The 72,089-nt window shown below is 46.8% G+C and overlaps 1 protein-coding gene across 1 annotated transcript; it reads right to left on the bottom strand.

Moving 5' to 3' along the window:
- Positions 1 to 24,846: 24,846 nt before the first annotated feature.
- Positions 24,847 to 46,638, bottom strand: LOC149437867 (uncharacterized). The gene is made up of 4 exons (XM_089660524.1): positions 46,268 to 46,638; positions 42,499 to 42,625; positions 36,008 to 36,081; positions 24,847 to 25,393 (listed from the first exon to the last, which is right to left on the bottom strand). Exons 1-4 carry the CDS (start codon positions 46,569 to 46,571, stop codon positions 25,020 to 25,022), a joined length of 879 nt encoding a protein of 292 aa, XP_089516650.1. The 5' UTR covers positions 46,572 to 46,638; the 3' UTR covers positions 24,847 to 25,019.
- Positions 46,639 to 72,089: the final 25,451 nt, after the last annotated feature.

Raw genomic sequence — 72,089 nt, 5'->3', positions numbered from 1 at the left:
AAAAGTGTTGGGGACTTTCACAGGGAGTGGACTGAGGCTGGAGTCAGTGCATCAAGAGCCACCACACACAGATGAATTAACAGGTTGTGTTTATTTGCCACATCTAAGTAAAATTCTGTTGTGGCAAAAGCTGGTGTTGGGGTTGCTTTCCTCGTTCGTAACTTCACTGTATCCAGGGGAGCCCACCCCGGTACACGGCTTACACCTGTGCCTATGTGGGTTTCCTCCAGGTACTCCAGTTTCCTCCCACTCTCCAAAGACATGCTGGGAGGTTAATAGGCTCCTGTCTAAATTGGTCCTAGTCTGTGTATGTATGAATGTGAGTTAGGGACCTTTGCTTGTATGTGCTCCAAGGGTTAGGGACTGATGGTGATGTACGATATATATGTAAAGCACTGCGTGAATTGACAACACAATTTAAGCACCTTTAATACATAATAGTTCCACCCTTCTAGTGACACCAACTATGGGGAAAATTCATCCTTCCTCTGAAACCAATGATGGAGAATACAGTATGTTGTACATTACACAGCTTTACCTCTGGCACTTTAGAAGCTGTGCTGTACATTACAATCTTCTGGTCAATTAGTTCATTGTCTCATCAGTTTCTGGCTACTATTTAGTACCAAACTGTTCTAATCAAATCATTCATAAAGGTAGGCTCAGATAAAGTGTTAGCTTCCTCTCCATATTTTGTGTGATGAAAAGCATATGCAATGGAAGAGTTTCCATGTTTTTTAACAGCTTCCCAACTGCCTTATAGCAGAAGTACTGCCACAGGGCAGCATGGATGTTCAAAATCACATATATATACAATGATCCTTTGTCCTTATGTTTATGTGTGTCTGTGAGACTGTCACTCCTGGCACAGTAATTCAGGAGTATATTGTAGTCTGAGACATAAGATATGTGTGCAGTGTATACCGTCTCTACACATAACTGTCCCTCATTATACCAATCCCAGTATACAACACAGTGGAGGTGATTTACTAAAACTGCAAGGTGCAAAATCTGGTGCAGCTCTGCATAGAAACCAATCGGCTTCAAGGTTTTATTGTCAAAGCTTAACTGAACAAGCTGAAGTTAGAAGCTGATTGGCTCCCATACACAACTGCACCAGATTCTGAGTGCTCCAGTTTTAGTGAGTCTCCCCCACTGTTGTCATGCTCCCTTCCGCCCTTGTCATACTGTATGCCCCCATATATCATCTTCACACCAGTCTGTCCCTCTCTCGGGTTCTACATTCGTGATGTTTGGTTACTGCACATTGCTTTGACTATTGACAATATTTTCACTGAGGTCATTTTAAAGGTTCTTAAAATTGAGACCAAGCTGAGCAAAAATCTCTCCTGTCTGGAACCTGTCCAGTGTTGGCATCCCCCGATTATCCACCATCAATATTGACTCAGTGAGCTCATAAGGGATTCTTCTAGTGGTTATTCCTCCTCCTTCGCTGCTTGCAGTCTCAGCGTGGGCAACAAACTCTCCACCATCGATGACATATTTGCAGGAGTTGATGAAGGAGGATTTCCCATTTCCCGGTAACCCGAAGAGCTGCAAGATGACCCGATTATAAACTTCATTTCCTTCAACGTCACGAAGACGGAAATTTCTGATGTTGTCGCTCATTCTGCAGTCCTGTTGGATTGAAACGATGTAAGAAAGAAATATCTGTCAATAAAATCATTCACGGGAAGTCTGTGGAGGGTAATCACACCATGGCTTTGCTTTTAAAGCGTACGTCCCGATTCCAGTAATCTGGGAAGATGGTAATCCATTCCTAACTCTGGAATGACAGTTCTCAGTTCCAACCACAATGTGGAAAGGGGTCTTCTGAAGTATTTCTACTTGCTTGTTGAAAGTTACTTTGTTAGCAAAAAAAATGTGATGATCTACAAGAAGGGATTATCTGTTGAATCAAGTAGTCTTTTTTAGAAGATGCAATAGAATTTTGGATCTCTTTTCCCTCTATATTAGTGGTCTCCAAACTGTAGGCCATGGGCCAGATGCCACTCTTTTCTTGCCATTATCCCTGGGGAAGATTATCATTTATACAAAACACAATTCCTCCTACTAACACCAATGACAGGGCACTATTCCTTACACTGATACTAGAAACGGATCACTATTCCTTATATTGACACGAATGATGAGGCACTATTTCTTACACTGACACCAATGATGGGGCACTATTCCTTCTATTGACACCAATGATGGGGTACTATTCCTCCCACTGACACCAATGATGGGGCACTATTCCTTCTATTGACACCAATGATGGGGCATTATTCCTCCCACTGATACCAATGATGGGGCACTATTCCTTCTATTGACACCAATGATGGGGTACTATTCCTCCCACTGACACCAATGATGGGGCACTATTCCTTCTATTGACACCAATGCTGGGGCACTATTCCTTCTATTGACACCAATGCTGGGGCACTATTCCTTCTATTGACACCAATGATGGGGCACTATTCCTTCTATTGACACCAATGCTGGGGCACTAGTCCTTCTGTTGACACCAATGATGGGGCACTAGTCCTTCTGTTGACACCAATGATGGGGCACTAGTCCTTCTGTTGACACCAATGATGGGGCACTATTTATTACACTGATACCAAAAACGGATCATTGTTTCTTCTATTGACACCAATGATCGGGCACTATTCCTTCCATGACCCCTTTTTGGAAAGTAGACACCCCAAGGAATTTAAAAATGTATCAAATTCCTTTTATATTTATTATTTATACTTTCCAAAAAGGGGTCATTTGGGAGGGTTAGGTGCTATCAGGGCCTCCGAATCTGTGATAGGTAGTCAGGAAGTGTAATGAGGAAATAAAGCCCTTTAAAAGCCTGAAGGTGCCTATTGGATTTTGGGGTCCTGTACTTGGCTAGACTGCTAAAAAGTCTCTTGCATGTGGTACCCCCATACTCAGGAGAAGAATTTGGGGGAGAAGATCCACATATACCCATGGCATGTGTAAGCAATAAATCATTTAAGTGATAATTTTGTGTACTATTGACATATATATATTGTAACAGGCGGCAACCTACCACTCGGCAGGGGCCTCGGGCAACAGGCGGCAACCTGCCACTGGGCAGGGGCCTCGGGCAACAGGAGGCAATCTACCCCTGGGCAGTGGCCTCGGGCAACAGGTTGCAATCTACCCCTGGGCAGGGGCCTCGGGCAACAGGCGGTAACCTACCACTGGGCAGGGGCCTCGAGGTCTCAACGGGACTCTAGCTGTGGAGTCTGGCCACAGCACAGCTCCCACCCAGCTTTCTAGGGTCATTGGGTTCACGGGGACTTAACGGGTAGCGATGGCTCAAGCACTCAGGGGCACCACAGGTAGCTATACTCCGGGCATGCCATCAGGACACGGGTGGTCAGTGCACACACAGCGAGGCAGTTCGGAACACAGGTGGTCAGTGCACACAGCGGGGACAGTTCAGGACATGAGTGGTCGGTGCACACACTGGGGACAGTTCAGAACACGGTTGGTCGGTGCACACAGCAGGCACAGTTCAGGACACAGGTTGTCAGTGCACACAACAGGGACAGTTCAGGACACGGGTGGTCGGTGCACACAGCGGGACAGTTCAGAACACGGGTGGTCGGTGCACACAGCAGGCACAGTTAAGGACACAGGTGGTCAGTGCGCACAACAGGGACAGTTCAGGACACGGGTGGTTGGTGCACACAGCGGGGACAGTTCAGAACACGGGTGGTCGGTGCACACAGCAGGCACAGTTCAGGACATGGGTGGTCGGTGCACACAACAGGGACAGTTCAGGACACGGGTGGTCGGTGCACCCAGCGGGGACAGTTCAGAACACGGGTGGTTGGTGCACACAGCGGTGACAGTTCAGGACACAGGTAGTCAGTGCGCACAACAGGGACAGTTCAGGACACGGGTGGTCGGTGCACACAGTGGGGACAGTTCAGAACACGGGTGGTTGGTGCACACAGCGGGGACAGTTCAGGACACTCACGGTAAGCAGCTTGCAGACCCTCAGCGGCAGGCGGCTCCAGCCAGGGACGACCAGCGGTCAGCGTTCCAGGGACAACCAGCGATCAGCAGACAGCAGCAGCTCCCAGGGCACTCAGCAGCAGACAGCTTCCAGGGACACGCAGCCACGGACAGTGTGCATGGTCCCTCAGCCGCAGCTCCCAGGGCACTCAGCAGCAGACAGCTTCCAGGGACGCGCAGCCACGGATAGTGTGCAGGGTCCCTCAGCAGCAGCTCCCAGGGCACTCAGCAGCAGACAGCTTCCAGGGACACGCAGTCATGGATAGTGTGCAGGGTCCCTCAGCAGCAGACAGGGTGCAAGGGTGCCCAGTAGACAGGCTTACAGACTGGCAGGGTCTCAGCTGTGGGGTCTGACCTTTGAGGAGAAGGCTCATGCAGATCTGTGGAGACTCCCAACCCTGGGGTATTGCAGAGGGCTACAGTCCTGACCTTTTGGGGCTCTGCAGAGTGCGCAGGGGGTTTGGCTGGGGAGGCTCGGTCCCCCTCACCTGAGCATCCCAGCATCTTTCTGGGAGCAAGATGATTCCAGCAGCATGGACAGGAACAGAGGGAGGAAAGCTGCTTCCTGTGTGGGTCTTTTGAAGACCAAGTGGGATGCGGCTAGGTTGCCTCAGCAACGGCCGGCCCAGCCCTGTCCATGAAAGCCCCACAGACATTTGAATGTGCAAGGGGGAAGGGAGGGGTGGAGGGATATGGCGGGGGATGGAAGAGGCACTGGCAGTCCATGACATATATATATATAATTTTTTTTTTTTCCAAAAACTTATGGAAAAAAATAAATTCTTCTATTGACTCAACATGCCTCTCAGCCAATAGTTTGGGGTGTCTACTTTCCAAAGAGGGGTCGTTTTTGGGGGTGGGGACATTTTATGGCCAGCATTAGAAGTTTATGCCACACATCACTCACTCTTCTAACCAACTGAAGACTAAACCTTTTCTGACACTTTTTGTTCACATGAAAAAAATCTGTATTTTTTTCTAAGAAATTACTTTGAACCCTAAAACATTATATATTTGTTTAAAGCAGGCACCCAAGTGAATAAAATGGTGGGTGCTGCATTTTTTATGTCACATAATACTCACGCAGCAATTTTTCAAATGCAATTTTTTTTACTTTTAATACACAAAACACAATATATTGGCTAAATATTTGGCAAAATATAAAATATGATGGTATGCCAAGTAAATAGATACCAAACATAACATGCTTTATATTCAATTAGTTTTTATTGAAGTATTACAAATAACATGGTAGGGGCAATATAAACAGGAAGGACAATAGGTTCACAAATGTACGTGTATATGGTTTGAGGATAAGCATGGTGCAGGTACCTTGTTGTAGGCCTAGGATACATTTGGAGTAGGGACAGGTATCCATCTCTAAAGACACTCATACACAGGGGAACCTTGGGAAGGAATGGAGGTGGGGTAATGGGGGGGGGGATTGGGAGAGGGTAGTGAACAAATAAATGCAGTAATGAACGGAAAATGAACAATACCAGCCATAGAGGAGAAAGGTAATACGTATCACATATAGTGTTATACTCCAAACGGTGATGGTATCATATCTGGACTGTGCATTTGGGATGAAGTGACCATAAGTACCAAGATCTATGAAATTTAGGGCAGGAGAAGTGGGATATAGAGAATCTCTTTTCCATATCACACTGAGTATTTAAGTTATTTGTCACTTTATTTATGGATAGGGAAGTTGTGGATTTCCATAGGGATGTGATATTGTTTTTGGATGAATAGAGAATGTGTATAATAATATTACGAAGTTTGGGAGAGAATTTATCTATGTCGATATGGAGAAGAGCTAATTCTGGGGTAGGCTGTACTACATTACCTGCTATTTCTGAGATTATTGTGAAGATGTTATTCCAAAAGGAACGTATGGATTTGCAGGACCAGATGATGTGATATAAGGAGCCCATTTCTCCACGCTGTCTCCAACATTCGTTTAGTTTGTAGTAGGAGATTGCAGTGTAGGAATTTAGGAGTTCTCTTATTTGGTGGAGGGATCTAACTGGGTTAGTGACCATTAGGATTATGTCGTCTGTGAATAGGCTTATTTTGTGTTCAGTGTCATGTAGGTGTATACCTGTTATCAGGGGTCTTGTCTAATTTTTGCTGCTAAAGGTTCAATTAGTAGTGCAAACATTATTGGGGATAACGGGCAACCTTGTCTTGTTTCATTCGATATGTCAAAATGGATGTGAGATTACTCCATCTGTTAATTCTTTGGCCAATGGAGATGAATATAAAGACATAATTGCTGTTTGTAGCCACCCTGTGATTCCAAATTCTTGTAGGACTGATTTCATGAAGCCACAGTGTATTTGATCAAATGTTTTTTCTGCATCGAGTGAGAATAGTATTGAGGATGTGCGGTGTTCCTGGAGGTTATGTATTAGTGAAATTCGGCGTCTAGTGGTTTCTGGGGCTTGTCGGCCTGGTATGAAACCTACTTGGTCTGGATGTACTAAGGAGGGGAGAAGGGAAAGCAGTCTATGGGCTATTAATTTGATGTATTTATTTATGAGCGATATGGGTCTGTAGTTTTGTACTTTTTGAGGATCTTTCCCCATTTTAGGGAAAGTTGTTATGGTAGATTGTAACATGTTTCCAGGTATGATGCCTGTGGAGGCTATTGTATTGAAGAGATTGGCAAGGCGTGGAGAAAGTGTAATGGAAAATTGTTTATAATATCTGTTAGAATATCCATCACAACCTGGAGATTTGTGGAGTGGTAAGGATCTAATGGCGAATTCAATTTCTTTAGTGTTAAAGGGTTGGGAAATATTTTGCAGTTGTTCTGCAGATAGGGTTGGAAGTTTAACTGATTATAAGAAGGTGTTTATCTCAGAGGGTGAGGGTTGGGGAGTCTCTCTATCATCCTTGAGGTTATAGAGTGTTTTATAGAAGTCTGCAAATGTATTTGCTATAGCTAATGGATTAGTTAATGGTTTGTTGGATCTTGGGTGTCAGATTGTTTGGATTTTGCATTTGAGGCGTTGGCGCTTGATTGCTCTTGCTAGGAGGGAGCCCTCTTTGTTATTTAGAGAATAGTAGTTGGCTTTAATTTTTTTTAAGTTTAGGTCATATTGGAATAACAAAAGGGATCTGAGTTTTTCCCTCTCTTTTAAGAGGGCAGAGGAATTCTGTTGTGAGGGATTTTTGTTGTTGTTTCCTTCCTTAGATTATATAGAGGCAAGGGCCTCTTCTATTTGGTGTCTCCTACGGGATGAGGCTTGGGAAGCTATTTGAATTAGTATTCCTCACATAAAAGCTTTATAAGTAGACCACAGGGTACTAATGGTTACATCAGGAGTATTGTTGGATTAAAAAAAGAGTATGAGCGTCTATAATCTTTTACTTGTGAACAGGGTCTGTCAGTAGCGTTTAACCTCCACACTCTAGGGATTTTCATTCTATTGGATGTAGTCAGTTCAATGGTGATGGGAGCATGGTCGGACCAAGTTATAGAGCCTATTGAGGATGAAGAAATGAGTTGTAGTGTCCACTATCCTGGAGTATGAGAGTTGGGAGGGTGAGAAGTATGAGTAGTCCTTTTTGGAGCCGTGTTGGCATTTCCAAATATCATATAGGTTGGTATTGTAGACAAATTGTTCAAGGCTACTTTTCTGGCTCGTTTTCCAGAAGAGGTGTCCATTTGTACGTTGTTTACTATGTTGAAGTCTCCCCCGATTAGTAATTGACCTTGTTTCATTAATGATATTTTGGTAATGAGTTGTTTGTAGAATCGTAGTTGGTTTGAATTAGGGCCATATACATTTACCAATGTGAAGAGGTTATTTTCTATCAGTCCCACTAGAATGTGGAAGCAGTCAGAAGGGTCAGCATATTCTGAATGGAGTTGAAAGTGGAGTGAGTCTTTGATTGCGGTCATGACTATTTGTTTTTTTTGTGGTGGGAAGCTAAAAATCGTGTTGTGAAAGTTATGAGGTGGAAGGACGGTGTCTTAGATAAGGCGAAGTGGGTCTCCTGTACAAAGATGATGTCAGTATGAAGGGCGGCTAGTTCCTTGTTTAGGAAAGACCTTTTAAAAGGAGAGATACGTCGTCTGGCATTTAGTGAGGCTATGTTATTCATCTTGTGACAGAGATAGTCTCCAATCAGCTCTATGGTTAGCTGGCAGAAACACAAGCTGCATTCTCAGGTTACCCCGATGGCACGGGACTGCCCGAGAAGGCCGTGGAAGGCAGTGGTGGAGGGGGGATCATCTCCCGCTGCTTGTAAAAGCAATCCTGCAGCTAATTAGCCACTAGAATTGCTTTTACATTAAAGCTGATCACTGGCTGAAAAAAACGATACCAGGATGATGCCTGCAGCTGTAGGCATTATCCTGGTATAACCATTCAAAGTTCAGTGATGTACCAGTACATTGCTGATACTTGTTGGGTGTATATGATATGTTCTTTTTTTTGGATGCAGCCTGTGGACTGAATGAAAAAATGAGAAGAAATCTCTGCCAGAAAAAGTGTGTGGTATGCCCACCATTAGAATATACTGCCCTGCATCCACCCACTTCTAATGGTGGGCACACATTAGGTCACACGGTGCCACATGTGCCAATTCCAAGATTGTACAAATGTCTAAATAGTGGCGCGCTTGAAAAAAAATTGTCCACGTATAAGTGGTACCCCATATGGAGAAATGATGACACCAAGTCCCAAACTATCTTGTCACTGCTCCCCATGTAGCCTGGGCATCCAGGGGGCTCCACGTGACTATCTATTCCCTTGTAAATCTGAAACCTCTAAGTATAGCCTGTTGCGCTCTCACAGATCTTCTACATCTTGACCCCATATCTGGCACGCTTGCTGGGGAGAAATTGTTTGAATGCAAGGCAGCCAGAAAAATGAATGAGGGACTCATCAACGCAGATTTTTTGCTGCGGAGTATAGACATCTGCAAATTTTTGGTTAAGGTGATTTGTGAAGGGCTGAACTTGGACGACAGAGTGTGTTGTCATTGAAATGCATAAAACACATTATACTCTCATATCTATGCCTGACCATGGCAGCAGAGAACACGGGCATATGATGAATCAATACAACAGCAATTCATTTTTTTAGTAATGTCCATGTCGAGGGTTAGGCCACCAAAAAATTTCAATTTGGAAACCGTAATGGGTTTCCATGCGAATGGTCTGGCAAGGTTTGAATTTGGGTTGGCGGCGATAAATTGTTGTGCATATAACATGCTTTGATCCACAATCAAAGCATACAGATCTTCCTTGAAAAACAGCTCCAAACAAATCAAGGGGAGTAGTTAAATTTGCTGTTTCCACCTGAATTCCGGATTGGGCAGTGAATGGGGACAGTACGGGTGCTGCAGAATTTGTGGGCTGCCAATCAGGATTTGCAAGCACATCCGAAAGGATACTAGGGGCTCTATGGGCCTATGTGCGAATTCTTGGTGGTTGCAGGACAATACTTGTGCTCACCACCGCACCAGCTTGTACTGCACTTATGGGGCTCGCCACATCATCAAGTGATACTGAAGTGCTGGTATGTGAAAGACCAGGATGTACTGGGCCACTGGTGCTCGCCAGTTCACCAAAAGGTAGAGCAACACTAGTACTGGCACTCTGCTGCATATGAGAGTCATCAAAATTTACCTGCAAGTGCTAGCAGAGATCAGGCCTGATTCTGCAAACACTGCGGTTTTGTGTGCAATGTATCAAGTGACAGTGAGCTACTGACACTGCACTTACTGGGGGAGAAGTGGTGGGGCGATCAGCGACTTATGACGGGACTGCGGCGGACATTCTGACACTGGGGGGGAACTGAATTGGGGTCACTGACATCCCCAGTGACACCAATACAGTGATCAGTGCTGAAAAAAGCACTGACACTGTACTAATCTAATGGCACTGGGCAGGAAGGGGTTAACAATGAGAGGCAATCAAAGCATTAACTGTGTGATAGGAGTGTTTTACTAGGGGGCGGGGGGTGTGCTTCACTGTAAGCACACTGATCGGGGTGGCTGTGCTCAGCCATCCTGAGCAGTGTGCCCAAACTGACAGGGAGGAGAGCTGCATTGTAAACAATGCAGCAGTCCTCCCTGTCAGTGTTTGACAGCAATCACCGGGCTCAGGAGGGTAATTATCTGCTGGGACCCGGTGATTGACTCCAGGGGTCATGATCGGCCCTCGTGCGCCCACTACCTGTAAATGCAGGATCACGTTTATATTCATAATCCTGCACACAGGGGCCACCTTGTCACAGTATATGTACTGGGGGCGGTCCCCTAGTGGTTAAATAAGAATCAAAATGAAATGGAACAAAACACATTTTTTCATTCTGCACCTGACTTGTCTTTTTATATACAGTGGGGATTGAAAGTTTGGGCACCCTGCAGAATTTATAGCATGCACTGCCCCCTTTGCAAAGCTGAGACCTGCCAGTGTCATGGATTGTTCTCAATCATCGTCTGGGAAGACCAGGTTATGTCAATCTCAAAGGTTTTAAATGCCCAGACTCATCTGACCTTGCCCCAACAATCAGCACCATGGGTTCTTCTAAGCAGTTGTCTAGAAAACTGAAACTGAAAATAGTTGACGCTCACAAAGCTGGAGAAGGCTATAAGAAGATAGCAAAGCATTTTCAGATGTCAATATCCTCTGTTCGGAATGTAATTAAGAAATGGCAGTCATCAGGAACAGTGGAAGTTAAAGCAACATCTGGAAGACCAAGAAAAATATCAGACAGAACAGCTCGCAGGATTGTGAGAAAAACAATTCAAAACCCACGTTTGACTGCACGATCCCTCCAGAAAGATCTGGCAGACACTGGAGTTGTGGTACACTATTCCACTATAAAGAAATACTTGTACAAATATGGTCTTCTTGGAAGAGTCATCTGAAGAAAACCTCTTCTACGTCCTCACCACAAAAATCATTGTTTGAACTTTGCAAATGAACATATAGACAAGCCTGATGCATTTTGGAAACAAGTTCTGTGGACCGATGAGGTTAAAATTGAACTTTTTGACCGGAATGAGCAAAGGTACGTTTGGAGAAGAAGGGGCACAGAATTTAATGAAAAGAACCTCTGTCCAACTGTTAAGCATGGGGTTGGATCAATCATGCTTTGGGGTTGTGTTGCAGCCAGTGGCACAGGGAACATCTCACGAGTATAAGAAAAAATGGATTCAATAAAATTTCAGCAAATTTTGGATGGTAACTTGATGCCATCTGTGAAAAAGCTGAAGTTAAAGAGAGGATGGCTTCTACAAATGGATAATGATCCTAAACACACCTCAAAATCCACGGGGGATTACATCAAGAGGCGTAAACTGAAGGTTTTGCCATGGCCTTCACAATCTCCTGACCTCAACATAATTGAAAATCTATGGATAGACCTTAAAAGAGTAGTGTATGACAGACAGCCCAGAAATCTCAAAGAACTGGAAGACTTTTGTAAGGAAGAATGGGCAAAGATACCTCAAACAAGAATTGAAAGACTCTTGGCTGGCTACAAAAAGCGTTTACAAGCTGTGATACTTGCCAAAGGGGGCAGTACAAGATATTAACTCTGCAGGGTGCCGAAACTTTTGCAGACGCCATTTTTTTGTTTTCTGTTATTTTGAAAGTGTAAATGATGGAAATAAAATCTAACTTTTGTTGACATATTATAAGAATGTCTAATCTGTAATTTGATGCCTTTTGGAGATTTTTCCATCTTTCCTTGGCTTTTTTATGCATATTAATGCAAATTTTTAGCTGGGGTGCCCAAACTTTCGATCCCCACTGTACATGGAGAAATACTGGTGGGACATCCTGGACCATGCACACTTACCTGCCGGGAAGTCTCATGAAACTTGAATAATAAACCGATTTTTCTACATCTGCCAAGAGAATGGATTTGTTGAATTGAGAGTAGCGATGTGGGGAATCCTACCTAAAGAGTACCCAGATAAATCTAGGAGAGGATGCTGACCTGAGTATCTGTTTAATCAAACCCTATGGTGAAAAGATTGTTTGACTCATTTAATGTAATTTTAGGGGGTCAGTACATTCTGGTGAGTCTTTATTTTTTTTCCCAAAGCCCACAGAGCACACTGGTGGAATATTTTCTGGCAGTTGAAGACTTTGGGGAATATAAAGTATAATTTATTGATCACAGACTTCACTATTGGGATCTTTGAATGTCATCATATCATATATGTTATATTCATTTAAGTATTACACTACATTGTATGTGAAGGGAATTGGATATAATCACTTTGATATTTGAGAGGTTTCACTAACTAGTGCTGATATTTTTGTGTTCGCTTTGTGAATACCAGGGTGTGTATTCCTTTTGGCTGCTGGCTAATAGGTTAGACCTGGGAGAGGATTTGTGCTTTTTATAGCGCATTTCTCATGATTATGACAATTAAAAAAAATGTATATAAAGTTACTGTAAACTTCCGTATTTATTCTAATGCAAAAAGTTCAGTTTTGGTATTCAGTCCCTTTAGAGACCATTGTGTCTAAAGGGTTTTCTTTTCAGAGAATGGGTGCAGGTACCCCCCACTTCTGAGTCACTACTTGTCTTCACCCCCCCTACTCACCTCCAAGCACCGTCCCTTGGTTCTACCTCCCTACCCACTTCCAAGCACCATCCCTTTGTTCCCCCCCTACCCAACTCCAAACACAGTCCCTTGGTTCCCCCCTGCTACCCACTTCCAAGTACCATCCCTTGGTTCTACCCTCTTACCCACTTACAAGCACCATCCCTTTGTTCTCCCACCTCCAAGCACCGTCCCTTGGTTTACCCCCTATCCACCTCCAAGCACCGTCCCTTGGTTTACCCCCTATCCACCTCCAAGCACCGTCCCTTGGTTTACCCCCTATCCACCTCCAAGCACCGCCCTTTGGTTCTATCCCCTATCCACCTCACACTACAGCTCCGTTTAGAGAATACAGAACCAAGTATCATTTTGTGGTCCTAAGTATCTGTATGGAATTTGTCAATGATAACAAGAAAAGCAGTAAAATAGATGCCTTGCAGCCAGCATCAATAGACCCTCCAGCAGACACCAACAATAGATTCCTCCCTCAACAACAGATCCCTCCCATATAGTTAGCAGGGTCAAATTCGGGTCAGGGCTGAGAGGCTCTGCAGAGCAGCTCCCTGATACCTCTGACTGATCTAGAGACTTGGAGGAGTCTCTAGAGCTCAGTGAGTGAGGGTGAGGAGGAGACGGTCTTCACTCTCAAGGGATTTTGGCCAATACTAGACAGGAGGCTTGGCATGGGGTCAGGACAGCCCTTAAGAGTGTCTGAGCCTGTTCAACAGCAGGAAAGTTTGGGGGAAGATGGAATGAAAAGGATGAGGTGCAGAAGCCTGGGAGGGGGTACAGTTGTGCTGAGAGAAGGAAAGCTCAGACCTCATCGCCCCCCAGAGAGAAGACCACCAGTGCAGCAGGTAAGTAGCTGGCCCAGCGGAAGGCCTGAAGGCAGCCACCAATTTACCATCTCATAGGCATATGGGCTGGGTGAGTAATCCTACATCCCCTGGGCCAGTTGAGGGGAAAGAAGCACTCTGGTGCAAAACTGGATTAGCTCCTTGCCCAGGACTGTTTCACATCAAAGTGGCAGGCACAGGATCCCATGTCCAGGGATTCCTTCAGACAGCTAGATAGAGGAGATTTATGCATGTGGGGTCTGGGGTGGTACACCAGGAGAGACTGGAGATCTCTCCAAGAAGAGGATTCTTTGTATAAAAGACTTGTACATAGTTCCAGGAAGTTGTCCTCAATTGTAGTTCCATTAGGCATCCATACAGCTCTTACCTCATCCACGTTAAATTCCCTTAATAGAGCCTAAAAAAAAAACTCAAGCTCAAGGACTGTTTACTGTCTCTGGGATTCAAGTCTGTGGAAGATGCATGTTGTGTTAGCAACAAACAATCAGATTTCAGTCTGTTGAATCCTATATATTGTTGTTTCGGCAGATACCATTGCTTTTGGTAGTCACATGACAAACCAAACAGACAAAATATACAAACAAATAGACAGTGCTTTCTTTATTTAGTACAGACTTAGACATGAAAGAATCTCCTTGGACCAATTGGATAGGACATTCAACAAGAAGCGCCGCTTCTTTCCTCCATGTAGATCACTCCAGAGGGATATGACTCCTCAGTTGCAGGACTGTTAGGCTTGTACCTGACAGACTAAACAGTCTACCCTCTGGGCACACGTTAGGAGGTCGCCTCTTAGGGGCAGGTTAGGTATCCACAAGCCATATTAATATAGCACTCCACACCATTGCATTTTCTGAGAAGAAAGATCTTTATGCAGCAAACCCAGGGACACGTTCTTCTTGATGCTTACAGTACTACATAGCATTTCAAGGGTAGAAGGCAGAACTTGTCCCCCTTTTCATCAGCTTGCTGCATCTCTCCTTTGACAGCACACAATGTGCACATATGTAAAGGCCCACTCCCGAGACCCACAGCCTAGGTTCCCAGGCCAACCTGAACTTCAGTGGGCTCCAGGATGTGTGGTGGAGGGCAATAAACATAAGTCCCCAAGTACCATCCGGGATGCCAAAACCTGCCACAGTCATCCAGCCCCTGTCTGTCTGGCTGCTATATTTTACCATTGTTCCCAACTCAGAAGGATGTATGTGTTGTATCAGACACACTTAGTATGCTCTAACCCAGAGGGCTAAATGACATTGACTCTGAGTACAGGTAGTCCCCGAGTTACGAACATTCTACTTATGTACAACTCATACTTACGAACAGAGGCAGCGTGACATCACTTACAACTGATTGCACTCCATGTTGGTCCCGGAAACTGATAGGCAACCATCTTGCTTTTCCCCACATGCTGCCACCTACTGTCCGGTGAACCTGTCAGCAATCCCACATCACTGCATGGCCAGAAGCAGCCGGAACTCGTGTAACTGTTGAGATACGGTTTATTATAACAATCCCGACTATGTTTATTCTCCCTCGGGCTGGAAGAACTTGTGCATTGTAGGCACTGTGTGTGGCCATTACTCTGTGCCCACTACTATTGGGAGTATGCCCTAGTTTCCACCTGTAGCTTACTGTACTGTATATAGTTGGTTAATAAAACATTTTTTGTACTTTATGTTGCTTGTTCCTAAATGTAAAAACACTCACACTTGGACCGGGAAGCGAGGACAGCCAGTAAGGACTGCTCTGGTGAGGACACCGCTGGATCGAGGGACATGTGAGTGGCTGTTTTTTACAGTTTTTAGTTTGACTGGAGCTCAGCCTTAAGCTTTGACATTAAACCTGGAAGCTGATTGGTTTCTATGCAGAGCTGCACCAGATCTCGCACTCTCCAGTTTTAGTAAATCAACCCCAATGTTCACTAGGGGAGAGATTGCAAGCCTGCCTGCCAGTCGCCCGAGGACCCAGATGTTCTATCCCTGGGAGACCAGGCACCCTGTCGGATCCATGAGTACATGCTCTCTCCCTGTTTTACCTGAACTGTTCCTGTGCTGACCCCCCCTGTTGAATTACAATTGCTACAGAGACTCTTCCTTGGCTCTCTGTGTTGGACTTTAAGTGTGTTGGCCCCTCCTTCCCTCCCTTTACTGGCGTATTCACCCTCCCTGCAAATTCCCCTATTAAGTGACTGTCATCTGTTTGTCTCAATAAAGCTTTGTGCGGTTGTCATCTACTCTGTGTGTTCTGTCCTGCCTACTCTCCGTCACATACTGGTTGGCAGCGGTGGGATCAGGACACTGAGGAGATGGTAGGCAGTGAAAGCCAGTGGATGGGGGAACAGGCCTGGCCCAGCGAATACAGGAAGTGGACTATGTCATGTCTGCAGGAGAGGGCCGAGCAGCTGGCCCTTTCCTGGAGGGGCCTAGCCAAAGAGGATCTGGTCTCAGCCATTGAGGAAGCTGATCCCCAGGACACCCCAGCAAGGGAGGAGAGCAGGTCAACCCCAGCCCCCCCAGCAAGTCATGGCCCAGGGCCCAAGAACCCCTGGCTCATGTGGGTGGAGGAAGAGATGGCCCTCCTGGGGCCAGACGCCACAGCAGAGGACAAGCGAGAGGCTATCCGGAGGGCGCAAGAAAGAGAGAGCCAAGGGAGCCACCGTGAATTAAGCGGCCCTTCCAGCCCCAGGGCCGCGGGTTACCCCCCTTCCTGGGTCAGCTTCAAGGACTTTAAATCCTTCAACGAAGCCACCGGGGAAATAGAAGGGTTCTTTTAGGACTTTGAGCAGCAGTGCCAGCTCATGGAGGTGCCAAGCATGGATTGGATACGGCACCTCGTGGATCTGCTAGAAGGGGGTGCGGCTGCGGCCTACCACACTCTGGATTATGTGGACGGCCGAGATTACACCTGGGTCAAACAGACTGTGTTGTAGTATTATGCAGTGATCCCAGAAGTGCACCGGGCGTGCATCCGTGACCTTCCCTGCCATGCGGAGCCGTCCTACCGGATGTATGCGCACAAGATGTCGCAGTCCTGTCAGTGGCTAGAGGGGGAGCTGGTCCACACCACAGAAGAAATCCTCCAAGCCTTTCTGAAGGAGCAATTCTACAACCAACGCCTGGCGGAGGTGCGCGGGTGGGTAAGAGAGAAATCCCCTACCACCCTTGCAAAGGCCGCTGCCCTGGCTGACGAGATCCTGGCCATCAAGCCACATTGGAAATGGCGGGCCCCTGAGCCGCCAAGGGCCCCACCCTCCACCACCTCTGCCAAAACGGGCCCCCACCTACCACTGCCAACTCCGCAGGAGCGCCGCTGCTACGGGTGCAACCAACCGGGGCACCTCCAAGCCAACTGCCCCACCTCCCGAAGCCGGTCCACTACCTGGGACTCCATCCCGCAGAAGAACCACTGCCTACGCCTCCCAGTGAATGGATGAGCCCCCAAGAAGACAACCACTCCCGGGGGGTTTACAGTGTCCACCCCCGGGGGCTACATACCCTACCCAGAAACAGCGCCACTTGCAGGCCGTGCGGGTGGAAAGGCAACCTGCCACCAGTTTACGGGATACGAGGGCCTTCTTGACCATCGCCAACCCCTGAGTGATCCGGCTGGAAGCCATCCAACCCGGCCCTGGATTCGCCATCGAGCTAGCGGGAGGAGCCAGACATCATATCCCCAGAGCATCCGTACACCTCGACTATGGGTTCGGGGAGCAACAGTGCCAGATCGGCATCATGGGTGGCCTCCCGGCAGATGCTCTGCTCAGCAATGACCTAGGGGAGCTACGATGCCAGTACGTCGGGGCGGTGACCCGGAGCCAAGCAGGTCGAGGTCCTCCTACAGACGAAGCCACCATGGGACCTTCCCCCAGCATGAACCCGGTGAGTGAACCCCCACCTGACCCCGACCTTCCCCTGACCTGGGACCTTCAAGCGGGAGGTAGCCACAAACCCCACCTTGGCTAAGTTTAGGACCCAGGCCACCGCAGTGCAGCAGGAGGGGGGTGGAGACCAGCTTTGTGGGAGCAGGGGCTGTTGTACTGTGAGGCAGTCCCAAGCCACCTCTGCTAGCTCCAAACAACTGATAGTGCCTAGACGGTTCAGGTTCCCGCTACTCCAGATAGCCCATGACATTCCAGTAGCCAGCCACCTGAGTAGGAGGAGAACAGGACTGCGGCTGACCCAAGCTTTCTACTGGCCAGGTAACACCCAGAACGTAGCTCACTTCTGTCAGACCTGTGACATCTGTCAGAGGAAGGGACGTCCAGGGGATCACCCCAAGGCCCCGCTCCGCCCCTTACCCATCATTGACGAGCCCTTTCAGTGGGTAGCTGTAGATATTCTGGGACCCCTGGCCCGGCCCAGTAAGTCCGGAAAGTGGTACATCCACAGTGGTGGATTACGCCACCCGCTAACCCGAGGCTGTCCCCTTTCCAGCATCTCCACCCCTAAAGTGGCCGAGGTCCTAGTCACCGTTTTCTCTCGGGTGGGTTTCCCCAGCGAGATCTTGACCGACCAGGGTACCCAGTTCATGTCCGAGGTTATCCAATCCCTCTGGCGCACGTGCGGGGTACGGGTGATCCGGACCACTCCCTATCACCCCCAAACCAATGGCCTCTGCAAGCGCTTCAATGGAACACTGAAGAGCATTCTGAGGTCCTTCACGGGACCCTTGACGGGGAGGCAGACTGGGATAAGCTCCTCCCTCACCTGCTGTTTGCATATTGGGAGGTACCGCAAGAGTCAATGGGGTTCTCCCCCTTTGAACTCCTGTACGAGCAGAAGGTCCACGGTCCCCTATCCCTGCTTTGGGAGCATTGGGAAGGGCAAATAGAGGACACAGGTACCCCCGTCGTTCCCTACGTTCTCGAGCTGCAGGAGAGGCTGACCCGCCTGGCCACCATGGCCCACGACCACCTCCAGAAGGCACGCGGTCGCGAGTTCACTGAAGGGCAGCAGGTGCTCAAGATCGCCCCCAACCCCCAGAACAAGCTCCAGCACACCTGGGAAGGACCCTACAAGGTTTTTCACAAGTTAGACCAGACTAGTTACGTCATTAGCCTCGACGCCCGTGACCGCCCTGACCTGAGAGAACAGTCCCCGGATAGTGACCTGGGCCTCGGCCTGTGAATCCGCCTTCCGTGACCTCAAAGCTGCCCTGGCGAGCAACCCCGTCCTGGCCGCCCCTGACCACAACAGACGCTTCCTTGTGCAGACAGACGCCTCCACCTACAGCCTAGGGGCTGTCCTCAGCCAAGTCAACGAGGCTGGGGAGTAACATCCCGTCGCCTTCCTCAGCCGCAAACTACTGGACCAGGAAGTTGCCTATGCTACGGTGGAGAAAGAATGTCTGGCCATAGTCTGGGCCCTAAAGAAACTACAGCCCTACCTGTACGGCTGGGAGTTCACCATTGTCACCGATCACAACCCCCTCACATGCCTGAACAGGGTTTCCGGGGACAATGGGCACCTCCTTAGGTGGTGCCTCGCCCTTCAGCCCTTTAATTTCACCATTTGATATAGACGGGGAAGCCAACACCAAAATGCAGACGGCCTTTCCTGCCAACAAGATCTACAGTAGCTAAGTCAGGGCTCACAAGTGCCTTCAAGGGAACCTGGTTGGGTCCCCCTTGTCGGCACTTGTGAAATGGAAGAGGGAGGAGTGTCACAGCTGCTTCCCCCCTCAGGCCCTCCTGCTGTCCCCGCCATCCCTCGTCCTTCCCCTCAGGCCCCCCTGCTGTCCCTGCCGTCTCCTGCTGTCCCGGCGCGGCTTTTGAAGCTGAGCCTCAGAACGAGAGGCGCGGCCCCTCTCACCTCCTGCAGAGATGAAAGGCATCGCGGCGACAGGCTGGCGCTGCGTGAGCCCTGGCATCTGCAGCGCGAGCACGGGAAGTTCCCGCGCTTGCGGATGTCCCTGGACAAAGGCTGCGCTACCGAGAGGCGCAGCCCCTGCCCAGGGGGCGTGCCTCATTGCAATGAGGCACGCCAGCTCTGGCCCGCCCTGGTTGCCCGCCCAAGTGACCAGGGGGCATCCGACATCAGCTTAAGAAGCTGATGCCAGGCGCTCCCGGGGTATTCACCACTGTGCAGTCACTGATGGAGCCCCAGCTGCAGCGGGACCTTCGTGTCCAGACTCTGCAGAGACTCAAGCCTGCCTAAGACCCCCCCCCAGAGCAGGGGAAGACTGCCTGCGAGCCACCAGGGATCCACAGACCCCCAGGGCAGGGGAAGACTGCCTGTGAGCCACCAGGGATCCAGAGACCCCCAGCCACTGCCTGCCAGCTGCCAGAGATCCAGGGACCCCAGCCTAGGGGAAAGATCGCAGGACTGCCTGCTAGCTGCCAGGGATCCAGAGACCCCCCAGCCTAGGGGAGAGATTGCATGCCTGCCTGCCAGTCGCCCGAGGACCCAGACGTTTTATCCCTGGGAGACCAGGCAACCTGTCGGATCCGTGAGTACATGCTCTCTCCCTGTTTTACTTGAACTGTTCCTGTGCTGACCCCCCGCCCCCTCCTGTTAGATTACAATTGCTACAGAAACTCGCACCCCCCCCCTGTTGGATTACAATTGCTACAGAGACTATTCCTTGGCTCTCGGTGTTGGACTTTAAGTGTGTTGGCCCCTCCTTGCCGCCCTTTACTGGTGTATTCACCCTCTCTGCGAATTCCCCTATTAAGTGATTGTCATCTGTTTGTCTCAATAAAGCTTTGTGCGTCTGCCATCTACTCTGTGAGTTCTGTCCTGCCTACCCTCTGTCACAATGTCATTGCAAAACGATGAAAAATTTGGGTGGAAAGAATACATTTTAGGTCTTCATATGAAACATCTGTGTCTGTGATCCTGCGCTCTGTATCTTGTCATCATTATTGAAAGCTAATGTATAAAGAATAAGAGGACCTTTCAATACGGTTATTTTAGTTATTTTGCTCATTTTTTATCTATTTTACTTTAACCTGGGTAACTTTGTGTGCAGTTGTGTATGTTTTTTTTATTTTGGAGGGTTAAGATGGTCTCAGACATATATTTTACAAGAATAGCCACTAGAGTTCAGAAAGGTTTTAACCCCCCCCCCCCTTCATGACCAGACCATTTTATGCTATCAGCACTGGATGCTACTACTAACTGATAATTGCACAGTCATGCAACATTGTATGCATTTGAAATTTCCATCATTTTTTCACATAAATGTGAGCTCTCGTTTGGTGGTATTTGATCACAACTGGTGTTTTTTTTTATTTTTTATCATTAAAAATTTTGAAAAAAAGGACAATATGTTTTACTTTCTGCTGTAAAACATATATATATATATATATAGGCCAAAATGTATTCTGCTACATGTCTTTGGTAAAAAAAAAAAATATGTAAGTGTACTGTATATTAATTGGTTTGTGTGAGCATCTACAAACTTTGATATACTGGAATTGTTAGGATATTAGTAATGGCGGTGATCAGCAAATATACCGCGCACTGCAAGTACAATTGCTTTAGATCCCAGGTGAAGCTCTGAAATGAGATGAAGCTCTGCTGATTTCTTTCATCCAATCATGTGCAAACGAAAATACTGTTTTTATTTTTGTTTTCCTTGAATGTTCCTCGGTTCTAGAGCAACTGCACTTTCAGTGCACAACCTATTTGCCTTTTTAGTAAATCAATCCCCCAGTGATAGTGCAGCAACACTAATTGACACTGGGTGAGAGAGAGACTAACTGACACTGACATCACATTACCCGTGATAATACTGCATACTGTCACTGTACTAATCACACTGGCAGGGAAGGGGTTAACATCTCAGAGTGATCAAGAGGTTAATTGTGTGCCTAACACGTGTTAATGTGTGTAACGTGTGCTGCTTGTTACTAGAACTCTGTTTGCTTCTTTTCCCTTTTCAGGGAGAAGAAACACACAGATCACTCCCTTTGTACAGAGGTTTGTGTTGTTTGTCAACACAGGGCTCTGGGCTGTGATTGGACATAGCTGATCAGCAGGTCTCAGCCATGAATAATTGGCTGAAACTTGCTAAGAAAATCCTGTTTGATCGGGGAGGGGCGTCCTGAACCTAGATGATGGGAGAGACGTACAGGTATGTAATGCGGGCAGGAGGTCTGTAAGTGGATAATAAAGAATTTTTGGGAAAAATTGTTAAATGATAATAATAATAATAATAATTATTATTACTAGTATTATTAATATTTTTATTATGTTGTTGTTTCTGTTGTTGATATTATTTTTACTAATATTAATTTTCTTGGTAAAATATTGCTGTTGAATACATTGTGAATAATAATAATAATATTTTTTTTTACTTTTGTAGTTATTATTATTAATATTGCTGTTACAAATATTGTGGTAAATTATATTTTGAATAATAATAATTTTATTATTTTTTGTTGTTGTTGTTGTTGTTGATGTTGTTATTAGTAACATTTTCATGGTGGATTTTGGTTGTCAGCTTACTGTGTGTCAATATGCATTTTTCTTTAGTTCCCATGTTCACAGAATTATGTGCACGGTGACGGATTATTATTTGTAATTGTACGCACAGATTGGGTAGACAAAGGAAAATGTGTACTTCCCATAAAAGTAATGACTAATTTCATCTATACCCCTAACAGCAGACAGCATACCTGGAGATTTGGATACCCGCCCTATATTATGGGATCCAATGCTTTATATTATACGTTTTTAACAAAAGGAAATAGCTGTAGGCAGCGGTCAGGATGAGAGGTCATTTAATGAACAGTTATTTATAATTACAGAGATTCTACAACCTTTCACATATCACAGGAAGTGAGTTTGGCTCATGGCTGATAAAAAGGTGGATCAACCTAACAAGAGCAGACAGTAAGATATTGTAGTAGCACCATGTACTGTATGTTTAGGGGAGATGAGGAAAGGCTCCCATATTTTTAGGGAAGAAATGGAGGCATTATGGCAGCATTACTGAAGATTACTTCAACTGGAAACCCCTTAAAGTCCTTCCCTCTGACCATTACCCAATCTACCTCAGTACCCTCCCCCATTAAAATTCGTTTTTTTAAAAGTTTTTTTTTTTTTTAAGGCTTTCAAATCCGTTCACTTGTTTGAGTCTCCCACCCACCGCTGGGCTTTGCCAGCAATCCAGCATTTTCATCCACGCCGGCCGCAGCCCAGCTCACGGTCTTTTGAGCCCCCCTTGCTGGACAGCCAATAGGATGCATCAGCATCACCCAGTGAGAGACCACCTGAATGAGGACCCTCCCACTATTTATCAATCTTGATGACAACAGACTCAGTGCTCAGTACATCACATGACCATGGATTTAGGTGTGTAAAAGGGATATTTAGATTAGCTGTTTTTTTTTTCTCTGTAGCAATTATTCAGAGGAGGATGGGGATGTATTTGTGATATCAGTGGTCATATGATGGAATACCAAGGCTTTTTGCTATGTAACTGTAGTGCCCCCTTAGGTAGGTTTCTAGAATGTATATAGTCTAGTTTACTATAGCGTGGTCTCCTTCTAAACCCCTCCCCCTACAGAGGATCCCCCCCCCCCCCTTCCTGACCAGACCATTTTTTGTGTTACGGTGCTGCGTTACTTTAACTAACAATTGCGCGGTCATGCAACGCTGCACCCAAATGAAATTTACATCCTTTTTTCCTACAAATAGAGCTTCCTTTCAGTGGTATTTGATCGCTGTGTGGGTTTTTTTGCACTATAAAAAAAGACCAACAATTTTGAGGAAAATAAAATTTGGGATTTTTTGCTATTAAACATGTCCTGTAAAAAAATTTAAAAAAATCTAATTTTGGCATAAATTTACAATAAAATGTATTCTGCGACATGTCTTTGCTAAAAAAAAGATCCCAATATGTGGAAATTAATTGGTTTATGTGAATGTTATAGCGTTTTCAAATGGAAGTAAAGATACTGGGATTTTTTTTTTTACTAGTAATGGCGGCAATCAGCGACTTATAGCAGGACTGTGGCAGACATTCTGACACTGAGGGGAACTGACTTGGTGTCACTGATATCCCCAGTGACACCAATACAGTGATCAGTACTAAAACAAAGTACTGGAACTGGGCAGGAGGGGGTTAACATCTGGGGAAATCAAAGGGTTAACTGTGTGCTGGGAGTGTTTTACTAGGGGGTGGTTTTTGTGTGCTTCACTGTAATCACACTGCTCTGGATAGCTGTGCTGTGCAGTGTGCCCAAGCTGACAGGGAGGAGAGGACTGATAGTACACAAAACAACCCTCCTCTCCTCCGGTGATCACAGGAAATCACCAGGTGCCATCAAGTAATTACCAGCCGGGACCTGGTGATTGACAGCCGCGACTGTGAATGGCAGTGTGGGTAGGGCGCCAGCACGTAATGCAAAATTACGTGTACAGTATATACGTGATTTTACTCACCCCTGCCACCCTGTAGCAGTATATCTACTTTAGGGCGGCAGGGAAGCAATTAACAGAAGACTGATAGGTGAAATATATCAGCTTTTCTGCTTAACATGAAGCTACAATTGTTACGTGGGATATCCTGTGTATCACACAGTGCTGCTGGTGCTGTGATTGGCTCCTCTATTTCCAGGAGACCTTGGAAGATTCTGGGTGGACAGGAGTGACCCATGCAGATCAGGAGCATGAATATGGGTGCAGTTCCAGCCAATTACAGAGAGCGATGCCCCTGAGCATGCTGGGTACTAGTGAGCACATGGGATCTGGGTTCTTCTTCTTCTTCCTCTAAGAATGGAGTTCCAGCCATGGGAGGTGCCTGCCTCCCCTGGCTCCTGCTGCCAGGAGGTCTCAGGTGGGTGACTCGAGGGCCAGAATGCTGAAACCCAGGGTGCTTTTGAGAGATGACTGAGGCGGGATGTCTACAGATCCTGTCAGGTATCACAGAGGAAGGTAACCTGCAGAAAGGGCCTTATGAGTACAGACTGTTTTACAGGAATGATGGGACTTGTGCTATTTAACCCCCTCGAGACCTATATAGTCAGCAACTGGGTGTAAGGTAGAGGGGACACTGGCTGTCCAGGAGAGCAACTCTCCACTAAGTCTGCATATCTACTGAGGGACTTTGCTCCATGTTTGTACAGTTGGCTACACAGATTCACTAAGGAAAGCCCACAGATAAGCTGTCCTCAATTGTGCATAGTTTGATTCGAAGTATCCTATTATATCCCTTCCCTTTCCCAGTTCCATAAATGAAATAAAGACAACAGAGAAGCTGGAACCCCCAGACTGATGATTGGAGTAATAAGTGAACGTTGTGTGCACCTGGTATAAGAAATGTGGTGTGCTTGGCTGTGGGAGAAGATCTAGGGGAAAGGCTGGGCAAGATACAAGCAGCCCCTGCGGGGGTAGCTCTACATAAGAAGCACTGGTGGGAACTAGTAGTAACTTTTATTATGTATTTAGCTGTTTCTGGAAGACAGTTAGCAAAGCTTTATGTCAGCATTGGGGAAGCTCCAATTTGATAACTTTGATCACCTCTTACTTTTCTTCTTTTTTTTTTTTCTGGAGTGGTTTTCAGACACGAGAACCATAAAAGTGTGTTTTAGGCATCATACGGAAACCTTTTAAACCATCTTTTATCTGCCAGAGCTTTCAGCCTCTCATACTCCTGTTTTTTAGCTTTTGCTTTTGTCTCGGTAACTATGAATTCATGTGCAAATTGCAGAAGGAACTTCTTGTGCTGTATACGTTCTTTCATTGGATCCCTTGGCTGTGTCAGGCGGAATCTTACATCTTCCAAAGCTTCCACGATCACTTTCTGTATATCATTGCACCGCCCCCGAGTCTTCATGTGGTCCGTGGCGGTGTAATTCTCAATGGCCAGCACTATTTCTGCTCCCGCACGTCTAAACTTTTCTTCTAAGTCTTTGTAGTCGTTCTTATTCTTGTGTGTAAGGACAACAATAGGAAAAACCCCTGTCATAATAAAAAATAGGAAAGTTCAGTTGAAAATGTAAACTTCCAAGAGTTCACTACCTTTAACAAGTTTATTTTTCTGGTCATATTAAGAATGGCCTTTCCTTTTCAGTGTGCAGCAAGAAATGTTCTTCTTTACATCCATATCAATGGGAACCTGCATATGGCTCCTGACAACTCTCATAATTCAGCGCAGAACCTGAGATCACATTACAGGCGCTGAGTCACATTCAAAATAGCATCTCTATGGAATAATTGTATCTTTAGATTTTTGAAATATTGTTTATCAAGGTTCAGTTGTGAACTTTCTTTGTTTTTCTGTATGCCGCTTTTTTTTCTTTTTTTTTAAAAAATGAAAATTATAAAAATGGCAACCCTGGCACTGATCATAGATTTACTGCATTCAAGGACAGGTGCATTACTGGCCATTTGTGTATTTATACAAAATATATGTAGAAGGAGAAAATGCTGTACAATTGTATATGATCTCAAAACTGAATTAATGAAAATGTATGTGAACACAAGAACACAAATGTAATACCGTATTTTTCGCTCCACAAGACGCACCTACGTTTTAGAGGGGGAAAACAAGAAAAAAAAATATTCTGAACCAATGGACTGCAGACATAGTACAGGAAATTACTCTAGTAAAGAACAAAAGAAAAGAGCACAAACCTTGCGCATTACCTCAGTAAATTATTCATGTATTTATTAATAAATGATACTCACAAGAGATACGTGCACATCCCATCCAGAAGGGAGATAACCTCTTGCTCCTACTGACGTGTTTCGAAGGGAGATCCCTTCTGCCTCAGAGCTTCAAAGTCAGCAAAAGGGGACCTAAATGGTTTCCAATAGCAATCAGTTTTCAATGTTCAAAGGAACTGACAGCCTCTCTGTTAAGTGTTTACTATGTGTCTTTATCTATAGGAATCTTTTAGCCACAGTGTGTCAGTGTTTCAGTGTTTAGATCAGTTTTGCCAAAAGCTTCCAATGGATAAAGACACATAGTAAACACTTAACAGAGAGGCTGTCAGTTCCTTTGAACATTGAAAACTGATTGCTATTGGAAACCATTTAGGTCCCCTTTTGCTGACTTTGAAGCTCTGAGGAAGAAGGGATCTCCCTTCGAAACACGTCAGTAGAGCAAGAGTTTATCTCCCTTCAGTATGGCATTTGCACGTGTCGTTTAACCCTGTGTTGATTCTGGATGCTATATGCTGTTTTTACTGCTACTCTTGTGAGTATAACTTATTAATAAATACATGAATAATTTACTGAGGTAATGCGCAAAGTTTTTACTCTTTTCTTTTGTTCTTTACTACAGTCATTATCGAGCTTCCCGAACTTCGTGGTAGAGCTGCACAACCTTTGATCATTGTTGGTTGAACATTATCAAATCACTTGATTGGCTCTCCTCTGATCTGAGTCCTTGAGCGCAGGAGGTGTTGGTTTTGTGGTGACTGATAGTGCAGGAAATAACCAGAGACTGCGGATATACTACAGGAGTATACTACAGGAAATAACCAGAGACTGCGTATGTACTACAGGAGATGACCAGAGACTGCGGATATACTACAGGAGATGACCAGAGACTGCGGATATACTACAGGAGATGACCAGAGACTGTGGATGTACTATAGGAGATGACCAGAGACTGCGTATGTACTACAGGAGATGACCAGAGACTGCGGATATACTACAGGAGATGACCAGAGACTGTGGATGTACTACAGGAGATGACCAGAGACTGTGGACATAGTACAGGAGATGACCAGAGACTGTGTATATACTACAGGAGATGACCAGAGACTGAACACCTTTGGGGAGCGGGTACCTGAATTTGACAGGTACCCGCTGTCACGGATGCCAGATTGCCGCCACCAACATGCGACAATCTCACGACTGCGACCACCAATATGTCACATTCGTGGGGTCAGACCCCAGACCTTCTCACCAAATTCGTTACCGAAGGACTGGCCGATCCAGACCGCAATGTGACGTGTGTAACGACGCCACACTCAGCTGCGCCCTACACAACGATTATCCAGCTAATGGAACACAATTGACGCACCGGTAGCCTGAATGCGCTTGTTATTGGGTCGGGTTAATTACGCAACTAACCCTTCACATTGCCACCACCCCTTTTTGTACAGAGAAAGGGGAAACTCTCTTTATCAAATATACACTGTAATGGTTGAAAAGTCGCCTGTCCAATATGGTCATCGCAGGCCAATTGGGCAGAGGATTAAACAAACACAGTAGCGTCTCTTCAAAAGGCAGGAATTCGTAAGTTGCAATTAAGCGCTTTAGAAACAGTTTAACACTTTCAGAAAGAAAGATTTATTACTAAAAGAGTCAAACAGGTGCAATAAAATATTTACGGAAAAAGATGTAACTAAGATAGATAGATATATATATATATATATACACACACAAAGAACCATAGCACAGCAAGGAGATAACAGGGAGAAGTTAAAGGGTTAAGTTACTTGCCATTTAAGCCTTTGAGGTAAGCAGATCCAAGTTGCAGAGCGAAAGGGTCTTTGATCTCCCACTGTTACGATGGAAAGATAGGAGATAGTCTTCAACTTCCTTTCTAGGCCTACTAGCCTGTGTTTTAAAGTTCCCCAGCAGGGGGGTGGCTCTGAGTAACTGACCAATACTCTGTTTAGGGAGGGATGTCGGGCGGTTGCAATCTTTCAACTCCTGGGAGAAACTACCTTATCTCTGTTAGGAGGTGGGGGTTTACACATGTGTGTGGACAACCAGGCTCTGCCTCAATGGGGGGTGTGATGGAGGAAAGGCAGGACAGAACACACAGAGTGGATGGCAGACGCACAAAGCTTTATTGAGACAAACAGACGGCAGTCCTTCAATACGGGGGTGGCAGAGAGGGTGGATTTGCCACTAAATGGTAACGAGGGGGCCCCACCCACTTATAGTCCACTAGGAGAGCCAAGGGGGTGTCCCTGTAACAGGGGTAGTCCGACACAGGAGAGGGGTGCAAGGAGTCACCACCGCAACAGTTCAGGGAACACAGTGGGGAAGCAGGTACTCACGGATCCAACAGGGTGCCTGGTCTCCCAGGGGTAGAAGCAGAACGCAGGTACCTGTGGAGTCCAGATCAGGTGGGTGGCCTCTGGCTCTGGCAGACGGGCTGTGGTAGTCTCTCCCCCTTCTGTGGGGTCTCTCGCAATCGCAGGTAGGCTTTCTCTGGTTGTCCCTTCCCTCCTGTGGGGTCTCCGTGAGGCCGGGGAGCAGACTTGCAGAGTCTATTCACAAAGGTCTTGCCGAAGCTTGAGATTCTTTGCTGACTCCCCACCGGAATGAATACGGAGCTCCCAGCATCCACCTCTTAAACTGCTGCAGGACGCTCCCCGGTCGCCTTGGCAACCGGGAGGGGGAAGGGAACACTAGACCCCAGGGAGAATCAGGCTGGTGACAGGGACATCATGGGAACAGGGATGATGTCTGCACAGATGAAAAGCAAGTTGGGAGTTGTGCAGAGAGCTCCCAGTCAGCTGGCTGGGAGGGAGGGGGCCCAGAGTAATTCAATTAGGCCATTTGGCCTAATGACACAGGGGACAATTGGAACAATACAGAGCAGGACACTGAGGGCATGTGATACAAGGCATTAATAAGGGGATTAATAATTGGCAGGCTCCCATACTGTGACAGGGGGGCTTTGTAGCTCTGGGCCTCCTGCTGCTCTATCTGCCAGTGACCTTTTTCACACACACATCTGTTACTGTGCCTCTCAGGAAGGGAGGGGGTAGGGAAAGGATTGAGGGAGAAATGTATGCTCTTATCAAAATGAATGTGCCTAACAAAATGGTTGCACTGTGTCCATTTCTGAGCGCAAGTTTGTGACACCTCCCCCTCAAGCAGTTGCAAGGGAGGGAACTACAATTCCCTTCCTGACGCAACTGACCTCTTCCCCTTGGGTTGACCTGGTACCGCTGTACTGCGGGAGAACCAAATTCCATCTGAAAAGGAAGCCGTTCTCCCCAGCAACACTGCTGGGCCGACCAAGTGAGTGATCACGGGTGGGTACCAGTCGGCTGTGGCTATCCGAATACCGTGGCATCTGCCGGGGTGCCCACCTGTTCACAAAACACTTCGGCTCAGGGGTGTCATTTGCTAACATGGTAATATGTAGCTTCTTGTCGAGGTAGAGAAGGAGATTTCTCTCTCCTATCTTCTTCCTCAGGCCTAGGACTATATCTGGCCTGTAGGTAGTAGCGTCCTTGTGCACCGGAACCGGACAGGCGAATTCTGGACCTCGCCTCCCAGTGGTGTCCACAGGTACCTTCGTCCAAGATGGACAGTCCTCGTTACCTGCTAGCATCTAGGACACCAGTTCCTCCAGTTTCCTGTATGCTAGGTCAGTCACAGGTCTAGTTGAGCCATGATCGTCGCATCCAGGCGTCTTACCGTAGCCAGCTGCACCCACGACTGACGTAACCTGCTTTTTGGCCTGGGGAGCCGACCAGGCCACAACTGCCTCAGTCTGCTCCGAATGCTTCATGTCCTCATGGCTCCTGGGCATGGGGTAGGTCACAACCACAGGGCTGGCGTTCAGTTCTCCATGGCCCTCAGAAAGCCTGGTCATCGTATTCTGCTTGAGGACCGAAACTACCGGGGATGCCCAGACTCTAGCTGACCCCTGGATTCCTGACTGTGCCATTCCCTTGGTCTCTGTGCCCCTGTCAGCCTGCACCTCCTGGATCCGGACACCATCTATCAGAGGCATTGCCAGCAGCTTCGGAACCTGAGGGACAGGGAGGGGTGATTGGATCTGAGGACTGCAGCCCTCTCTTGGTAATCCAAGCAGCCACCCTAATAAGGCCCCTTGCACCCCCAATCCAAGCGTGCTGTCCCTGCCTATGACATCTGTTTGTCTGCCTGTTGACACACCTTGACAAGTCAGATCAACTGACAGGCTTTCAGCCCCCTGGGGATAGGCCATTCTTCTTGTCAGACTTTTGTTGACTCTTACCCAGCAGGGGGGTTCACACCTAGCCCCTGGTTGAAATCCCCATATGAATGGCTTTCCAGAGCTGCCTTACTCCTGGGACTACAAGGCACAGCTAGCTTACCTCTGAAGCTCCTTTGTGAATCGCTTTTCAGGGCTGCGTGAAGTGTGGAACTACAAGTCCCAGCCGGCTGTTGTGTACCCTTCTTAGCAGGGCAACTCACAGCTAGCTGACCTCTGAAGCTCCTTTGGGAATCCCTTTTCAGTGCTGCTGGAGGCGTGGAACTACAAGTCCCAGCCGGCTGCCTAGTCCTATGCAAGGCCAACGGCTGGGCACTTATCAAGGCACAATCTTTTGGGCCCGGGCAAGGAACAGGCCTATCCAGACCATCCCCTTGCTCAGCCCCCAGAGATTGTACCTCTGCCCCCGTCACAGCACTGTGGTTGACCCCCAACAGTGAAAATACATTGTCTCATCATGAATATCATATTCATTGTTAGCATTACCTACCATACCATCAACAATACTGACATTATCAATGACATTACTGACCTTACTATCAATGTCACTGACATTGTTAATATCACCCCCATTGTCATTACAATCATTATCAACAGTCACGTTCATAATATCAATGACACCTGAGTTCTATACCTCCCCAGGCAAGGGGATTTCTTCTCGTTCTCCAGCTAATGGAGAATCCTGTAGCCCCACTCCACTCTCAGCCCCCTCCCTCTGTCCATCCACAGGTGGCCCAGACATTACCCCAACATCTGCACACAGTACCTTGGCTTGTCCAGAGAGTTCCAGGGGTCCTTCCGGGTCTTCTCGGCAGGGGCATAATAAGAAACAAGAGTGCCCAGGTCAGCACCCAACAAAACAGGTGTGGGAATTTCCTCCATGACCCCCACCGCCCCCATCCCCCTCCCCGCACCCCAGTCTAGGAATACCTTTGCACAGGGTATGCGTGAACGGGTCCCCCCAACTCCTGTGAGGGTAAGGAACTTTCCTGCGATGAGGTCCCGTGGCTCAATCAGCTCTGGCCGGATCAAGGCGACTTCTGCCCCTGTGTCCCGGAAACCAGTTATAGACTGGTTGCCCATGGTAACGGGCTGCAGATTGGCGGGGGTTACCCGCATCTTCCTGCGAACGAACAGCACAGAAGAAGAGTTGCTGGCCGCCTGGCCAGATGTTGTCATCTGCTTCTGCTCAGGACACTGCGTCCTGAGATGTCCGGCTTTCCCACAGGTGAAACATCTGTGGGTGTCAGGCAGGAATGGTTTGGCTCCAAGCGCTGCAGGTGTGGGTGGATGGAAAGCTTGACTCACCAAAGTAGGAGAGGTTGCTAGGAGTGATTTTCCCCCTTTCCAGCCATTTGGAGGAGCCTTGCGAGGGTCAGACACCTGCGTGTGGACGAAGGTATTTGCCAGGTCTGCTGCAGCTGTAGTAGATGCTGGCTCCCTCTCCAAGACAAACTGTCTGACGTCTGCTGGGCAAATGTGCAAGAATTGATCTCGTATCATGAGATCTTCCAAAGATTCATAGGGATCAGCTTTCAGTCCCTTAGTCCACTGTCGGAATGTGGTGCGTAAGCAACTTGCCACATCCGTGTAAGAGTCCCCAGGTCCATTCGGCTGGATTCCGGATGATTGCATCTTTTAAAATTTCATAATCATCGTCTTGCCCCTCTGGCAATTCAACAAACGCATCCAGGGCCTTTCCTCATAGCCCATTGAGTTGGGGGCACATGGTACTGATGGCACGTTTTTTCAAATGACAGTAAGTAGGTGTCAATGTCACTCTCCTTTTCCATCACTGGAAACTTGGCTGCGCCCATGGAAAGAGTGGCGTCCCTGTGATCTAGGGACCCGAGGTTCTGACCCGGTCGCTGCTGCTGCTGGAGTCTCGCCATCTCTAGCTCGTGCCGACGATCAGCTTCCCTCTGCACCGTCTCTCGGTCAGCCGCTGCTCGGCGTTCCTCTCTGTCCGCCGCTGCTTGGCCTGCAAGGAACTGCAAGTATGCCATAGGATCCATCTCCATGAGGCGTTTCAGGGCTTCCGGCATCTGAGGAGAATCTCTGCTGGTTACAGGCACTCCGGTGCTGGCCCGCTCCGGCGGTGGTGTGACGGTACCATTCGGTGATCTTCCAGTGTCAGTCTCTGTATGCCCATCCTGCGAGGCTGTTTCTGAGCCACTGGGAATGTGGGTAACGGGAACCCCTCCATGTTCAAGTTCCCCCGAGTTCTGATCTGCTCAGATATCATACTTCACTAGATCACTAATCAAATCACCTTTGCTCATTTTCTTGTAATCTGCTGCACCAGGCATAATTGCAAGCAAAGATAGAAGAGAAAAGTAGGAAAAGGAAGGAGCTGTTGCTATATGTCTCTCTCTCTCTATAAAATATGCACCTCTTGTTCCTAAGGACCGTTTCCACAAAGGTTACAAACCTTCAGTGCAGAGCCAATTTTTAACACTGCACTGAAGCTCTTAATGCAATTATCCCACGTACGCTGCCAACAATATGTCACGGACGCCAGATCGCCACCACCAACATGCGACTGGCCGATCCAGACCGCGATGTGACGTGCATAAGAACGCTACACTCAGCTGCGCCCTGCACAATGATTGTCCAGCTAATGGAACGCAATCGACGCACGGACAGCCTGAATGCGCTTGTTACTGGGTTGGGTTAATTACGCAACTAACCCTTCACACTGCCACCACCCCTGTACAGAGAAAGGGGAAACTCTCTTTATCAAATATACACTGTAATGGTTGAAAAGTCGCCTGTCCAATATGGTCATCGCAGGCCAATTGGGCAGAGGATTAAACAAACACAGTAGCGTCTCTTCAAAAGGCAGGAATTCGTAAGTTGCAATTAAGCGCTTTAGAAACAGTTTAATACTTTCAGAAAGAAAGATTTATTACTAAAAGAGTCAAACAGGTGCAATAAAATATGTACGGAAAAATATGTAACTAAGATATATATATATATATATACACACAAAGAACCATAGCACAGCAAGGAGATAACAGGGAGAAGTTAAAGGGTTAAGTTACTTGCCATTTAAGAATTTGAGGTAAGCAGATCCAAGTTGCAGAGTGAAAGGGACAAACTGACTTGAGGAATGTTCATTTAATAGCTGGTAGGTTTTTATGAGGTTGCAATCTCAGAATGGAGAGGAGAACTGATTGATCTGGGGTGTCTGAATGCTCAGTTCTCAGTGCAGAATTGTCAGGGGACAGATGCAGCATCAGAGTAATGCATTCATCAAGTGAGTATGTATGTATATATATATATATATATATATATATATATATATATACACAGTTGTGTTCAAAATAATAGCTTTTATTTCCATCCACACAAATGCATTGGGTACACAACACATTCTATTCCAAATCACAACATGAAGAAAAATACATAAAATTTGTGTTGTTCCTCTAAAAAAGTGAAGAAAAATGAATATTATACGGTTCAAAAAAATTGCAGTGTTTGTATTCTTCTTTACAAACTCAAACATTCACTATATAAACTGAGAAATGTTTGAAGATTTTGCTTTCCTTTGAATGACTTCATGAATATTTGGTTGTAGTCGCACTGTTTCTGAGAACTGCTGTACATCTGTGTTGCATGGAGTCCCCCAACTTCTGGCCCCTGTGATCAGGTATTCCAGCCCAGGATGATTGGACCACATTCCACAGTTCTTCTCTATTTCTTGGTTTGGCCTCAGAAACAGCATTTTTGATGTCACCCCACAAGTTTTCTATTGGATGAAGATCCGGGGATTGGGCGGGCCACTCCATAACGTCCATCTTGTTGGTCTGGAACCAAGATGTTGCACGTTTGGGGTGCTTGGGGTTTTTTCTTGCTGGAACACCCATTTCAAGGACATTTCCTCTTCAGCATAAGGCAGCATGACCTCTTCTGATGTATTCAGACTGATCCATGATCCCTGGTATGCGATAAATAGGCCCAACACCGTAGTATGAGAAACATCCCCATATCATGATGCTTGCACTACCATGCTTCACGGTCTTCACAGTGTTCTGTGGCTTGAATTCAGTGTTTGGGGGTCGTCTGACAAACTGTCTCCGCCCACTAGACCCAAAAAGAACAATCTTACTTTCATCAGTCTACAAAATGTTGCGCCATTTCTCTTTAGGCCAGTCAATGTGCTCTTTGGCAGATTGTAACCTCTTCAGCACGTCTTTTTCCAACAGTGGGACTTTGCGGGGACTTCTTGCAGATAGCTTGGCTTCACATAGGCATCTTCTAATTGTAACAGTCCTCACAGGGAACGTCACACCTTCTTTCATCTTCCTGGAGCTGATTGTTGGCTGAGTCCGCCCCATTTTGGCTATTCTTCTATCCATTCCAATGGTAGTTTTTCTCTGTCTTCCACGTCTTTCAGGTTTTGGTTGCCATTTTAAAGCATTTACGATCATTTTAGCTGAGCAGCCAATCATTTTCTGCACTTCTTTATATGTTTTCCCCTCTCCAATCAACTTTTTAATCAAGCTACGCTGTTCGTCTGAACAATGTCTGGAACGACCCATTTTCCTCAGAATTTCAGAGAGAAATGCACTGTAACCAGCATGTACAACATTTGCTGCCTTCCTTCTTTAAATAAGGGCAATAATTGCCACCTGTTTTTCAAAGAATGAATGACCTCACTAATAGAACTCCACACTGCTATTATTTTGAACACGCCCCTTTCAATGATTCAATGACACAGAATCAGCAGCATGCATGTCATGACTGTTGGGTCTGTTGGATTTCTATTACTCTACTACACCTGCTAGTAATGTAGAAATATAATTTCCACCAAAAACAGTGATTGATCTGGTTAGTGATGTCTGACTGCTATTATTTTGAACACAACTGTGTGTGTATATATATATATATATATATATATATATATATATATATATATATATATATATATATATATATACACACACACAGAGAGAGAGCGATAGATTTTTTATATATATATACATAAAGAAGAGTGACATGAGTGAGGAGTGCCCTGGATTTTGTTTTCTTGGATTGCTACTTGAAAATGTGCTGTTTTGGTTCATAGCAAGTGGAATCCTTAACTGCTTGTGCCCTCTCCATTCTGACAGAGAGCTTGCATGGGTTCCAAACAAATTCACACCTTCTTGTAGAATGTCCTTGAATAACGGTCATAGCATCCTGGGCCTCTTCCTCCATTATAGGTACCACCACAATGTGATTCAAAAACTTATGGAAGGGGAGGTGAAGGTGTGAGGGATACATTTCTTTAGGAAAACCTTGAGGAACACCCCCTTGACCAGACCTGTGTATATACTTTCAGTCATGGTTAGTGAGCTATTAATTACATTTTTTTTTCTTTTACAATCATCTTGGCTGATAGAAGAGTCACCTCACTCTATTCTTTTTTGAATCCCTTAAGTCAACAAAGATGTTCTTCAGGTAGTCTTAGCAGTGAAATGTGTATTCATCAAGTGTTCAGAGGTCCACATTGACTGGTGGATGGAAACTTGCCAACAGTTCACTGAGGCTGCCTCTGTTTTCACGGATACAAGACTATCCTGCCACTGGCCAATTTTTACACAGCTGTAACATCTGAGAAGTGAAGTTACCTGTCATATCTCTGCAGTTCGTGAAAAAACTGTGCACTTCATCAAGTTGCTCCTGTGGAAGTTTGTGCCTCGCACTAGAAGAAAACCAAAGTTTAGTGTCCTTATATATCAACTTTCTTCAAAGATATTTCATTTTTTTTTAGATAGGAAAGTTGATTCACCTCCTGACATCTTGTATGTCTATAAATGATTGGGAAGACTAGCTGAGAAAGACAGACCTCTGAATATGGACTTGTGGGTAGAGGATGGGACACAAACTGCTGCAGGACAGTCCCACATGAAATGACATTCAAAGAAAATTGACAACTCAACTTATAACTGCTTGCCTACAATGTAACTCATATACTCTCACCGGCCACTTTATTAGGTCCACCTTGCTAGTATTGGGTCAGAACCCCTTTTGCCTTCATTCTTCATGGCATGGATTCAACAAGGTGTTGGAAACATTCCTCAGAGGTTTTGGTCCATATAGGCATAATAGTATCACGCATTTGCTGCAGATTTGTTGGCTGCAGATCCATGAACCATGGATACAAGGCAGGATGGATCCATGATTTCATGTTGTTTATGCCAAATTCTGACCCTACCATCTGAATGTCGCAGCTGAAATCCAGACTCAGCAAACCAGGCAACATTTCTCCAATCTTCTATTGTCCAATGTTGGTGATCCTGTGCGAATTGTAGCCTCTGTTTCCTGTTCTTAACTGACAGGAGTGGCACCCGGTGTGATCTTCTGCTGCTGTAGCCCATCTGCTTCAAGGTTGGACATGTAGTGCATACAGAGATGGTATTCTGCATACCTCGGTTGTAACAAGTGATTGAGTTACTGTTGCCTTTCTATCATCTGGAACCAGTCTGCCCATTCTCCTCTGACCTCTGACATCAGCAAGGCATTTTCCTCCACACAACTTCCCCTAACTGGATATTTTCTCTTTTTTGGACCATTCTCTGTAAACCCTAAAGATGGTTGTGTGTGAAAATCCCAGTAGATCAGAAGTGTTTAAAACACTCAGACCAGTCCATCTGGCACCAACAACCATTTCACCTGGGAAGTCACTTAAATCCCCTTTCTTCCCCATTCTGATGCTCGGTTTGAACTTCAGCAAGTCATCTTCACCACATCTAGATGCCTAAATGCATTGAGTTGCTGCCATGTGATTAGCTAATTAGCACCAATTAGTTACCAAGCAATTGAACTGGTGTTTCTAATAACATGGCCGGTGAGTGTGTAGGGCAGCAAGAAAATAGCATTAAAGTCGTTGTAATCATTTATTTCAATAACAGACATGTCTACACTTATCTGCTTTGTGTAATAGAATTGCACAGAGTGGCCCCGATCCTCCTCTTCTCAGGTGCCTTGCCTGCACTCCTCACTCCTGAGCCTTGCTGCTGCATCCAGTGACACAGACAGTGATGTGAAGGGAGTGCCTTTTGGGGGTGGGGGGACCCCTGTTCTTCTTATGTGTAGCCCACCCTGTGCCTGTTAGGGGCACAGGGTGATCTGTCCGGATATTGTGTAGACATGTATAGGTGGGGTGTGGGGTTGTCCATTGTTCACTGCCAGGTGGTTGCCCCATTGTTCTATTGTCTTGCTCCCAGCAAACTATTATGGGTTGCATGTGTTCCGGTATTGTCTACTACCACCTGGTGTTTCCCTTTGTTATATTATGTGTCTTGGTTTGGTGGGGGGTATTACCAGCAGGCCTTCCCCCTGATGGGTGGGCCTGCTGATGTGTTTCCTGTTCCTGGTTGTGTTTCCCCACCCTGTGTATATATCTTGTGTTTTGTGTTAAAATAAAGCAGTTGACTTCCTGTCTTTAGAAGAGTCTGGTGCTGTCTATTTCCTGTATGGTCAGTGGTGGTGTCTGTGGATTTGTGTTCGGACAGGGAGTGAGAGTCTAATGGATTTACCCAAGTGCAGTCGGGGTTTGGTTCCTTTACATTGGTGGCAAGCGGTGGGATTGTGCTTCCAAGCAGTGAACACGTCCAAACCACCACCGGGATTCAAGATCAGGAAAGAGACGTCAGTCACCCCAGTGGAGATATGGACCTGGCATCAGAGTTCCCAGGGCTGCTGCAGACCATTCTTGCAACATACCCCAGGACTGTTTCTACGGATCAGTACCTGGAGCTCAGGCAGCAGATTTGGGAGGTCCTTTGGAGAGGAGCCCTCCAGGCTGCTGCTATGGACAATGGCAAGTGCTATCCAACCCCAGGGGAACGGGCCAGGGACCATCGGCAGTTACGGATGCCGTTCCTGGGAGAGCGACCCCAGGAGCAATGGGTGACTGAGTTGGACAGGCTGGTCCAGCAGGAGATACAATTGGACAACAGATATCCAGCTTTGCAATGGTACACAGAGCAGGAATATTTAGGGGTGTCAACAGAGTGCTCTCCTGAGGGATGTGACTTTGGTGGGCCTGGATTGCTGAGGGAGAGCCATACAGATCATTTTGTGTTTGGCGATGAAGGAGAAGCTACCCTGGAGGAGTTATGAGAAGGCAGAGAGGCTATGTTTGGTCTCACAGGGGTCTCAGAGCTTGAACCAGATTTGGAATACCTGCTGATGAAAGAACTGCTTCTGGAAAGGACATACAGGCAACTACTAAAACATGTTCAGCAGCATGCCCAAGAATCAGCAGTGGAAATTCCAGAGACTGGGGATTTGATAGACTTCTCTGCTGAGGAGGAACCAGCAGAAGACCTAGCAACAGGGCCAAACAGTACTAAACTCTGCCCAGCACTGGTAACATCTTCTGAGTTCCACGGACAGGAGATGGTGAACCCCTATCCCCAGACACCAGTTCCAGAGACTGGGGATTTGATTGACTTTTCTGCTGAGGAGGAATCAGCTGGCATGCTTCCCACAGAACAGCTGGCATCAGGGCATGGCGTGGTTGACCTCTGCCCACAACAATTAGCATTGCAGGAGATACAGGAAGAGGATGCAATCGGCACCTCACAACAGCAGCTTGAGCTGTTGTCCGTGGATGGGACTTCTGTCTCCACTGACACAACCCCAGAAAAGGGTCTGGCATTGGGACAGGAGCATGTCAGCCTTACTTTGCAAACACTGGGGGATGTCAATCAAGTCAAATTGGATGAGAATACAGTTGCCACCGGGATACCCCAGGGATGCTGGGCAGTCGGCCCAGATCCCCCACCGCATGATGGAGTCGGCCCAGCCACTCGGTATTCTCCCCAGCGGCTGAGAGGACTTCAGGGAGAAGGACCAGCCCATACTTCTCCCCAGCGGCAGGTATGTTCTACGGGAGAGGCAGAGGTTGGCTGGGTGAGTAATGCTTGGTGTGGGACAATTTGCTTGGGGTACTGTGTGGGTGCTGGCATTGGGGGACTGGAAGTACAGACTAACTTCGGAGTCCATTTATCTGAGGTTTACTCCTGCGTTAGTTTCCTGCCGAAAGGGGAGATATGTGACGGGAGTGACTTTTGGGGGTGGGGGTCCCCTGTTGTTCTTATGTGTAGCCCACCCTGTGCCTGTTAGGGGCGCAGGGTACTCTGTCTGGATATTGTGTAGACATGTATAGGTTGGGTTGGGGGTTGTCCATTGTTCACTGCCACATGGTTGCCCCATTGTTCTATTGTGTCTTGCTTGCCAGCAAACATTTATGGGATGCATGTGTTCCTGTATTGTCTGCTACTAGGTGGTGTATCCCTTTGTTCTATTATGCGTCTTGGTTTGGTGGGGGGTGTTACCAGCAGCCCTTCCCCCTGATGGGTGGGCCTGCTGATGTGTTTCCTGTTACTGGTTGTATTTCCCCGCCCTGTGTATATATCTTGTGTTTTTGTTAAAATAAAGCAGTTCACTTCCTGTCTTAAGAAGAGTCTAGTCCTGTCTTATTTCCTGTATGATCAGCAGTGGTGTCCGTGGATCTGTGTTCGAACAGGGAAGCAAGAGTAAAACGGAATACCCTACTGCAGCCGGGGTCCAGTTCCGTTACAAGCAGGACTTGGCCCTGCCCCCCACTTCCTTATCAATGGAGTTGATTGACAGGAGCGCAAGCCAATGACTGCTGTCAATCTGCCCAGTGAGGAGAGACAAAGCCAGGAGAGCCTCAGCTCTCATTCACAGCTTTGGATCACAATGAGGCTCAGGTAAGCATGGGGGGGGAGGGGTAAGGGGGCGAGTCTGTGACGTAGAAGGTTTTTTTACCTTTTTCTTAAGATAAAAAACCTTGAGGTTTTAGAACCACTTTAATGCTGACCCCCCGCACACACGTGTTCATGCTGGTTGTGTGCCGTGAAAACGCTCTCTGAGCACTCCCACCACATGGACTAATCTGTTACCAATCAGAGAGCCAGCAAGGTAGACACCCAATCATGTAAGAGTTCTGAGAGCCAATCACAGCAGCCACATGATACAGAAGCCAAGCTGCCTACACTGTTGCTGTGCCTTCCCTATTCATGTCATAACCAGACTCTGACAAAACTAGAATTCTTCATTTGTCTCTTTCCTACTCAATGGGAATGTCATTCTTTTGCTATATGAAATCATTATGTTTCTTAACAACAATGTGCTACCCCAGGGACACCAAAAGCTCCGGAGTCAGAAACGACCCATCTTCTACCATAGTTAGATAATTAGCACAACTACTGGAACCATTCCTGTCAACGGGACTGCAATAGTACAATGGAAGAACAGAATGGTTGGCGGCACAAACAGCAATGTGGTGGATGAAATCCTCTATTGGAATCCTTAACATGCAATATGATAAGAACATGACAGATCCAAGACAGGACAGCTGGCCATTTCGTGTGGCCTTGCACCTCTCCTGCAGCTGCAGCGCCCCTCTTGTCTCCTCCCCCACCTTGTTCCAAACACTTGCCAACAAAGAGGAGGACAAAACTCCTTCGCCAGATGCTGTGCTTCTCTGTGCAGCCATTGAGGGGCTCATCTCTGCCCCCTTCCCTTCCTTTTTAGCAGTCAGCAGCTCTGCCCTTCTTCCTGGCCACATCACAAGGTAGGGAGTGCACTGTGGTATATGGGATGGTGGGGAATATGACCAGATCTATGGGGGTTCTGGGGGGGGGGCTTTGCCCTGCCAGCAGTGACCCTATCCTCTGCCTTGCCAGCAGTGACCCCTGTCCTCTGCCAGCAATGACCCCTGTCCTCTGCCCTGCCAGGAGTGACCCCTGTCCTCTGCCCTGCCAGCAGTGACCCCGTCCTCTGCCAGCAGTGACTCCTGTCCTCTGCCCTGCCAGGAGTGACCCCTGTCCTCTGCCCTGCCAGGAGTGACCCCTGTCCTCTGCCCTGCCAGCAGTGACCCCTGTCCTCTGCCCTGCCAGCAGTGACCCCTGTCCTCTGCCCTGCCAGCAGTGACTCCTGTCCTCTGCCCTGTCAGCAGTGACCCCTGTCCTCTGCCCTGCCACCAGTGACCCCTGTCCTCCACCCTGCCAGTTGTGACCCCTGTCCTCAGCCCTGCCAGGTGTGACCCCTGTCCTCAGCCCTGCCAGCAGTGACCCCTGTCCTACTCCCTGCCAGTTGTGACCCCCTGCCCTCCATTCTGCTGACCCCCTGCCCTCAGCTCTGCTGTAATCTATCCTCAGCTCTGCTGACCCCTGTGCTCTGCCCTGCTGACCTCACAGTTTCTGCCCTCCTGACATTTGTATTGCACTCCCAGATCGGACGGGCTGGATCCATCCCTGGTGGGGAACTCTTGACTACTGATGGTGAGGAGGGTTTTGACATCTGATGTACAGGATGGGGGGGGGGGGGGGTGCTCTGGACTTCTAGTCTTATAGATACAACTGGCCCTTTGAGGGCAATCATAGTATTGATGCAACCTGCAATGAAAATGAATGTGACACCCCTGGTCTAACACAACCCCCCCCCCCCACCTCAAATTGTGTGAGTCAGAGGTGTCCTGTAGAACACGTCTCTTGAAAGTGTGTAATATTTCATTAGGCATGTATTAATTACAACTGCAATCTGAATTCTGTAATATTTCTTGATTAAGACATTCCACCAATATATTTGTCCAATTTATTGGTTTCTATGTAGAAATGATCCTGATTTTGAACTCTCCGGCTTTAGTAAATGAACCCCTAATTGACACAGGGATGGGAACTGACTGACACTGACATCACCAGTGATACTAATACAGTTTTCAGTGATAATGCTGTACACTGTCACTGTACTAAAGACACTGTACTGTGATTCGCTAAGCTGATCAGCAGGTCCTGGTCATAAATCATTGGCCGGAACCTGCTGACTGACTTGTGCTGTACCAAATGACAGCATAGATGAGGCATTGCTCCCACATGCGCTCCCCATACCCGGAAATGCCGGATCTCATACATGTATGTTCCCAGCGCAGAGCGGCTGACCTGCCGCAGTAACAGTACATGGGACGGTCCACAAGTGGTTATACTTTATAGCTAATTACAGTCATGCAAAGCAGCACAAAACATACATCAAATATTATAATTTTGTCATAACAATGTATGCAAAGCTTTCTATAGATCCATACCTGTAAATAAATATGGGGGCAATAAAATCGGTGTAGTTTGGTGTTGGGTCAGAATCCTCCGCCTGGGACATTATCTGATCAAAGTCCTTAGTCAGCACCACTTCTTTATCCAAGGGGAGAAAATGACCTGCGAGTGACAACAGACAGACATAAAAAGATACCAGAGTTATAGGAGCTACATGACTGGTGTCCACCATAACGTCACACATCGGGGCCAATTTACTAAAGATTAGAGCATGACCACTTTGCAGAGTCAGTTTTCTCACTTACAGTAGCTTAGTACATGAGGAGAAAATGAAAGCACAATTCTTTTGTTCAGGATATCTTACCATCTGTATGGAAAATTAAAGAGAAAATAAAGATGTTGGCTTGGCCATGATAGGAGGACTGAAGTCAGCCAGATTCAGCGCATCCTCTAAGTGCAAATTCACTTATTTAATGTGGAACTTTAACTAAAAAATAAAAACTGTCAGACAGGCAGGAATTGTAATGCAGAAGACTCATGCTTTGCCTCTTCTGCACTAACGTTACTTACCTGCCTGTCCACCCCTGTAGAGTGAGCCGCTCACTGTACAAATTCGGTGATGCCGAACCTCACGGAACTCCCGCATGTGTGGTCAATGACGACGGGCAATGACAGCCGCCGCTTGCTGTGGTGGCACACCTGTAGATCTGCTCCTGAGTCCATAGACACGCATAGCACAGCTCGGTCCTGCCTCCCATTCCTTTCCTACAGCATTTGATTGACAGCAACAGAAACCAATGATTCCCACTGCTGCCTTTGTGTCCTGTGGATTCTTGGAGAGAGAAAAGAGCCACCACAGACGGGCACAGCGCTGGATGGAGTGAGGACTCAAGTAAGTATTTGGGGAAGGGGAGGGGGGGGTCAAATAATGGGACATTTACTACCTTAAAGTGGTTGTAACGGTTCAAGGTGTTTTACCTTTATTCATTCTATGCAGGACAATTAAAAACCTTCTGTGTACAGCAGTGCCCCCAACCCCCCAATACTTACCTGAGTCCCATCGCCTCTATCGATGTGCATAACAGCTTCGGCTGTCCCGGGTCTCTTCCTCCTCATTGGCTGAGGGAGCCATTGGTTCCCATTGCTGTCAATCACAGCCAGTCAGTGAGTCTCCTTAATGAGGAGAGAGAGTGGGCAAGGCCAAGCCACAGCTCTGTGTGTGAATGGACACACAGAGCAGCAGCTTGGCAACATGCCTACTCGGGTGCCCCCATAGCAAGCTGCTTGCTATGGGGGCACCCAACAGAAAGGAGGCATTCCTGGTGCCGGCAGGGGACCCAAGAAGAGGAGGATCTGGACTGCTCTGTGCAAAACCCACTGCTCACAGCAGGTAAGTATAACATGTTTGTTATTTTACAGAAAAAAAGAACCTTTAGTATCACTTTAAAATGATTGGATCTTTTTTTTTCTTAAAATTATAAGCAGGTTATACTTACAATGGTTCTGCACACAACAGCCCCCAACCTCCTCCTCTGTGGTCACCCACCAGTCCTCCTGACTCTGTTCCCCTTCCGAGTGCCCCTTTAACAAGCCACTTACTATGGAGATACTAGTGCAGGCTTACTCCCAAGCTGCGCTGTGTGTGTCCATTGACACACACATTGCAGCTCAGCAACACCACTGCTCCTCCCTCACAGGCTGTGCCTAACGGTAGCAAGAGCCAATGTCCAGTGAGGAGGAAGAGAGAGGAGGGAGCCACTGCTCTGGGGATTGAGATTAGGCTCAGGTAAGTATTTGGGGAGGGGGGAGGGCAGCTGAACACAGAAGACTTTCTACCTTAATGCAGAGAATGTAAACAACTTTCTGCCTTTGCAACCATTTTAATGCAGGGAATGTATTAAGGTAAAAAATGTCTTGTTTGCTTTTCAAGGACATGAAGTAGAAAGAAAGGAGAAGGTGGTAATAACTTAAAGCAGGGGTCACAAATCTGCGGCCTGTGGGCCAGATGTGGCCTTTGTCTTGCCTTTATCTGGTCCTTAGGGGACTATTACTCCCCCTGACATCAGAAATGGGGAATTAATTCTCCCACTGACATCAATCATGGGGTACTATTCCTTCAACTGACACCAAAGACAAGATACTATAACTCCCCCTGACACCAGAGATGGGGAACTAAATCTCCCACTGACACCAATCATGGGGTGCTATTCCTCCCACTGACACTAATTATAGAGTACTATTCATCCCACTGACAGTAAGGATGGGGCACTATTCCTCCCACTGACACCAATGATGGGGCACTATTCCTCCCACTGACACCAATGATGGGGCACTATTCCTCCCACTGACACCAATGATGGGGCACTATTCCTCCCACTGACACCAATGATGGGGCACTATTCCTCCCACTGACAGTAAGGATGGGGCACTACTCCTCCCACTGACACCAATGATGGGGCACTATTCCTCCCACTGACAGTAAGGATGGGGCACTACTCCTCCCACTGACACTAATTATAGAGTACTATTCATCCCACTGACAGTAATGATGGGGCACTATTCCTCCCACTGACACCAATTATGTCATTTTTTACTCCCACTGCCCACCAAGCAGGGCTTTATTTCAGTGGGAATATGGGGGAATGCAGTTCCAGCACCTCCATCACTAAATGTATGTTATGGCTAGGGCTACTGGGGTGTGTTGGAGCATCTATTGATGCTGGCTTGTAGAGGATCAGTTGTCACTTGGAGGATCTATTGTTGCATGGGGTCTATGGTTGTTGATGGGGGCTCTATTGTGGCTTGTGGGAGAACTATTGCTGCTGGAGGGGGTGTTATGTTGCTGGGAAGGATCTACTGATGCTGGCTGCTGGGAGATCTATTGTTTCTAGCAAGGGTCTATTATTGCTGGGGGGGTATTTGTTGCGAGGAGGTCTATTTTTTCTTGGGGGTGATCTATTTTTGATGGCTGCAGGGGGTCTATTCTACTGCTGTTTTTTGTTATCATTAACACGTTCCATACAACTTACCCAGCACCACAGAATTATATTTGGTTCTGCATTCTCTAAAAGGACTATACTGAGAGGTGGGACCAACGGACAGTGCTCAAATGTGGGTAGGGGATGGAGACAAGGGGTGACTCGGAAGGGGGGAGTACCTGCACCTATTCTCTGAGAAAAAAAGCCATGCCACCAAGCCTATGACATTGTGATGGCGGAGCATTTTCTACTCCCACTGGCCACAGTCTGACCCCCTAAAGTAAACTGGCCCTTTGTTTTGAAAGTTTTGAGACCCCTGATGTAGAGAAACCTCGAGGGAAGAGGCAGCAAGATGAGCAATTTGGCCTACAAGGCGCGTTCTAGGAGGACGTCTATAGACACCGTCCCAGACTCAGAGAACCGCTCTGTAGTCATCTTTTGGCTATATTGCGGCAATGAGGTGGTTAATAATTGATAATTGAACATTTGCTTTAGTAAATCCCCCTCACCATGACACCACCTGTTGCTGTTTTCTCTATAGGATTATAGTCTATGTTATAGTCCATCGGTATTTTTTTTTACACCATACTATCAACCAAAAATGCTGACATATGACATAAAAGACCTCCTTCATTGTCAGAGGTTTGTGGCAAAATGTTTCCAGTCTTTGCAACTTTCTATTCAAAAGTGAAAAATGGCAACAAATTCATTAGATTTGGGGCAGCTGAATTCAATATAAAAATATTTTATAAGACATTTCATTACCATTGTATGAACTTTCCTCCCAAGCATAATAGGTTGACAAAGAAAATATTTTATAGATTACCTAGTTGTGCAAAAGCCACCACCTCCTCAACTCCGTCTTTTTTTCCGAATCCTCTGTTGTCCACGATGGAGATGATATCAGTAAGTTCATACATGTTTCTCCTCGTTGTGATAATGGTTTCAGCTGATCCAGTTGTGGCACGGGTCTGGAATTCTTCTTCTCCAAGGGTGTACATACAGGAGTTGACAAAAGCTGATTTGCCATGACCGGCATAACCAAACAGCTGCAGGAGCAGCCTGGTGTATGTCTGGTCCTCTGGAAGATGAAAATCAAGGATGAATTGTTTGTTGTCTATGGTGTTCATCGCTGGAGAGATTGCCCAGTTTCTTGTTTCTGTGATATTCTGTTTCTGTTAAATATAAAAATTTGCTTCCACTTTTGCTGCGTACAAAGGTGATGGGAGTGTGCTGAAATGTTTCTTATACAGATTACATTCCTTGCACACAGGTATAACAACATGCCACAAACTGAACCGGGTCCTGCCCTTGTATCTTACACACAACTATAGGAAAAACTTGTATTTATTTTTTATTTTTGGATACCATAAGGGAGGGTTATTTGTTGTTTGTTTTATTATATTTCTGTTTTGTTCCATCTGTGTCCTATTGGGGAGATTTCTCTTCACTTCCTGTCCCATAGTCACAACAGGAAGTGGGAGGAAATCACTCCAAATTGAAAGAAGTAATGGTTGTCACCAAAGTCAGGCCTTTTTTTTCTCAGAGAATAGGAACCGCTTCCCCTCCGCCCTATATCAGAAATACTGCTACAGGGAAGCCGGGGTGTGAAAAATCACGCATATATACGTGATTTTGCAGTTCCGCGTAGGGGGTGCGCGTGAGCAGCGTCTTGACTGTCAATGACCAGGTCCCGGACGGTGATTACTCGCCAGCACCCTGTGATCACCAAGTATTACCGACGGGGGAGAGAACTGCTTTGTATGGCTCTGCATAGCAGTGCACTTACAGTGGAAAGCACAGACACAGCACACAGTAAAACACAGAGCACACAGTTAACCCTTTAATTGCCCCTCATGTTAACCCCTACACTAAAACTTCCATGTAAACCAATTAATTTACACATATTGGGATCTTTTTCGTACCAGAATACATTTTATAGCTCAAAAAATTAAAAACGCAGAGGTGATCAAATATCACTGATAGAAAGCTCTGTTTGTGAGAAAAAAATACATACATTTAATTTGGGTGCAGTGTTGTATGACTGCGCAATTGTCAGTAACGCAGTGCCATAACACACAAAATGGCCTGGTCAGGAGGGGGGGGGGGAATCCTCTGGAGGGCAAGTCGGTAAGGGAAGGTTATATGTTTGTTTTGTTTGTTTCTGTTTTTCTTTTGTTTTTTTTCCATCTGTGATCTATTGGGAAAATTTATCTTCACTTCCTGTCCCATAGCCACAACAGAAAGTGGGAGGAAATCACTCCAAATTGAGAGAAGTAATGGTTGTCACCAGAATCAGGGCTCTTTTTCTCAGAGAATAGGTGCAGGAACTCTCCCCCTCCTCCCTGCCCCTTGCTCACCTCCAAGCACTGTTCCTTGGCCACTGGTGTGAATGTCTCTGACCAAACAATCAGAAACAGAATTCATGAGGGTGGCCTGAGGGCCCGACATCCTCTAGTGGGCCCTGTGCTCACTGCCCGACACCATAGAGCTTGATTAGCATTTACCATTGAACCCCAGAATTGGCAGGTCCACCACTGGCACCCTGTGCTTTTCACAGATGAGAGCAGGTTCCCCCTGAGCACATGTGACAGACATGAAAGGGTCTGGAGAAGCCGTGGAGAACGTTCTGCTGCCTGTAACATGGTTCAGCATGACCGTCTTGGTGGTGGGTCAGTGATGGTCTGGGGAGGCATATCCATGGAAGGACGCACAGATCTCTACAGGATAGACAATGACACCCTGACTGCCATTAGGTATGTGGATGAAATCCTTGGACCCACTGTCAGACCCTACGCTGGTGTAAAGGGTCCTGGGTTCCTCCTGGTGCAGTAGGTCCTGGGTTCCTCCTGGTGCAGTGGGTCCTGGGCTCCTCCTGGTGCAGTAGGTCCTGGGTTCCTCCTGGTGCAGTAGGTCCTGGGTTCCTCCTGGTGCAGTGGGTCCTGGGCTCCTACTGGTGCACGACAATATCCGGCTTCATGTGGCAAGAGTATGCAGGCAGTTCCTGGAGAATGAAGGAATTGACAGAATGGCCCCCACACTTACCTGACCTAAATCCAATAGAACACCTCTGGGATGTCATGTTTGGATCCATCAGATGCTGCCAGGTTGCACCTCAGACTGTCCATGAGCTCAATGATGCCCTGGTCCAGATCTGGGAGGAAATACCTCAGGACATCATCCGTGGTCTCATTAGGAGCATGCCCCAACATTGTCAGGCATGCATACAAGCATGTGGGGCCATACAAACTACTGAGGACCATTCTGAGTTGCTGCACTGACATTTCAGCCAAATGGACTAGCTTGCTGCATCATTTTTTCACTTTGATTTTCGGGATGTGTTTGAATTCAGGCCTTTGTAGGTTGAATTACCCAATCCATATCAGTATAGATATCCAGCATGATATTTTCCCCATTGAGATCTGTTGTGTTTTCAAAGTCTTCCTTTCATATTTTTGAGCAATGTACGTATATAGATCATTCTTACTCAGGTTAGCATTGGTGCTGGGGGGGGGGGGCATTTTTAATCCCTTGGTGCAAGCACCTCCCAGCCCTTTAAAGGGTTTTTGGTGCTAGGAGGTGGAGGGGTTAGGGTCGTGTTACTGCCATGATTGGCTGTCACGGCGATCACATGATCGGAAATATCCTGATCGCAAATAGCAATATCTAATAAGGGCATGCGCTAAATAAAAATATATATCACCATATAATTAAGTGTCCATAATAAATCTGTGCAAGTCCAAAACAAACTCAAAATATCCTCTGTGAATTCATAACACTGTGAATAATCCACCACCAAATGAATTAGATGGACTCACCAGAGCTAAATGCTGATCAAATTATAGACCAGCAATAGCGCTTGTGCTCTGGGAGCGATGGGTAAACGATATCCAGGTATTGGATGTAGTAATGTTCAATAATAATCATGTCCAGGTGATCAATAATGTAATCGGCATAAAGGACAGCATATCACTACCAGAAACAATGCTCTGCAGCCAAAGATCTCATGATGAATCTCTCCATTAACTCCGTATCTCCATATATGCATGAGTCACACTCAGGGACAAAGGAAAAGAAATAATGGTGCAGTACGTTTAAAACACATATCTATTTATTAAAATACCAAACAACTCACAAAAGGGGTGTCCAGGCAGACACCTGTTTAACCAGCAATGTACAACACTGAAGTAGTGGACGGTCCACGCTCACCGCGGATCACCTCTGACACACACTAGGAAAAGGGTGTCCTGACGTCAACATCAAGCAGGCCACGTCCAACGCGTTTCGTCACCACAACGTCATTAAGGGACCTTTCTGTGAGGCACCGGTAAATGTGCTGGGAGCTCATATGGTGCTTGCTCTCGGCGCATCTATTGTTTACATTGGGTGCACAAATATGCGGCCCCTCAGCGCCAAGGATCAGCCACCAAGAGGCCGCATATTTGCATGTACTCGGCACCAAGTTAAGATAAGTTAGGTTTAGGCTGAAATTCTACTTTAACAGTTCCTTGGGGGGGATTTACTGGAAGACTGGAGGGTGCAAAATCTGGTGCAACTCTGCATAGAAACCAATCAGCTTCCAGGTTTTTTTCAGCAAAGCTTAATGGAACAAGCTGAAGTTAGAAGCTGATTGGCTCCCATGCACAGCTCCAGATTCAGAGTGCTGAAGTTTTAGTAAATCTCCCCCATAGTGGTTTAGAAAATAGGATATAAAACAAGAGAGGGGCTGCCCTTTTATTGGCAGCACAGGACACCACAATGCAAAGGAGTGTGATATTGTGCATCGCCATGTGCTGCAGTGCAGGTCCTTTGCCTTAGCGTGTTAGGGCGCCATTCAGGAAAAACATGTGTAACCCAAAAGTGTGAAACTGAAAAGAACTCTTGTGCCTCTTGTGCCTAAAGATTGTAAATATTGACAGTTAATTGGTGACCAGTAGATGATATGTTATAATTGTATATTTATAATACAGTACATCCAGTTTCCCTGCATTTTACTGCAAGCCAGTATGAATTCAGTGTAGCACTGTCAGGAATGGACTTGCCAATAGTGGTGGGACTCACTTTGTGGGCTGCAGTACCAGGGCTGGCCAGCAGGTGGTCTCAACAACCAGAGGTTCACTTCGGCAATTAGCCATCACCTGGGGCTGATTGCAGGTGTATTTAAGGGATGGCCAGACCTGCAGTCTGGGCCTTGGTGTGTGTTTTTCCATGGGCCCCTGTATCTAGTAACCTGCATTCCTGTTCCTGTTTCTACCTGACTTGTTGCCGACCCTGCCTGATCCTGACCTCTGCTGACTTCTCCTGTTTGATCCCTGGCTTGTGACCCTGACTACTCTCCGCCTGCTCCTCCTGTACCTACCTGCCCGATAGTTATCGACCCGGCCTGCCTGACTACGTTGTGCTCTATATGTGTATGTACCTGTGTATCTATATCAGTTTAGGTTTGGGTTTGTTTCACCTTGTTGTATGTATTTGTGTTAGCTTGGGGTTTGGTGCACTGCGTTTATATTTGTATTGTTAGTCTTAATAAATTGTCTTATTTATACCATATCTGAAGCCTGCGTTTCCCTGTGTCAGTCCACACAGCTCTGGTCATACCCGGAGCCCTGGCAAGCACCCTATAGTGTACATTGTTGTTTAGAGTAGTTTGAGGCATGTTAGAAGCCTGGGATTAGTTAGAGGGCTACTTCAGGTCTGGGCTGGAGGGCTCTACAGGTGAGTCCTCTGGTATCTCCCCCTGCTCGAAACTTGGATAAGTTTCTAGAATCCAGTAGGCAGAGGTGACGAGGGGCTGATCTGCATATTTATGGGAGTCTGATCAATCCCAGGCAGGAGGCCTGGCAGTGTGGCAGACCACCCCATAAATATGAGAGAGCCATGCTTGCAGGAGAATTGGGTGGAAGGTGTATTGCTGAGAGGTGTTGCTGTGCAGCCTGGGATGGAGCCTTATAGAAGGAGATTCTGCTTCCAGGCTGGATGCTGGAAGCTGAAGGAGAGCTAAAAGAGGGAGCTCCACTGCCCTGCAGTCCACTGGGGAAGAACAGCCTGCATAGCCTGGGGAGGAACCATTCCAGCTACAGAGGCCTGAAAGCAATTCTATCCACAGATGCAGGACAAGAACAATGTGAGCAGCTCTACACCCCCAGGGCCTGGAAGGAAGAAGTCTGCTGGATGCAAGTTCTTGGCAAGTCTTCAGGGCACAGTCTAATGCTTAGCCAGTCTCTTGTTCCTGGATTGGATACTTAGCCAGATGAGCTGGGATTTTATACACTTAGTGGATTTAGAGCTCCTACAAGTTAGGACTTTGCTAAAATCTACTCAGGGGATTCAGGCTCCGGCAAGTTGCTGCGCTTTGCCCCATGACCTATAATCTTTCACGGGATGAAAGATTGGCTCTTAAGAAACTCAGGGATGAAAGATTGGCTCCTAAGGAACTCAGGGAGACACCCAACCTAGTAATAAAACCTAGCAATAAAGGGGGAAATGTGATGTTGCTATCAGAAAGAGCATATGAACTGGAAATTAAGCAACAATTAGGTGACACCCCATCATATGTTAAACTATCTAGCAACCCCTTTCCATCACTGGTCATGTCCCTTAATGAAAAACTGTCCTGGGCACATGATGTGGGCTTGATAACCAAGAAGGATCCTGCAATATACATCATTCCCAAGGTACATAAACATGTAAACAACCCACCTGGAAGGCCCATTATATCGACCATTAAGGGCACCCTGGAGCACATACAGTTGCAAGAAAAAGTATGTGAACCCCTTGGAATTACGTGGAGTTTTGCATGAATTGGGCATAAAATGTGCTCTTAACGTCATCTAAGTCACAACAATAGAAGAACACAGTCTGCTGAACATAATACTACACAAACATTAGATGTTGCCATGGTTTAATTGCACATAACCTGTAAATATTCACAGTGCAGGGAGGAAAAAGTATGTGAGGCCCTAGCTTAATGACTTCTCCCAGAGCTAATTGGAGCCAGGAGTGAGCCAACCTTGACTCCAATCAGTGTGATGATATTGGATGTGTTGCTGACAGCTGTCCTGCCCTTAAAAAACACACACCTGTTTTGGGTTTACTGGTTTCAAGAAGCACTGTCTGATGTGAACCATGCCTCACAGAAAAGAGCTCTCAGAAGACCTACGATCAAGAATTGTTGATTTGCATGAAGCTGGAAAGGGTTACAAAAGTATCTCCAAAAGCCTTGATGTTCATGTGTCCACGTTAGACAGACTGTCTACAAATGGAGAAAGTTTAGCACTGTTGCTACTCTCCCTAGGTGTAGTCGTCCTGTAAAAATGACTGCAAGAGCACAGCGCAGAATGCTGCATGAGGTAAAGAAGAATCCCAGAGTGTCAGCTAAAGACCTACAGAAATCTCTGGCACATGCTAACATTTTTGTTGACACATCTACAATAAGGAAAACATGAAACAAGAATGGAGTACATGGGAGGACACCACGGAGGAAGCCATTGCTGTCCAAAAAGAAGATTGCAGCACGTTTGAAGTTTGCAAAAGAGCACCTGGATGTTCCACAGCACTACTGGCAAAATATACTGTGGACAGATGAAACCAAGATGGAGTTGTTTGGGAAGAACACACAACACTATGTGTGGAGAAAAAAAGGCACAGCACACCAACATCAAAACCTCATCCCCACTGTGAAACATGGCGGAGGGAGCATCATGGTTTGGGGCTGCTTTGCTGCCTCAGGGCCTGGACGGATTGTTGTCATTGATGGGAAAATGAATTCCAGAGTTTATCAAGACATTTTGCAGGAAAACGTACGACCATCTGTCCGCCAACTGAAGCTCCGCAGAGGATGGGTGATGCAACAGGACAATGACCCAAAGCATACAAGTCATTCAACAAAACAATGGCTGCAACAGCACAGAATACGCCTTCTGGAGTGGCCCAGTCAGAGTCCTGACCTCAACCCGATTGAAATGCTGTGGCATGACCTTAAGAGAGCGATTCACACCAGACATCCCAAGAATATTGCTACACTGAAACAGTTTTGTGAAGAGGAGTGGTCCAAAATGACTCCAGATCGTTGTGCAGGTCTGATCTGCAACTACAGGAAACGTTTGGTTGAGGTTATTGCTGCCAAAGGAGGGTCAACCAGTTATTAAGTCCAAAGGTTCACATACTTTTTCCTCCCTGCACTGTGAATATTTGCATGTTATGTGGAATTAAACCATGGCAACATCTAATGTTTGTGTAGTATTATGTTCAGCAGACTGTGTTCTTCTATTGTTGTGACTTAGATGACGTTCAGAGCACATTTTATGCCCAATTCATGCAAAACTCCACGTAATCCCAAGGGGTTCACATAGTTTTTCCTGCAACTGTAGGAAGGATGTCTTAATCAATCGATGGTGACACGCCTACCATCATATGTTCAGGACACTAGGGACGTTCTCATCAAATTAAACCATGTGGAAGTTAAAGTAGGTACTATACTTGTGGGTATTGATGTTGAGTCCCTTTATACTTCCATTCCCCATCAATGGGGACTGGGAGCAATGGTTTATTTCCTAGAGTCCAATTATCCTGAAATGAAAGCACAAAATTAATTTATCTTGGAATTACTTGAATTTGCTCTCAGCCACAACTGCTTTCAATTTTTAGGAACCAGTTATCACCAGATTAGGGGGACCTCCATGACAACTCCCATGGGCTCCTGCATATGCGTGCCTACATCTTGGGTGGTGGGAGGAGGAGGTCGTCTACTGTTCACCGATGTACCTCGGCCACGCTAGTCAAAAGGCCTGAAAGCAGCCTTCAAACCACCACGTTGACAGGACAGGACAGTGTGAGTACTTCTACACCCCCTGGGCCAGATAAAGGGAGAAGGACGTCAGGTGAAAGACCCAACTAGTTCTCATCTGGGACTGTTTAATTGTTAGATCTTGGAATCCCTTGTCTAGGGATACCCTCCGTGCAGCCAGGTGAAGAGGAAGGATTTATCTGGGGTCTGAGGAGTGCTTCTTTAAAGAGACAGTGCTATTCTTTTGGATCCACATTTTTGTACAGTTGCCAGAAGTTGTCCTCAAGTTTAAAGTTCCTTAAGCATCCCATATACCCCTAGACACCATCCAAGTTGTTACCCCCATAATAAAAACAACTAAAACCAGGTCAAGGGCTGTTTACTGACTCTGAATGAGTGGAAAAATGCATGTTGCCTGGCCATGCAGAGCTTAGTGGGACCCAAGACAAATTCAGTGCCCCTGAGGGGGTAGCGCTACACTACTACAAAACATTTTTCTTTATTTTTGTCTTTGTGTGATTTGCTCGCACATCATGTCTGGTAAAATCATAGTCACCAGGACAGGAAAGCTCTTCAATGAAGCTCGGGAATCGGGATAACAGTAAAAACCCAACACTTACTTCTCCACTCCATCCAAAATTAAAAATGGAAAAAAGTTTTGACTTGACTCCACATAACCAAAACTAACTAGATAAATGAAATGAAAAGCGAACAATAAATAAAAATGAGCATGACATTTCCAGCACACACCAGGATATCCCCTCTCTGCCAATCCCTCCACTGGCTTCCACTAACCCAACGTATACAATTCAAAATACTAACCACAGCTTACAAAGCCATCCATAAAACTGCCCCCAGCTACATCACCAACCTCATCCACAGATACCGCCCAAATCGCCCACTCCGCTCCTCCCATGATATCCTCCTCTCTAGCTCCCTCATCACCTCCTCCCACACTCGCCTCCAGGACTTCTCCAGAGCCTATCCCATCCTCTGGAACTCCCTACCATAGCATGTCCGGTCAGCCCCCACCCTGTCTGCCTTTAGGCGATCTTTGAGAACGCAATTCTTCAGGGAAGCCTACCCCACCTCCACCTAAGAACTGTACTTGAATCACCTCTGCTAGATCATCCCCCGCAACTATCACCTTTTGTATCACCTCCCCCTTCCTTTAGCTTGTAAGCTCCACAAGCTGGGCCCTCCTATTCCTTCTGTACTGAAATGTATTGTAATTGTACTGTCTCCCTTATATTGTAAAGCGCTGAGCAAACTGTTGGCGTTATATAAATCCTGTATAATAATAATAATATACTGATCAGGGCTGCCAACTATAGCTGGCAGCGCAGACCGAGCAATCCGACAGGCTGGCTGTACAGAAGTTGATCTATAGATTGTATCTGCCCATACATGGATTGCAATGTGGCCGGTCCCTGCTGAACTGCCCCAATTTAGACCCATGTATGGCAGGCTTTAAAATTATTGTAAAGGTTTAAATTTAATTAAAAAAAATAACAAACATGGTATACTTACCTGCTTTGTGTAATGGTTTTGCACCAATCCTCCTCTTCTTCGGTCCCCTGCCATCGCTCCTGGCCCCTCCCCCTTACCCATGGCCCACTATATCAAGCCTCTTGCAATGGGGCAATTTGTGTGTGCTTGCTCCCGAGCTGGCTATATGGGGTTGATTAAAGCAAAAAAAAGTACACTTTGCAGTTGCACCCTGAAAGGGAAGTTGCTCCAGAGCTTAGTAAATGAGGAGAAGATTTGCTGACTTCTATTGTCCATTCATGTGCGAGCAAAACAGTTTTTTTTTTTTTCTTGCATGTGATTGGGTGTTGCTTGCAAAGTGATGCTTTACCTCATTTACTAGGTTTTGGAGCAACTGCACTTTCAGAGTCTGACTGCACTTTGCAAAGTGCACAGCCTATTTGTCTTTAATAAATCAACCCCACAGAGCGGGGCTTGACCCCACCCTCCTGCTCCCTGCTCACTGGCTGTGATTGGCAGCAGCGGGAGCCAATGGTTGCATCTGAGTCAATGAGGAGGGAGAGCCGAGAGAGCTCTTGTGCACATCGCTGAATTGAGATAAGGCTCAGGTAAGTGTAAGAAGGGGGGAGGGGGGCTGGCGGGGAAGACCGCACTCAGAAGGGTTTTTTTACCTTAATTCAGAGAATGCATTAAAGTAAAAAAAACACTGATAAGGAAGTACTGATGAGACTGCACTGATATATGCCATTGATAGGAGACACTGATAGGTGCACTGATAGACAGCACTGATGGGCACTTATCGGTAGCACTGATGGGCACTGATAGGTGGCATTGATGAGGAGGTACTGACACGTGGCACTGATGGACACTGAGGAGGCAACATTGATGAGGCATTACTGATGGGCACTGATAAGGAAGCACTGATGAGGCTGCAGTATGTGCCACTGATAGATGGCACCAATGGGCACTGATGGGCATTACTGATGGGCACTGATAGGTAGCAATGATGGCCACTGATTGGCACTGATGGGGCTACACTGATAATCAGGGCACAGATGATCAATGCCCTGATTATCTGTGTACATGTCCCCTGTCACACTTGGTGGTCACCGGCTCTGCTTTCCTCACTCTGTGACGGCACTTGAGGAAAGTTTTGTCAATAACCGCCAAGTGTGTTTACATTGTGATCAGCTGTGATTGGCCCTTTACCACAAGGGACACGAAGGACACAGCAATCACAGAGCACACCATGTTCATGCCCCGGGGGGGGGGGCACGGGAGGCGTAGTTCCGGGGGGACACTCATGGATGCCCCCCCGATACAACAGAGCCAGGCTGTAGCCATCTTTCGGGTATAGCACACTAATGAAGAGGTTAATGAAGTGCTTTCATCTGCAATCTGCAAGAAAAATACATCTGGGGAAAAAAGATGGAAATCATTTGCTCACCACAGTGCTGGCCGCATGCAAAAATAGTGTTTTTTTTTTTTTTATGTACTTGACATAAAATCGAAACCAATGTCACACCTATTCTGGGAACTGCCGTGATCTTTAGTGAAGCAACATTTTCAGGTAAAAGATTCTCACAAATGTCATGGTTAAGGGTACAGAATGTGCATACTTCAATACTTCATCTCAGGAATTTGTTTTTTAATTTTGTGATAAAGGTCAGATATTTTTTTTTTTTGTTCCAAAACGCCCTTTATGCTTCAGGCAATGAATGTTGCTGCAGGCAGATATTGAGGTGTATAATGACAGGAGAGATGGGGGAGGGGAAGGGACAGTTGGAGAAACGTTTGAGTGCAGTGTGCGCTCTATTCCTCGTGTGTTTATGAAATATCACTACAATTATAAATGATAGTTTATCACCAAATTCATATTTAGGGGTTTTCCATGGAAAGGCTATTTTACTAATTTATGAATTAACTTTTTGGTATCTGCCCTCCAAAATTTCAACACAATCTCAGGGTCCCACGAGTATGGCCACGTCCCACTGCCAGGGACTGGGACACTTCTTGCAGTCTCCTGCCCATCAGTAGCATTATAGATCCAGCAGACAAGCATAGAAACCAGAAAAGTGATGGCAGAAAAAGACCTAGTGGTCCATCAAGTCTGCCCGTGTTTTTTTGTGTGTGTGTTTTTGTGTTTGGGTGGGGGGTTGTTTGTTTTTTTTGTGTGTGTTTTTTTTGTTTGTTTTTTTATTGTATAAATATACATAGATCTATGCTTGTCCCAAACATGTTTGAAGCTATTTACTGTTGACTGGCTCACTACTTCTGCTGGAAGTTTATTCCGAGCATCAACTACAATAGTACTCTCTGAGATTAGTCCTGAACTTTCCTCCAGTTTAAGGTCATGTCCCCGTGTTCTTGATTTTGGTTTAGTGTTGAAAATACTGCCCTCCTGAATCTCATTCACCCCCTTGATGTATTTAAAGGTGTAGTGTTCATTGGAAGTCCATGTGACAGGGTGACAATTTAGGAGCAAAATTGGGAGACATGGAATGAGGGTGATCACCCTATAACAGGCACCTTCATGGCAGGATCAATATTTTTCACGCTTAAATGAGCCTTTAGTTCACATGCAGCCATCTAGGAGCACTGTGTCCCTCCTTGGGTTTGTTTATTTTTTGTAATTGTATTTTTATTAATGTTTTAACTTGTACAACAACATGTATTGGACTTATTGACATACATGTGCTGAAACTGTACAAACAAAGTACAACATGAGGCTATCTATGATATACATAAGGGTATAGTGTCTGCCTGTATCTTAAAAAAAACAGTTTTAATCTGAATGTCAATATGAAAACCAACGTTAGAATACAGGACTTAATCCAACATAACATTTTGAGACACAATATACATGAAAATCGGTCTCAAAATTGGAAACCAACATGTAATGTAAAACCAGAAGTTAAACATGCACATAGGAACCTATCAGTTGCAGTCTATGTGGAGCTTACACAGTATGATATAAAATGACCTACTATGGTGTCCATTTATGACACAGAGAATAGCTGCGATTCAACGGATCTCAGCTATTCTCTGGTCATTCACAGTTTATGACACTCAGGAGATCATGTCAGCCCTTCGCTGGAGATCTGTTCTCCCTCCAGATTCTCCAGCCCAGAGCTGGAGAATCAAAGGGACCGCAAACTAAGCAGAGATAATTTACCTCTGTTTAGTAAACTGATCTTTTACTGTAATCTCGCGAGATTATAGTAAAATCAGCCGTTTTCCAGAGTTTGTAGACCGTTCTCCAGCGTTTGGAGACCATTCTCCCTTTGTTCGGAGAACTGCTTCATAAACTGCATTCACAGGAGAACTGTGTTCTCCGAGAATGCCGGAGAACTGAGCAGCGATCTATTACCGCTGGTTCATAAACGGACACCTGAGTGTATAATTAAAGTAGATGTGAGGGTTGTGTAATGGTATGTGTTGACCTGGGGCGAGAGCCATAAGTAGAATTGTCCCAAGGGTCCCACACTTTACCAAATTGGTGGAGATATTCCCCAACCTGAGCAGTTAAATATTCCATAGTACGTACCTCTGAGATAGTCATAATAAGGTTCTTTAAAGAGGGAACCTCTGTTGTCTTCCACTACCTCGGAATTAAACGCCTTGCAGCAGTCAGAATATACATCCACAATGTTTTAGAGCATTTAGGAACGCCTGTAATGGGTAGGCCTAAATGGTAGTGAATAAGATCTAGTGGAATTGCAAGATCTAGAATCTGTTTCATAACTTCCTGTACCATGGCCCAGTAACTCCAGATCTGGGGACAGAACCAGAAAACATGGGCCAGAGACCCCTTGCCATTTAAGCATTTCCAGCAAAAAGCTGTCGCAATGCCTTGCAGGCAATAGGTGGGAGTCTGAGGTTTGTTGGTATATTGATAAGCTTTTGTTTCATCCATAATAGATTTTTGGACATCTCCTCAACATCTACAGCTTTTAACTTATTCCAGTCAAGGCCTGGACTGAGCGAAGTATAAGGGAGGACCAGCATGACTGGGGCGTGCAGACGAGGCGGAGAGTGGAATTTGGGTGGAGCATAGGCAAGGAAAAGGGTATGGGGGGTGGTTACTTACTTGATTGGTGTAAGTAGCATGGTGGGTGGTCTTGCAGGATTTGAAAGGGGGGGTGGTGTCTTGTCGGAGTCAGTCGGAGCTTGTGCCATCACAGAGGTGGTTTCTTCTTCTTTTGCTGGTACCTGCGACGGAAAAAAGCTAGACATGGGTGATTTAGAGGGGATGCTATCCCAATTGCGGGCGACAGCAGAAGCCAATGGCTCAGGGTGGTTAAGGGAGCGGCTGTCGGACATGCTGCAAGGCCCCAGGCCCGCGTCGCAAGGCCCTTCTCCTGGGCGCACACGTGCTCGGCGGTCTGTGCCTTTGGTGCGCTTTAGCCCAGAAGTGACAGCTCGGGGTCTGTGCCATTCTGGGAGCCCCTTAGGGGATCCTCCAGCTCCGCCAGTGAAGCGTCGGCGTGCTTCTCCTGGGGGGGCTGGGAGGAATCCTCATCGCTGGCGGACCCCCGGCGGGAGCACGTCCACTACCACCCGCTCCCCAGCCAACTCACCTCCTATTTGGGACCATGCGGCTGGCCCTGCAGGCTCCGGGCCTGCAGCGGTGGGGGCCCGGCGTGGGAGGAATGGTGGGCGGTCTTCGGGTGGGACTGGGTCCACGTCCCCAAGGAGAAGAGGATCGGGCTCTACAGGACCACGGCGGGCCCAGGAGGGTGCCGCCTCGTCACAGGCCGGGACCACGATGTCGGGGCCATCTTCTGGTGAGCGACGATGCCGAAGTGGGCGGGGCTTAGCAGCTCGGAGCTCCGGCCCGGCAGCGGGTGAAGACGTGGCCCCTGTGTGCGGCCCGGGCTCTGGAGCCGGGATTTGGCAGCTTCCTCGCCGGCCTGCGGCTGCTGGGCTCCCCTCTGCTGCCCAGCGGGCCTCTCAGGAGACGGCAGCTCGGAGCGCCGGGGGTGCGGCGCCGGATGATGTCATTCCCGGGCGCCACCCGGGCTCTGGAGCCGGGACCAGGTCTGCAGGGTCGAGTCAGCCGGCGGCTGCTGGGCTTTCAGTGGCAGCCCAGTGAGCCCGTCGAGGGGGGGCGGACCTCACCCCTGTGCAGCGGATCCGTGCTGGAGCAGGACAGGGTCCCCTGTCAGTTGGGGCTTCGGCTGCTGGGAGTTCCTCTGCCTCCCAGCGAGCCCAGCATGGGAGGGATGATCCGGCGGCTCTGGGCTCCGGTGCGGTGGGGGCCAACCTGTCCATGTGCCTAGGAGCCATGCAAGAGTCTGGAGCGAGGCCTGGTGCGGCCTGGGACCAGGAGGATGTGGTGTGGAGATCTGAAGGGGAGCTCAGCGGCTCCGAAGATGATGGGGTCCCTTCATCCCTGCATAGATCCGGATTGGCGGCTGTGGGTCCCGGTGAACGACTGCAGCCCGGTGAGTTGAATTCTGGGGCTGCTTTTTCATTGTCTTCTTCTTCTATGTTTGAGGGTTCGCGGGACCTGGGGAGTGGCGCTCTTGCTTTGGCGTCGAGCGGGCCTGGGGCTGCGAGGGTTAATGTGTCTTCACTGGGGGGTTCCCCGGATAAGACGGTGGGTCCGACAACGGAATTGTGCTTTTTGGGAATTATTGTCGATACGGAGGCCATGGAATGTCGTTTGCCTCAGGATAAATTGGAGGAGCTCCGGGGGTTGGTGAGTTCGGTGGGTCAGTGCAGGAAGATTCGGCTTCGGGAATTGCAGTCGTTACTAGGCAAGTTGAATTTTGCTTGCCGCATCATGCCCATGGGGCGTATATTTTCCAGGCGTTTGGCGGCTGCCACGGCTGGTGTGGTGGCCCCGCATCACAGGGTTCGGTTGTGAGGTGAGCTACGGGATGATTTGGGGGTATGGAGGTCGTTTCTCGATTCCTATAATGGAAGATCGCTTTGGTTGGATGGGGTCGTGTCCAATTTTGATTTGGAACTCTTTACGGATGCGGCGCGCTCGGCCGGTTTTGGGGCCTATTTTCAGGGTCAGTGGTGTGCGGGTTCGTGGCCTTTGCAATGGCGGGAAGGGGGTCTGTTGCGCAATCTGACCTTACTGGAGCTTTTCCCCATCGTTTTAGCTGTTTCTTTGTGGGGTGCTGTTTTCCGGAATAAACGGATTCGTTTTCATTGTGATAATTTGAGCGTGGTTCATGCCATTAACCGTGTGTCGGCCACGTCTAGGCCGGTGGTTCGTATGTTGCAGCGGTTGGTTTTGGACTGTTTAAGTCTCAATTGTTTTATTTCGGCTGTTCATGTTCCGGGTGTGGATAATTCTGTTGCTGATGCTCTATCTCGTTTTCAGTGGGACCGATTCCGTCGGTTAGCACCAGAAGCGGAGCAGCGCGGAATCAATTGTCCGGATCACTTGTGGAGCATTGCCTTGCCTCTTCAGCGGCCTTGATTCAGACATCAGTTTGTGCGTCCACTTGGGTTTTCTATGAGAAGGTGTGGCGGGAATGGCTGGAGCTGGTGAGTGAGGTGGGGGGTGGTTTAGGGGTGGATGATGCCCTATGCCTCCTGCTTTATTTCATTGGTAGGAATTTTGAAAGGGGTGTTTCCGCAACTTTGATGTCTCGTAAGCTCGCGGGGTTGGCTTTCTGTTTAAAACTGGCGGGGGGTCGTGATGTGACGAAGGATTTCCTTGTTCGGCAGGCTATGCGGGGGTATAGAAAAGGCCGTTCCATTCCTGATTCTAGACGGCCGGTTTCTTTTGAGATTCTTCAAGTGGTGGTTGGCCAGTTGGATTGTGTTTGTTCATCGTTGTATGAGGCGATTTTGTTCCGAGCGGCTTTTGTGCTGGCATTTTTTGGGGCCTTTAGGGTTGGGGAGTTGGTTAGTCGGAATAAGTGGGGCGAGGGTGGTTTGGCCGTAGATGAGGTGGTCTTGCTGGGTAGTGGGTTGCGTATTTTTCTGCGCAAGTCGAAAACAGACCGCTTGGGTCGGGGTACCTGGGTGGAATTGGCTGAGATTCCGAGTTCTCGGATTTGTCCGGTACGGGCGGTTAGGGAATTTCTCGAGGTGAGACCTGACCTTCCTAGGGTTTTCTTTCTGTCTGCATACGAATGGGATGGCTCTGTCTCATTTCCAATTTGGGGCGGTGTTTAAACGGTGTTTGCAGTCTGCCGGGTTGGGTGTGGAACATTACTCGTCTCATTCGTTTCGAATTGGGGCGGCTACGGAGGCCACCCGCTGGGGGTTAGGTGATCAAGTGGTTCGTCGGATTGGGCGTTGGGATTCGGATAGGTTCAAGTTATATGTGAGTCCTCAGCTCTTGTGATAAAAAAAAAAAAAAAAACGTTTTGGTGTTGTTGTGTTGGTCTCTGTGGTACTTGTATTTTGTTAACTTTGTGTTTTTGTTTGTTTTATGGGGGCCTTTGTGGTGTAGGTTCTACCTCCTCCCTTCTTTTGTGTGTTTCTTTGCAGGTTCCGAAGGCTACTTGGTATGGATCATGGGCCATTCGTATGTTTTTTGGGGGGCTAAGAGGGCGGATGTTCGTCCAGAGGGTCGGCAACTGGGATTTGAGAGGGGGGAGGCGAGGCTTCGTTGGCTTGGAGTGCCAGGAATGTTGTGGTCCAGGGTGGTCCCGGAAATTCATCACTATTCCCGTTTAGACCAGCCTCCGGATGTTTTGGTATTGCATGTGGGGGGTAATGATCTCGGGTTGCTCTCCATGCGGGAGGTTATCCGAGATATCAAGTTTGATTTTTTGAGGATTCGGTCTTTTTTTCCCGGACACAGTGCTGGTATGGTCGGACATAGTGGCCCGAGCTTATTGGCGTATGGCACGTTCCGTCAAAAAGCTTAATAAGGCTCGGGTTAAGGTTAATAAGGAGGTGGTGCGTTTTGTGGTGAGGAATGGTGGCCTAGCAGTCCGTCATCAGGAGCTGGAGGAGGAGTCCTGGCGGTATTTGCGTTCGGATGGGGTGCATCTTAATGCGGTTGGGATTGACCTGTGGTCCTTGGTCCTGCAGGATGGTATCCAACGTGGATTGCGTGTGTGGCGGGCTACACGAGTGTAAGGGTTCACACTCGTGTGCTGTGGCAGGGGTCGATGGGTCTTTGAAGGCGGTGGTGGTGTCAGGAATCAAGGAATGACCAGAAAGGTGCGGACTGACACAGGGAAACGCAGGTTTCAGGTATAGTATTATACAGGTTATTAGCCACCCAGATATATATATATATATATATATATATATATAAACGCACAGTGAGCAAACTAACCTTCCACTAATCTTAGGAGGTGCAGGAACACAGGCGTAGTCAGGGCTGGAGAGGTGGAATGGTCAGGCCGGCCGTAGGGTTCTGTAACGACTGCCTGGTGGTACCTCTAGCGGTCCTCAGGGCAGGATTCCCCAGGGCGCGGAGTCTAAGTCCCAGTCTGCTATTCACCAGGGCCCCTGATGGTGGGGATGGACTTGGAGCAGACAGGAACCAGGTCGCGGCCCCTGAGTACACCTGCTAGTGATAGAGGGATCCGCCAGAGGTATGTGCAGGTACGGCTGGATCCGTGCAGGATGGATGGATGGCAGAGTAGTTAGCGTGGTCAGACGGGCCAAGTCAGCAACGTGCGGGCAGCAAGGTATCAAAGGAGCAGGCAGAGAATGGTCAAGGTCACAAGCCGGGTTCAGTAACTCACGGACAGCGCAGTACAAAGGATCAGGCAGAAGGATGGTCGGGGATGAGCCAGTAGTCAGAACAGGAGACGGTCAACAGGAATCAGGATCAGGCAGGGTCGGCAACAAGGTATCTTCTCACAGGAACTAGGAACAGGATACAGGGGCACATGGGGAGACATACACCAAGGCCCAGAGCACAGGCCTGGTCATGGCTTATATACACCTTTCTGTAATCAGCCCCAGGTTTGGCTGATTGTGAGCTTCTGGCTGCTAAGAGCACCCGCTGGTCAGCTCTGGTACTGCAGCCCACACGGCAGGAAAGTCCCACCACCAGTGCTGAGAGCACCCGCTGGTCAGCTCTGGTACTGCAGCCCACACGGCAGGAGAGTCCCACCACCAGTGCTGAGAGCACCCGCTGGTCAGCTCTGGTACTGCAGCCCACACGGCAGGAGAGTCCCACCACCAGTGCTGAATCCATTCCTGACAGGTGGAGTGACAAGTTGAGGAATTATGGGTTGTGCCCATCGTAGGTATGGGTGTCCCTTCCCAATAAAAGGTCATGTTGGTAATGTGGGAGTTCATTTGGCTGTATCTGGGTTAAGTAATGGTAGTATTGTCCCCGAGGCAGTGTAGTAGCGGCTGGGGGCCTGTCATTGGGTAGTAGATACAACCGAGTTGGTGATGGGAGTAATGGTGCCTTCAGAGACCTTGGACCCGGGTGGTAATTTACTGTCAGGTATCAATTGAGTTACTGTAAGATATTTATGTTGAGTTATGTTAAATAAATGGCTGCTATGGCCGGTTTTACACCAAAAAGTGAGTTGCGTGTTTATTTGGGGAAAAAGGTTTTTGAAGGGGTGGTGGTGTTTTAAGGGGGGTAGGTAAGTGTTAGCCTTGAGATTCTGCAAGTCCAACAGTCATGAGCAACACCACCATTCGGAGATTGAAAACAGAGGAATGGTTCAAAAGTTTGTTCTTATCATAGATTAATTGAGACATGAGGTCTCATCTTAGTTTACCTGAGTTTCTTTTCAAGTGAAAACCAGCTGCAATAAATTGTCCACTGATGTAGGGTAGATGTTTTGGAAGCCGAGCCCCCATTGAGCCTGAAATATTCCTCTATGGCTGTTGAAATAGAGTGTTGAATGTCAACCTGTTTAAGTAAATTGTCATTCAACCAGCAATGACATGTACAAAAAACAGGCTTTCCCACAGCCATGTCTAGGGTTAGGAAGGAGTGGTCTGACCATGAATTGTTATATCTGATTCCACCATAATCTGAAGGAGAGGATTTGATACTAAGAAATAGTAAAGTCTTGTATAAGTATTATGTACAGGTGAGAAGAATTAGTCTTGTTTGCCATTTGGGTGTTTCACCCACCAGGAGTCAAACAATCTGTGTTCCCTAGTCCATTGGCAGAAAAAGGCAGATTGTTAAAGAGCTTGTTTTGAAGGTTGGTGGCCATGTAGTGATTTCCAATCTCTAGGAGAGGCAACTAGGTTGAAATCCCCACCCACTACTGTATGAGGGTGGGCTGATGTTAATAACCGGGATGTAGAGTCTCAAAGAAAGCCAATTTGACCTGAATAAATAAACATATAGTGTCATGCTTCCTTTAAATGCTCCAAAAAAAAAAACGTGAATACAAACAAATATAATGAAATATAGTGAACAATCCTAACTGCAAAGTCTCTAAATAGGGCAGGAGCTTGTTGACGTCATGACGCTCACGGCCAGCCGATACACTGATACCACACATCAGGGAAGTGGAACCTGCCTGTATATGCTTACAAAGTGTTATTTTGGATCCATATGCACATGATATCAGGTGTGATTGAGCACCTACACAAGGTGAGGGGCCATTTCTGTTTTTACTAAAGCAGTGTGTTTAAAGGATAAAGCACTATTGTGTTTTACTCAGTTTTTCTGACATATGCATGCTGGGTGGAGGAGGAAGGATTAACCTCCCTGGTGGTAATCCCGAGAGTGTCGCGGGGTTAATTTACAGTACAAAAAGCAGTTACCCCGAGCTACACTCAGGATTACACTGTAGTGCTTGTCCTGTGATCCCCCGATCCTTACCTTGCGCTGCGATCCCCCGATGTCCTCCCGCAATGTCCTCCTGCTGTGTCCTCTGGCTGATGCCGGCATCTGTCTTCCGAGTTCCCTTCCCTGTGTATGTCGGGGCACAGGGTGGCAGAACTGATGGGAGATTCAAAAAAGTAAAAATATGACACATACAATACATTGTAATCTGTTAGGATTACATTACTCTATTAAACTATTTAACAATTTCCCCTCAGTTTTTTCCCAAGTGCTTTGTCCGGCGCCCTGCCTGCATTGTTACCGTTCTTTCTGCCTGGAAACTTGAGAACGTCCATGGCATCCAAAAAGCGTCCCTTTAGGTCAGAAGCGGTTTTAGACCGGCTAGAGAACAGCGATAGTAAATCAGAACCACTTGCAGAATTGAGTGATAATGATTTGTGGGGGAAATTCCTCATCAGACACTGAAAACGATTCTGCGACTGAGCTCAGCGATGTGCGAACTTGGCGCTCTATTTCACATTTTAGTGATTTTTATTTGATTATATTATTGAATTAAATGTATTATTATTATTATTATATTATTATTTTGTATGATTATTTATTATGTTATAATTTATGATTTTGTGTTTCAAACTTTATCATACTCGGGATGTTTTCTAGATCTTGTTCGGACAGATTTCAGTGAGTTATTCCTAAGAATTACAGGCCTACAATATAAAACAACATGCAAAACAAAGTACCGCTTTGACATTCAAAAATATTGACATAATTAGAGCACCAGGGAGTTTAAAGGGACCGTTCACCACTGGAGGAAGATTCTATATACAAGATATACCCGCCATTATATGTCCACTGTAGGGGACACGTGTTTTTTTACCTAACTTTGTGTGAGGTCAAAAACTCCAGGTGAGAGCATATCTGGTGTTTGTGGTGGTGGATTTGGTTTAAGAAGATATAGACTATGGAGTTTTCTTGAAGCTGAAGAAGCAACACTATTAAGAGACTTTGCAAGTAGGATTGTTCACTATATTTCATTATATTTGTTTTTATTCACATGTGTTTTTTGGGGTCATTTAAAGGGAGCGCGGCACTATGTTTATTCACTCACATTATGCACGTTAAGAGTATGTGTAAGTGTGAGCTGTTTTCTGGTTTGTGGCTATTTAGTTATACTTACTGACTAAGTCAATATAGTGTGTTATAATGAGGAAATGAGGTTGTATGGGCATTAATGCCATAGAGCAGGGGTGGGCAAACTGTGGCCCTCCAGCTTTTGTGGAACTACAAGTCCCATCATGCCTCTGCGAGTCATGATGCAACTGTCAACCTTTCAATGCCTCATGGGACATGTAGTTCCATGATAGCGGAGGGCCGCAGTTGCCCACCCCTGCCATAGAGGAATCACGTTGCCGGGATATGGATGAGAATGTTTCAGTCCTGCGGACAGTCAAGATGTAGGAGTATGTTGTGGAATTGGCATCCGTGTCTTTGTCTTGGATTTAGCCAGGGTCCACATGCTGCAAATTGAAATATATATACAGGGGCTAGACAAAAAATGGAAACACTCCATGATTTGCAGGTGCGAAAGTGAAAACATGTTTGGCGTTGAAAGCGGAAGTAATGTAACATTCTTTTGCTTCTGCTGTGTGATGAGACACCCAGCTAACAGGTGGAAAGCCTCACTTTCCTCATTCGCTGTGTCTGCTGCTAGTAATACGGAGTCATGTCAGAGCTTACTGAGCTTCAAAGAGGGAAAATGGTTGGTGCCGCTTAGCTGGTGCCTCTGTGACTAAAGCCACCAATTTATTTGCCGTGTTGTGAGGTTCAGTATCAAAGGTTATGGCAGCATATTCAGTTTCCTGGAAAACAACGTCTGATCAGCATAAGCGCGGACAGCATGACCAACTGATCCAAAGAGACAAAAGGACATTGTACAGGATTGTGACACGGAATAAGAAAACAGCTGCTGCAAAAGTAACTGCAGAGCTCAATCTCAGTCTTCCAAATCCTGTGTCCACAGAAACTGTGCGGAGGGAACTCCATAAGCAGAACATTCACAGCGAGCTGCAATTGCCAAACCACTAGTGATTGGCTTTGATGATCAGAAGAGGAGAGTGTGATACAACACCCATAATTTGTGGACTGTCTTTCAATGGAAGACTGTAATATGGTTCAAACTGTTCCCAACCACCGGATGTTTTTACGCGCCACAAACACCATCCCAAGCTTATGACCAGGACTGTCTTGTGCCAACAGTAAAGCATGGTGGCGGTGCAATCATGGTTTGGGCATCCATATATTGGTATTCTGCAGGCCCCATCATCATCTTGAAAGGTAGAGTCACTGCTAGCAATTATGTACAAATTTTGGCAGACCATGTGCAACCCATGGTGCAAACATTGTTTCCCAAAGCCAGCGCCATTTACCAAGATGATAATGATCCAATCCACACAGCTGTCATTGTCAAATCGTGGTTTGATGAGCAACTAGGCAAAGTCTTGCACCTCCACTGGGGGCCGCTGTTGCCAGACCGCAATATCATAGAGCCACTATGGTCAATTTTGGAGAACAAGGTTTGGACTCCTCTTCCACCTCCGGCATCTCTGAGAGCACTGCTGATGATTTTTGCATGAAGAGTGGTATCACATTCCATTATCCACCATCAAAGACTTATATTTGAGTATTCAGGCCATCTTGGATGCCAAAGGCAGTCCAACACCATATTAGATAACAATATTTTTCTTTTATCTGGTGTTTCCATAATTTTGTCCAAGCTCTGTATGTTGTGTATTACATATTCTTGACCTGCACTTCAGCTTGTTCAAGTTAGCTTTGCAAAAAAAAATCTGTAAGCTGATTGGTTCCTATGTACATTTGCACCAGATATTGACTCTCCAGTTTTAGTAAATCAGCCCTTATGCAGGCTCAGACTCTAACCATGATCCTTTAGTTCCTGGCCCATATTCAGTGTAATTTAGCCACGCCCATTGTCGGTTTGGCAGTGTGGCATCGCTTGTCTTCTCCATCTCAAGGTGTTTCTTTGCCTCAAGTTCCAAAGCTGGGTGGTATGTGGACAGAAAGTGGTTGCAAAGAGACTGCAGGAAGATGTAACATAGGATGAAAAAAAACAAAAAAAAAAAGGAAAATAGTATTATATTATAAAATTAAAAAGCTATTGTTTATGCAGAGCATAATTTACATGTCAAAGAATTTTTTTGAAATACAAGTTAGAAAAAAAATGCTGACTTTTATCACAAAAAAACAAATTCCTGGGATGACACGGAACAATGAAAATGTTCAACCTGACAACAATGTGTCACCTGAGCGAATCGCTAAACAAAGTCTCACGCTGGACTGTAACTGAAGATCACGCCGATTCTCGGAATAGGTGTTCCATTGCTTTCATTTTTGTGTGACGTCTCTGAGAATAATAAATGGCATGTAGCCAACATTGTGGCAAATGATTGCCATCTTTTTTTTTCCCTGTTTCATTATTTTGATTCATTGTTGCAGATTGTAAACTGAGGCCCAGTTCCCACTGCTGCGGTGCAAATTGTATCTGTTTTGAGTGCAATTTAAGTGCAAATTTCACAGCGTGATTTCTGTTTGTCAGGTGTGGTTCCAATGGAAACTGTAGAAAGTGCCCCTGTGCACAAGCTGGTTGTTAGGGAGCGGGGTCACCACATCATTAACAACCGATGATTCATCAGACCTTTCAGTACGGATTTTAAGGGGAACCCCACATCAAAATGAAAAAGTAAAAATGGCATGGGGTTCCCCCCAAACCAGAACCTTATAGGAGCGTGCAGCCTGGCAGGCCAGAAAAGGGGCCACATCCATCTACATACTAATGCACTAGGTTGGCGAGCGGCACCTTTTCTCCTTTTTGATGATGCTCTTGAGTGGTACACTAATGCCAGCTCCCTTCACTGCAATCGGCGGGGAGATCTCTGTCTCAGCTTAAAGCAGCTTCACAAGTTTCATTTGGATCATTGTACATATTTAAAGGTGTGTGTTAGAAATGTCATACATTAAATATATATTTATATACACTAGATTGCCAAAAGTATTGAGACACCTGCCTTTACACGCACATGAACTTTAATGGCTGTAGGGTTCAATATTGAGTTGGCCCCGCCCTTTGCAGCTATAACAGCTTCAACTCTTCTGGGAAGGCCGTCCACAAGGTTTAGGAGGGTGTCTATGGGAAGGTTGGACCATTCCTCCAGAAGCACATTTGTCAGGTCAGGCACTGATGTCGGGGGAGGAGGCCTGGCTCACAGTCTCCGTTCTAATTCACCCCAAAGGTGTTCTATGGGGTTGAGGTCAGGACTCTGTGCAGGCCAGTCAAGTTCCTCCACCCCAAACTGGCTCCTCCATGTCTTTATGGACCTTGCTTTGTGCGCTGGTGGGCAGTCATGTTGGAACAGGAAGGGGCCATCCCCAAACTCTTCCCACAAAGTTGGGAGCATGAAATTGTCCAAAATGTCTTGGTATGCTGATGTCTTAAGAGTTCCCTTCACTGGAACTAGGTGGCCAAGCCCAACCCCTGAAAAACAACCCCACACCATAATCCCCCCTTCACCAAACATTACACTTGGCACAATGCAGTCAGGCAAGTACCAGTCTCCTGGCAACTGCCAAATCCAGACACGTCCATCGGATTGTCAGACAGAGAAGTGTGATTGGTCACTCCAGAGAACACATATCAACTGCTCTAGAGTCCAGTGCAGCAAGGAAAGGTCACGGATGGACTTATTGCACAGGTGGCCACCTATCACAGGACCACGCTTGGAGTCACTGAGCTCCTGAGAGCGACCCATTCTTTCACCAATGTTTGTAGAAGCCGTCTGCATGCCTAGGGGCTTGATTGTATACACCTGTGTCCATGGAGGGGATTGGAGCACCTGAATCCATTGATTTGGAGGGCTGGCCCAATACTTTTGGCAATATAGTGTGCATATATATATATATATATTTTTTTTTTATTTTATTTTTATTTTTTTTAATGTTGTCATTTATCAGGTTTTTGCTATTTGGAATTACACTTGTTTTTTTTTATTTTTGGATGGAGTAGAATAGAACCTGTTGGGTGTTTACTGCTATCCCAAGCTCCATGAGGGATATTCCCCTCACTTAGTATCATGGTGAGTATGAACTTGTCAGACGTCCAGTAAGCATGTAGTAGGGGCCAACAGAATGTTGCACATGCAGTCTAATTGTACCACCTGCAGGCCTACGCCCTCAGCTCTTGATGGTGTAGACCAACACCTCCAGGCCTTGCCAAGCACTTGCTCCAAAATAGGTCACTGATGGGTAGGAGAGAGACAAGTCCAAGCCCTGGTTTGTAGCAGCAATCACATGACAGTCACTCTTCTGAAGGCGGTTGTCAGTTTTGTCCATGAATCGGGTTCCTTCCTTCCTGGGTTCTACATTGAGCCCAATTAAGGGGGCAGGGTGCCAAGGTGTTCCCCAACTGAGGAAAGCCGTCTTCATGGAGTCCTACATTGATGCTCTCCAGGCCCTTTTAAATCCAATGTGAACCCCAATAGGAACTCCTGTTCTACTCTTCTTTGCTTTGAACCCAAACTCTCCACTTTCCTACCTTGCACTCTGCCTATTAAAACCATGAGGAAGGGTGACACCTAGTAGTAAGGGAGTTACTCCTCACTG

This window comes from Staurois parvus, unplaced genomic scaffold (genome assembly GCF_062004578.1).
Source record: "Staurois parvus isolate SC_StPar_1 unplaced genomic scaffold, SC_StPar_1.0 ptg001252l, whole genome shotgun sequence".
Lineage (NCBI taxonomy): Eukaryota > Metazoa > Chordata > Amphibia > Anura > Ranidae > Staurois > Staurois parvus.
Note: the sequence above shows the minus strand (reverse complement) of the source record. Positions and strands in the feature narration are given on the sequence as shown.

Coding starts and splice junctions, on each gene's coding strand:
- LOC149437867 (XM_089660524.1), bottom strand. CDS start 46,571: ATGAACACCATAGACAACAAACAATTCATCCTTGATTTTCATCTTCCA. Junction 42,626..46,267: donor GGTGGCTTTTGCACAACTAG/GTAATCTATAAA, acceptor TGTCACTCGCAG/GTCATTTTCTCCCCTTGGAT. Junction 25,394..36,007: donor GAACTGCAGAGATATGACAG/GTAACTTCACTT, acceptor TTATTATGACAG/GGGTTTTTCCTATTGTTGTC.